Source organism: Nymphalis io, chromosome 10 (assembly GCF_905147045.1).
Source record: "Nymphalis io chromosome 10, ilAglIoxx1.1, whole genome shotgun sequence".
Lineage (NCBI taxonomy): Eukaryota > Metazoa > Arthropoda > Insecta > Lepidoptera > Nymphalidae > Nymphalis > Nymphalis io.
In genome coordinates, this window is record NC_065897.1 from 4,655,195 (window position 1) to 4,727,283 (window position 72,089).

At 31.1% G+C, this 72,089-nt stretch overlaps 1 protein-coding gene across 1 annotated transcript; it reads right to left on the reverse strand.

Moving 5' to 3' along the window:
- Positions 1-2,518: 2,518 nt before the first annotated feature.
- On the reverse strand, positions 2,519-43,250 carry LOC126771339 (zwei Ig domain protein zig-8-like). Its single transcript, XM_050491189.1, has 7 exons — positions 42,885-43,250; positions 20,696-20,790; positions 16,149-16,357; positions 13,379-13,589; positions 11,289-11,416; positions 6,182-6,350; positions 2,519-2,914 (listed from the first exon to the last, which is right to left on the reverse strand). Exons 2-7 carry the CDS (start codon positions 20,751-20,753, stop codon positions 2,802-2,804), a joined length of 888 nt encoding a protein of 295 aa, XP_050347146.1. The 5' UTR covers positions 20,754-20,790; positions 42,885-43,250; the 3' UTR covers positions 2,519-2,801.
- Between the last annotated feature and the right edge of the window lie 28,839 nt (positions 43,251-72,089).

Sequence of the window (72,089 nt, forward strand, 5' to 3'; positions counted from 1 at the left end):
TATCTTATCTTTCGAACTTATATACTCTCATCTGGTGCTACGTGCCTGATGAGAGGTCGAACAGATTGAAGTCTAGGCGATTATTTCGTTTACACTTCAGAAATTCTTATTGGTGTTATTAAAAGATAAATAATTATCTTTTCAATTATTTCTATCGATGATCAACATCGTAAAAACGGTTCTGTTCGTTCTTATATTTAGCCTTAAATTAAACAAGTGTTGCTGAAAAGATTAACCTTTTTATTTCATATTATTTGTATATTGTACCTGTAGATAAATTTGCGTCTGAACAAAGGTGAACTATAGCACCATTACACATTGGATATCCTGTCAATCATTTTTTACACTAGCATGTTATGTCATCCTAGTAATATCAAAATATTTTTGGTGAATTAAAAAAAATATGTTTACTCTCAAATCTGGATGGTAAACAAGGATATATAAGTAAAAAATATATTAATTAGGCTCCCCACCGCGTCTGTCTGCCTGGATACGATAAACTCAAAAACTGCCGAAAATCCAGTCATTAAATAAATGCCCAATCATAAAACGTGGCTTTCTCTTCAGTTCAAATTTGGTAGATTAGTATAATAGTTTAGTGTGCTGATTAATATTCCTAGCTTGCGACTTTGAGAGACGCCGCAAATTATTGCGTACAAATTAAATTATTTAAAATCAAAAGTGCCGTTAGTAAATGTTATTTTCATCACATAAATAGAATTATAAGGACCTATTATTGCGTCGATATGGGCAAGGATGTCGACATCTTTACCAACAATATACTTAAATTTAGAAGGTCTGTAATGCCATTAATAAGTAATACTTAATTATAAATATTTAGTTATCATTATTATCTTTAGTTTACTTTATTGTTTTTTGTAACTTGAAATTTTAATTTGTCTTTCATTTGTTTTTTTTGTGCTATAATGTCTATGTTGCCTTATTGTTCATGGAGTTATCACCTATAATTGAGGTACCACTTCTTTTTTTATTTTATCAATTGTGTGCTATCATGTATCTGAGTGTACTTTGTTGGTGATCTAAGAAATAAATAAATAAAATTATCATTACAATATTCTCCCTAGAGTAACGAATACTATACACCTTTTGTAGATAGTATAGTGGTCAAAATCAAATCTTAAAACCGTGGCATTACGTACGATTATAATTGGGATTGTACCGACACGAATAAATTGAAACTTTCATACTTATCTGTTATGCATTATCCATTATTTAAAACAATCTTTTTGACATATATTTCCTATAAAAACAAATATTATATAAACCGGTCGATTGGCATACAATCTGGATTAGGTCAAGATGGATTACTATGTTTAGTCTATAGCAAAGTACATATTAACCATTAATTAATAATTAAAAAGGATATCTTCTCAAAGACACGGCTGTCTTCCAAAAGATATATATATTATTCAAAAATAATTGTCCATCTTTACAATCAGAATAATTTCAGTGTAAGCCGAGTAACCTGAAGATAGAATATTTATACGAGAATAATGTGTCTTTTATGACCATCATTCAGATTAATTTATTATTCATGAGGTAAAGTAAAAGTACAATAGGACGACCGTCAATATCATATGGAATTTAGTATAATATAATATTTAGTATAATAAAAGCCGAGATGGCCTAGTGGTAAGAACGCGTGAATCTTAACCGATGATCGTGGGTTCAAACCCGGGCAAGCACCACTGAATTTTCATGTGCTTAATTTGTGTTTATAATTCATCTCGTGCTTAACGGTGAAGGAAAACATCGTGAGGAAACCTGCATGTGTCTAATTTCATTGAAATTCTGCCACATGTGTATTCTACCAACCCGCATTGGAGCAGCGTGGTGGAATAAGCTTTTTTTTAAGAGAAGGTTTGGTCTCTTCAAAAGGGAGAGGAGGCCTTCGCCCAGCAGTGGGACATTAACAGGCTGTTACTCTCTCTTAGTATAATATAACGTGCGCCATCTTTTAAGGTGTTTGGTGCACTTGTAGCACTATAATTTTATGATATATTTTTTTCATATAACTTTATGAACTTGTAAATTGCGTGTCAATAATTTCTTAGGATATTATTATAATATTAGTAAATTAAAAAAAAAACAGCCTATTGATGAAAAAAAATGAAATGAAATCTTATTAGCGCAAACATATATTTAGAAAGATATGGTAGGTGACATTGTGGTAGGTATGATTGAATGAATACAAAGATTATATAAAATTGTCTTTTATTTAAATCAACATCAAAGTTTTTAAAACAAGTAACTAGTCTATTACTTTATTCTACTAAAATTTTAATGCTATTAATTATTATTATACAATGATTGGAATTGAATTATACATTAGAAATATTCTAATGTTCAGTAGATTTGTCGGATTAATTTACCCTGGTACTTAAGATATTAAAATATGCGACTCGGCACAGACGCATTTCGTATTCAAGTTAATTCGATGTCTTACATCATAAAATTACAGATTATAAAAACGTATCCGTTTATGGCATATTTTATTGACATATAAAAAAAGTATATCTATAAAGTAAATAGGAAAAATAGGAAACAATTATTTATGTTTTCTGTAAATCATTGTACAGAAATAATGTCATACAGAGATGTTTTTTACGTATATATAATAAATTTGGTTCATTTAAAAGTATTTTGTATGTATGCCATAAATAAATACATTTTTCGTTACATAAATATTTACAATATTATTTAAAATTTTACCAAACACAACGCTTACGCCACATAATCTGTGAATCATTTAAGAGCACAAATAAACTAGAATATATGTTTTATATCACGATAACAGCTATGTATAATATTACAACAGCAACACACAAAATCGCGGGAAGTCCAAGATCTCTCGCACAATGCGCTTTACCTTGCATCGCAGCTGGAGTTTCACCTGTGAAAAATTAAATCTTTGAAACATTCTATTATAATTTCATTTTATTAATAAAATATCCTATTTAAACACCTTAAACTAACTTAAATATCATTGACAAGACTTATTAAAACTTATAACATAATATTAGTGTAATAAATAAATTTAAACGTCTCCACGATTTAGAATCATTGTAATGCGTGTAAATTAAAGACCGGGATCACCGTTTATAGCCAAAACGTAATTAGAAACCAAGTCAACGAAATGTAGGATAAATTTGCATCTATTGGCAAAATAATCTACTAGAACATATTCTATATATATAAATATATTATATATATATATATATATATATATATATATATATATATATATATATATATATATATATATATATATATATACTATTTATAATTGAGAATAATTTTATTTACATCATCTGACTTCAATAGTGACTACCAAATTATTCTTTATTAAATAATAAATTGATTATTCTTAATTGGTTAGCATTAAAAATAACAATAAAGATAGAGTAATTACTTCGCCACAAAGTAAATAAAGTTGTCATAAGCACTGTTATGACATTAATAATGAACTACTTATATAAAGGTCGTTGAAAGTCTACGTGAACGTACGTAAAATGAAACAAACTTTCATTAAACCACCATTATTACAAACGAGCCCGATATGAGTTTTGTATTTTATGAATCAAAATCACGGAAAAGATTATTTTTAATTTACTAAAAACTGTTTCTACCGTTATCACTACTAAACCAATGGCTTTTAATAATACTACGGTATTATTGGGTTTATAATAAATTGTTTCAGAGGTTCAAATATAATCACCAATTTTATTACATAATATTGTATATACTTAATAGTGAAAGAAATTGAAAAAAAAAAAATTTGATGAAATCTGACGCATTTGTAATAAAATAAAATTTCATAAAATACCATATCAGCTTAGTTCAACATATCTAGTCAGCTACGGCGTATCAGTGTGGGAAATCCTTAAGAGGAGTTAGGGCGTTTACTGAGAGTAACGTAAAATAAATTGTAGCTGTTCTTAAAACCTAGTCTATAGTATATTAAATATAGTAAGTGCATAAAAACAATAATTATTATTTCGAGATATAAAATAGTCTAACATCTTACACATAGTATTGTGTCTTTTTGTATGGACTTTTGCTGTCCGAAATTTATATATTTAAATTGTTATCTGAAATTAAAAATTATTTGAATAGATTTTTGTATCTCTAATAATTTTACGTTCACTTTTAATACTAATGTTGGTTTTATTGATACTTGTTTTAGTGTCTTAATTGTAAAGTTAATATTATTTTTGAACTGAAGTTAAAGCATAATATTGGCTTGTTGTCTATCTCTTTATCAAAAATGCTTGTTTATTTTTGTCTTCCTGTTTTTATTCAAAGTTAAGCTAATCCAATACGTGGATTTACAATAAAACATATAATATTAAGAATATTTAATTACACAATCTAGGATTTTTGTTTTATTCGTTCTCATATCAACTACCAGACTTAAAAGAATTGTAGTTAAAATTTTAATATTATAGGCCTGAAGTTCTATTATTAAAATAAAATTCTTCATCTTAATTCTGCTATTGGTTTGTCAAATGACGATTTTAAAATTTGTACGAGTTATTGAATATTTTTTGTATACTTATTTTATAGAAAGTATTCTATCTCGTGCCGCTTAAATTTAATGTAGAACTCGAGAAAATCGCGTTGGCCGAATGAAACAGGATGACTAGATATAATACAGGAAGTCTATTCAGTGTTCAACTTTTATGCTCGAATCTAATAAATCCACTTTTAAACTAAAATTGAGCAAGCGCCGGGTTGAATTTTCATTTGTTACAAAACATAATAAAATTTGTAGCTTGAAGGGTTTTTGAATAACTATTTCTATCGCAATTCAAATATTTCTAACACTAAGATGTGAAATAAAATTAAAATAAAGTTGTAATTTCGAAACGTTCAACGATTATCATCAAAATGTAATAGCTTGGAGGTAAAATGAAAAATTGTTCCTTGAATAAGTTACTTATAGTTTTTACTTAAATAAATAATAATTTATGAAGTTAATCTGAAACCTAATAAATTACTATTACAAATAAAGTTACAATATTTGAAGAAAGCGCAACATATATCAGTACTTGTCACAAAACAAATATTTGTGACAAACTTCAAAAAAAATGTTTTAGACTTTGTTTGGATTATTGGTTTTTAAAATCATTAAAAAGCTTATTATTTAAATTGTTTGGTGATTAAAAATTGAGGAAAAGTATTATTCAGCAGCATTTAATCACAATAAATAAAAAAAAAATTATAAATAACGGCATTGTAAAATTCTCTTTTGTCGTTTTTTGTCCTCTTTTTCTCTGTTGAGTTACATAACTCAACAGAGAAAAAATCAAATTCAATTAGCAAATTGCCTAGATGGATTTGACACTATTCAATACACAAAGTGAAAATTCATGTACATCTCAATGAGCACTTAAATAACTATATCAAAATTGATATTTCAAGTAGTATGATGCCGAGATGGCCCAGTGGTAAGAACGCTTTAATTTTAACCGATGATCGTGGATTCAAACACGGGCAAGAACCACTGACGTTTTTCATGTGCTAAATTTATGATTATAATTTATCACGTGCTTTTTTGTGAAGAAAAACATCGTGAGGAAACCTGCATGTGTTTAATTGCACTGAAATTCTGCCACATGTGTATTTCACCAACCCGCATTGGAGCAGCGTGGTGGAATAAGCACCAAACCTTCTCCTTAAAAGGGAGAGGAGGCCTTAGCCAGCAGGGGGACATTTACAGGCTGTTACCGATGCTATTCTGTTAATCAATATTATTGTATATATTATATATTTTATATTGATTACAATATATTAATATATATTTTATGTATATTGTATAGTATTGCCGTTAATAACCTTTTAAGGCATTGTTAAATCTGTATATAATAAAAATAATTAGTATTATATTAGAAAAACACATAGCCCACGACAAATCACGAGCCTCAATAACTGAACGGTGTACTGGTCATCAAGAGATGTGATGCAAGTTAATTCCGGAGCTCTCGGATTATTGAGCATCCCACACCAAGTTGTACGCAAAGAATATTCACTATACACCCATTTATTGATAACCAGTTTCCGCTCGTCTGGGTTTTTATAATATTATATGCACTATCGTTTTTTATAATATTATATACGACAAGCATTATATACTTTCATAAAAGAATAATTAACTTACCGGTAAGCACATGAACTCGCGCTGTCGCAGATTGAGCATTATCGGGGACGCATTGGTAGGATCCAGCATCCGATGTGCGCGCCGCTTGCACAAGCAGCCGACTGCTACTATGGATGCCCTTTTCGGTGACAAGCGATATGCCCCCACGTGTTGAGTCGAAGTTTATAGTCTGTTAAAATATTAAATAAAGAACTCAAATAAGTGTTTGCTTACTGGCCTTATGTATTATAGTAAAGTTACGGAACAGCTCTTATGCGAGTTGTTGGTCGATTTTTATTCGATCCAGTCATGTTTACGTAAGAGATTTTCATTCCCCGCCACAAGATGAAAAAACATGAAAATTCAGTGAAGTAAAAATAATATAATTATCACTTAAGATCAGTTAATCATCTTAACTTGTTCTAACCACTGGGTCATCTCATTAAATTAGCTTTGTGTAAGCTTGTCTGGGTAGGTACCACCCACTCATCAGATATTCTACCGCAAAACATCAGAACTTGGTATTGTTGTGTTCCGGTTTGAAGAGTGAGTGAGCCAGTGTAATTACAGGAACACGGGATAAACATCTTAGTTCCCAAGGTTGATGACGCATTGGCAAAAAGTCGTATGGGGTACTATATACAATATTCAACAAACTAAAATTTCAATTACAATAAGTTTAATATAACACGATCCGGCGTATTCTAAAATATTGTGTCACATTCCCCCACCACTACAAACGACGAACAAATAGACGTCAGCCTTGCAGCTGAATTTTCGAATATATTATGTGTTTTCCTCAATTAATTTTGATTGCAAGAATAAATAATTAAAACGAAATTGTTTATTTGCTATCATCATTAAATTATTTGTTCAGTTAAATGTTTGACTAGGTTTAACGAAATGATTACACTCGCTACAATTATTGTTTACACATATTAAACACATAGTGTACAACGTACATGAAGCGTAAATACGGTACTTGTCGAATAATGTAATTGCTTAAATAATAACAAGGTTGTTAGACGAAAGTTTGACGCTGTCAAGTAACAATGAAACTTTTGTGAGCTGTCAACACATTCAAGGTTTACATTCACGATAGGTACACAATTTTTCCAACTTTATAAATCAGCTTTCAAAGTTATCAAGCGCAGCGTAGGGCGCCCTCCAGCCAGGTAGACCGACGACCTTAAGAAGGTGGCGGGCACCAAACTGGATGCGGAAGGCGGAGGACAGGGAGCTTTGGCGCACCTTGGGAGAGGCCTATGTTCAGCAGTGGACAACGATTGGCTGTTGATTGATTGATTGATTGATTTCAAAGTAGGCGAAATATGAAGCATTTAATATACCCTTATGAAATAGACACTTTATATGATTTTAATTATTTACAGCTATATTATATATATTATTAGATAAGTGTTTTCTTTCTTAATTTAAAAAGTAAATGGGTAATTTGAAACATTCTTGCTATGTTATCAGTTACTCATAGAATTGATTCCAATATAATAAATTGAATGAAATGGATATGTTATCTCGATTAGTTATATACTAATCAGTCTTTATACAATTATAAAAATAACTTTTAAAAATAAATTCATATATTTCGAATAAATATATAAAGTTTTTAAATTAATTCGTTGATGTATATATTATTATAATAAGAAGAAATATACTTTTATTGTATCAACAAAACGATATTTTTTTGTTTATTTTACTCAATATTTATATGTTGGTTTTCTTTCATTATATATTTTTCAGTAACAGTACAGTACAGTAACAGCCTGTTAATGTCCCACTGCTGGGCTAAGGCCTCCTCTCCCTTTTGAGGAGAAGGTTTGGAGCTTATTCCACCACGCTGCTCCAATGCGGGTTGGTAGAATACACATGTGGCAGAATTTCAATGAAATTAGACACATGCAGGTTTCCTCACGATGTTTTCCTTCACCGTTAAGCACGAGATGAATTATAAACACAAATTAAGCACATGAAAATTCAGTGGTGCTTGCCCGGGTTTGAACCCACGATCATCGGTTAAGATTCACGCGTTCTTACCACTAGGCCATCTCGTCCATATATTTTTCAATAACCATTAATTTCAAGGTTTCACAACAGCTGTCCGGCGTCCCTTGACGTGTACATTTTGTGTTACTCGAAAAAGGTTCAACTGAATTGTTTAATTTAAAAAAAAAAAAATTTCTTAAAAAAAGCATAGATGATGTAATAAAATTATTACTACTTTTTTTTAAACCCGTAAATAAATAAAGAAATTTTTAATTGTTTTGTTTTTATTCACTAACTCTATTTCTTATATAAATGTATATGAATTTCATAATATTCTCATTAATATGATACGTTGCCATTATATGAGTACGAGGAAATCATTCAGCATTTGACAAAAAGTATATTCTTGTGAAAACTGACGTATATATACAATATTTTATTTTAACTTCAAACTAGATTTACAAAAACAACTAAATATAAAATAGAATAAACTGTTGAAAACGCAGAAAAGCATAGAAAATACAATTTGCCAGTTACCGTCACGGAACCAAGTCTGTTTGACGTGGCTTGTTGTCGTAATACCGTATCGTACAGAATGGAATATTTAACGAAATCCCAGAGGTTATTGTGAAAGCATCCAATTTACAGACCATTTGTAAACTCCCAGAAACCAAATTGTGAAAATACATGTATTATCGTTAGCTTGTGTGCTATTTATTTTGTTTTTGAATACTCGTTATTTTATATTTATTTATGCATATATTACATAACTAAAATTTAAATAAAAACAAAATATGCATTACAAAATTATAGAAAAAACAAGCTATCTAAAAGATTGTCCTGTGGCATTGTACTTAAGACGCTGGCACTATTGCCTCTCTGCGCCGCTAGATACAGCCTTCGGGCTAAATAAGCTCTTGGGTCACCAGAAGTGTGGAAATAAAATAATAAATATGTATATATATATATATATGTAATTTAATTATTATATATATATAATATATAATTAAATTACTATTTTATTAGTCGTCAGTCATGACTGCCTCGTTGGTATAGTGGCTTGACGTAAGGCCGCAGACCCGGAGGTCCTGGTTCAATTCCCAGGTCGGGCCATTAAAAAGTTATTGGGTTTTTTTGTCAGAAAATTCTCACTAGCAGCACGGAGTCTGGAAGATAGAAGTGTATACACTCCCGTGCCTCGGAAAGCACGTGAAGACGTTTAGGCACAGGACCACTGCGCCTAAACTCTTTCCGGTCGTATTGCCGTTACATCGGATTATGAGAGTTAGGGAACAGAGAATGCACCTGCGTTTGCGCACACACTTGTGCACTAAAATATCTCCTGCGCAGTAATCTCTCTTCAGATTGGCCGCCGTGGTCGAAATCGGTCTGGAGGACATTATTAGTCATCAATTGATAATTGATTCATATTTGTTTCAACGATATTTAATATTAATATATTTAAGCTTCTCCTTTCATTTTATATTCTTTTATTAATGAATTGTGAGACATTGGTTCTCCATTGTGTATACGGTCTACATATTTCCCACAATAAGTCATATTTTAGTAGGAACCATAAAATATGAGCTCATTCTTTTACGCAATATTTTTAAAATAAATATTGTAAAAGATACGCGAACATCATGTTTTTGGGTAGAGAATATATATTTTATCTCAATGATATTGAAATAATTTCAGCTTGGCGAATATTTTTCATTATCTTAGACTTGCCCCAGGAAATAGAAAACACAATACAAAATATTATATCTACACTTTAATACAATATCAAAAAAATATAAAAACTCTTTATTTCTATTGGACTGCTTACAAAAAAAATATTACGTTATTTTATACAATTTTATAACAATAAACTTATAATTATCATGTCTCAACAAACGTTGCGTAGTATACAATTTGTTTGAAGTTGAAATATCATGGTTTATTCTTGAGATATATAAGACGAAAGATACGAAGAGCTTTCATGACTTAAATTTCAAACTAATTTCAACTTCGAAATGAGAAGTTAATAAATGTTTGAAAATTATTCATAAAAAAATATCATATTTTAATTTACTAAAGAGAATCGGTGTAGACTTACCTACCATCAAAGGGTATTAATTTGTCATAAATTTAAATAGTCTATTCAGCACGTTGCTGCAAGCCCCTGTGATACAACGATTTAGACTTTTATTTTCACAATAATTCACACACTTCAAGACACTCGAGGAATTAATTAAATATTATATTCAGATTACCTTACCTTACGTAACCATTAACAGCCTTTAAAAACTACTTATATCATGCTCATATGTTTTATGTTAGCAATAATGTATATATTTAATTAGTAGAAGTGGTTTTTTCGCGAAACGTAAATATTCGTCTTTAGTTTGCTAGATTAATTATTATTTTTGTGTGTGTTTATTGCTCCACTGCTAAGGATTAAATCGTAAAATTATATTACCGTTAACTATTTTTTAGTCGAGATGGTCTAGTGGTTAGAACGCGTGAATCTTAACTGATGATCGTAGGTTCAAGCCCGGGCAAGCACCACTAAATTTTCATGTGCTTAATTTGTGTTTATAATTCATCTCGTGCTTGACGGTGAAGGAAAACATCGTGAGGAAACCTGCATGTGTCTAATTTCATTGAAATTCTGTCACATGTGTATTCTACCAACCCGCATTGGAGCAGCGTGGTAGAATAAGCTCCAAACTTTCTCTTCAAAAGGGAGAATAGGCCTTAGACCAGCAGTGGGACATTAACAGGCTGTTACTAACTATTTTTTAATAAACGAGCTCTACAAAAGTAAAATATCAATTAAGAAAAAGTAATTCATCACAAAAGTCTGAATTTAACGACATTTTATGAAGACACGGGAGGAACAATTCAAACTAGTTAACGATGTACTAAAAATCATTTACAGAACACATCGATATTTTTCACTGACACATAACAATTACTGAGCGTAAAATAATAGTGAAAATAAAAAAAAGAAATACTTGACAGCTATGACGTATATGCCACCAATGCTATTGTCCACAGATAATCGATCTTACAATATATTTATGAATTATAAGAGAGTATTTATATTTTTATGAATAATAATTTCATTCGTTCATCAACGTACCTTTCCTCTATGTGTCCAATTGATGGTGCTTGGTGGTTCTGGCGTGTGCCTCACTATGCACGTTAAGTTTATTGTAGATCCAGCGTAGATAAACAAATCTGGACCACCCATTATTTCTGTTTCTGGCTCTGTAGGGAACGAAATGTTATCTTATTAATATATAATAAGTTTGTATCTATGTAATTATACTATATTTATATATCTTATCATAAAATGTACATAATATACTGCAAAATTGTGTTCGATGCATTTAAAAAAATGTCACTGTACTCACATATTTTATAAAATTATTATTCCAAGTTTTTTTTTTTTTATTTGGTTTAGGAATTCGAAGGAACAAATTATTCTTTGTCCCTATGCGCATATACATACATATAAATAGTTTAATTAAGACCTTTAATTATTTCATTCAAAATATTTCGTACATAAAAGGTATGTAAATGGATAGATCCTTCCACTACAATCAAATAAAGATTTTCTATTTGAATAGGTAACAGTAAATATTCGTCAAGAGATTAGCTCTTTGACATGAATTCAAAAGTAAACAGTGCGTGTTTGGAAATGACAGGGAGGGTAAACAATTAACAGCTTTTCAGTATTTAACTAGGACTTATGTATGTCACGTTAATGTGTCTAATATTATCCTTATTTTGTCGACGAATTGTACTATGTTTAACCTTGAAATGGATGTTTTATTTATAATATTGCTCGTTACTTCTCATACATTAGTTTATAAGATAATAAAAAATAGGGAATAGTTTCTATGCAATTACTGCTATTGAATTAATTTTAAGGTAATAAGGATACAGAAGTATAATTCTCTATATAAAAATGTTTCGCTCTCACTAATGTTCAGTATGCAGTGTAATACCTAATTTTTTTTAAGCAAGAAACGGATCGTGTATCACTCATCGACGATATCGATATCGAGTCTTTATAATATTTTCAACTCGAATAAAACACATGAAAACCAATAATTATTGGTCGGATATGAATAAATTTGCGGTTAATAATATCCATTTTGGCACTTAACCTCATATAAATTCTTGTTTTAACCTCTTTATAAATGTACCTCTTACTATTGTTTGCATTTAATCGTATTATGTGATAATTTTATAATAATTAAATTCTTAATATCTTTTTTTATTTGTTACAAATATTTTAATTCTTAAAATTATTATTTTTGTTAACTTGAAATGTTGATATATTTTGCAACACCTATAATTAAGGAGACACTTGATTTATATAACCTTATGTTTAAATGACTCAATTGTGTTTATTAGTTAGTGTACATCTTGTTGGTGTTGATATCATAATAAATAAATAAATAACCAATCCATCAGCAATGGAAAATTTGTCCAAAATCTGAACGTACTTTGTGAGCATATATATGTAATGTAATAACATAGTTTTAGTCAACGGTAAAATAGGTAGGTCACAATGAAACTATATAAATAAGTTGACCTACTCTTACACTGACAATTCGTTTTATTTCATACGCTTGTGCATTTGGATGATGATAGAATTATAATAGTTCTTAATTTTATAGAAAACATTATTATTATTATAGTATAGTAACAGCCTGTAAATGTCCCACTGCTGGGCTAAGGCCTCCTCTCCCTATTTGAGGAGAAGGTTTGGAGCTTATTCCACCACGCTGCTCCAATGCGGGTTGGTGGAATACACATGTGGCAGAATTTCGATGAAATTAGACACATGCAGGTTTCCTCACGATGTTTTCCTTCACCGAAAAGCACGAGATGAATTATAAACAGAAATTAAGCACATGAAAATTCAGAGGTGCTTGCCCGGGTTTGAACCCACGTTCATCGGTTAAGATTCACGCGTTCTTACCACTGGGCCATCTCGAATAATAATAATTTTTTTAATAAAAAATTATTATTATAGTTTATCCAAATCTTATGCTCACCACACAAAAAAAAAATTCTTATTGATCACAACCCCTCTCACACGTTACAAATAAATAATTTAGATTTCAATTGGTAACGAAAGCGAATGCTGACCATTGAAGCAGTCTGATTGTTTCTTTCATGAATAAACAAATAGCTTATTTTCGAGTACATTCTTACCTACTATATTGAGATAAACCGCATGCCCAATCGGTGGTGTTGTTGATATTTGGCACTCGTATTGACCGGAGTCTCTTCGCTGTGGGCTTCGAATTCGCAACGCCCACTCTTCAGACCTCGGCTTGTGTTGCGCTTCGAAGCGCTGATCTGAAGTATACGTGTAGCGGCCAACCGTCAATAAATGGATGTCTCGGTGACGCACCCATGACACCTAAATAAATATATATCATATGAGAATTTCGTTCCTATAATGCACTTAATATGTTTAACATATTGAGACGAATTATGTTGACACGAAGTGTATGACCTAACAAACGACATCGGCTTCCTAACAACTTTCTAAATGTTTACATATGCATCTTTGCAATAGATATTATAGATATATTTTAAAAATATAAAATATATTTTAAAAATATAAAATATAACATTTATCATATTATCGAACAAAAATTTATAGTTATCAACAATCACGTAATAGAATTACATAAAAGCATATTTACTGTAAATTGTTAATTGATTTTAAATATAGTTACACAATAATAAAATTTATATTTACTATATGATTTAAAATATATATTTCAGGTTTGCTATTTAAATTAGCTTATTTTAAAATTAAATTAATAAAGCAAAAATAGAAGATAACGAACATAATATTAAATCCTATATAAATAAATTATTTAACAACATAACCGCATTATGTAATACCACATAATGAAATCACAAATGTATTTTAAGCCTACATTTTTTTTCAAATCCAATCCGGTTTAAATTGAACATTTATATACACCTACTCCAACACGGGAGATATTGCAAAATAGGTTACGTAAATATTTTAGTGCATGATCAAGATTGCAAGGCCGAGTCTGAATGACGTTTTTATTTATATGCTTTGTAAAAACCACTACAGAAATTCATTTTTCTTTTTTTTTTCTTTATTGTACATTAATGTACTTGAAATACTTTATTTGCTTACTCTAGGGACTTTTTCAATAGTTTTCGTGTTGTCTGAAGTAAAAGTTCGATAAAATCACAAAGTTGAGTGGTTTCCTTTTTTTCTTGAGTTGATTTGCAACTCTTTCCACTCTTGTTCAGTTCAAGTTGGTAGATAATAACACGCTTGTTTCATCACAATGTTTTGCTTCATCGCTAAACAGATGAATAATTATAAACACAAATTAAGCACATGAAAGCTAGACTCTCAAAAATAATAAATAGATTGTTGTTGTTAAATTTTTGATTTCCTGGGAAGTAACTAACGTTAAAGTTATGTTATTGTATATATTTGTTTTGGTCGTAAATATTTTGAAACAGTAAATATAATTGCAAAAAGGAGAGAAATCCTTTGTCGAACAGATGTTTTTGCTTAATTACAGCCTATAAAAGTCTCACTTCTGGGTTGCAGGCTCCTTTTCTTTTGAAAACACAGTTTCGAGCTTATTCCATGCTGCTTTAGTGTGGACTGATAGAAACACGAGCGATAGAAATCCAGAAATGCAGAATTGTTGATCCGGGTTAGAACCGGCAATCTTCGATTAAGATTCACGTGTTCTAACCACAATTTTGTATGAAAAAATAACAAGTTTTGAATCACGCTAACATTTGGTACACTCCGATATATATAGGGCCTCGAATTCAAATATAGAATTGCTATTTTTTAAACGTTTTGTTTTGTGTAATGACTACAGTGTACAAAAAGGAAAGAAAATTTGCAGACCGTACCTATACATTACACATTTCAACATATTCAATTTGAATTTATCAAAAGACTTTCAGGATTAAAGCTCAAAGCTCACAACATTACGAAGATTTAAAGAGAACAAAGATAGACTTTCGATAAATACATATCGATTTACCGTCGTACATTAAGACATATCCTTAAATTTATAACCCATTTTCGTTTTTAAGATGTGAATTTCAATGCAGCAAATACTATATTATAAGGGCATCTCTGCAAAAACGTTTCTGAGGCCAAGGAACGTCGAATTTATCATTCAGATTAAATTATGCATGAAAAACGTTTTATTATTTTCAATTTAGGACGATATTTCTGTTAGCGATATTTTAATAATGTAATTATATTATTCATGAATTCCATTAAAAATGAAATGTCTTAAACAAAATGAAATATTAACTTTAATTAAAATATTTCAATACCACTCTCAACCGCATTAAACTGTATTTATTATCATTTTTAAGAATTTCATTGTGATTGATATTTTTATTCTTTTATCAATAATATAGAATCTAAGGCATGATAAAATCTAACACTTTGGTTCAATTATGCAGTCAATATATATTTTTGCCGAGCAATATAATATGAATAAGGTCATTCTTAATAGCTTTATGAACTTATTTTGTAAACAATCATAATTGCACACATGTACTTTATTAATTATGTGATTTTAAAGGTTGGGGAACATGGTAGTATTGCAGCATGAATATTTTTCACAACTTATTAATTAAATTACAATATTTATTTTATTGAAATTAAATCTACAATAAATTGAATGACTAATCCTCGCGATAATGAAAGCGCTTGCACGAGCGTTTACACTACTGCATATTCATTCTGCACAAGTATATGTTAAGCTTCTCTTCGCGACCGCCTTAAGAATGTTTGTAGTTAATCATTAAGGCATGATTTATCTGATGTTAGTTAGATTTAGTTTAAGCCCGTGCAGGTACGAGGTAATCTTAAAGTATATTATTTTTATCTGATACATAATATCAGCAATAAGGAAATGAAGAATTTATGAAAAATTCTACTTACAGTTCTGTTTTGTAAATTCTTCACTTTGCACAGTAATGTGACTGGGTGTCCAACTAAGCCGGTTACGTTGTCTTGTGTACTGGGGTCAAAATATGGCGAACCAGGGGCTTGAGGCCAGTCTTCCAAGAACTCCGTGCGAAAACGACGAGACGACTCGGAGACTGTGCTCTGGTCTCTTGGCCGATTGTTTCCGTTGTCTTGTCGACATACTGTCAAAAAATAGTAAGTTATTTCAACGTCAAATATTGTACAATGTGAGTGCTATCAGTAATATAATATTCCTTACATAAATTTAAATTATTAAAAGTTTGGAGCTTTTCAATAAGTAAGTTAATATTTAGGATAACATTTTCAACATTAATAAAGTTTTGTTTTCCTTTGAGAAGATTCAAATTTCTGATTAAATATATATAAATATAATTCGAAGGTAAACAAGTAAGGGGAAATCCTATTAAAAATCTAATAAAACTTTGCCAACTTTAAACGAATAATAAATAGATCATTATCAAAACTCCCAAAATATACACAAAACAAGGAATATAATTAACAACATAGGTTCAATTTTACATAAATGTAAACACAATTATTGTTTCATTGCTACTATTTATAAAGAGTAGATGAGTAAATGGGCGACCTAACGGTAGGTGGGTTCTCCCGGTTCTCCCATGGGCACAAGAACAAGTACATACCACTTCCCACTTCTAAATGCTCCTACTTTTGAAAAGTTAACATTGAAAATATTATTTTTTTACTGATAGGAATAGTTACACAGGCTCACTCATCTTTAAAATCGGAACACCACAATACTGAATATTGCTATTTGGTAGTTATATATCAGCTGGTTACAATTTCCAATTAATATCAAATCATAAATATTTTCTTCGTGAAGACTCTTAAAATCACCTTAGAAACGTTAATTTAAGAAATTAAATTAAATGACTTAACATTGGTTTCGACCAATGTTAAGTCATTTAATTTAATTTCTTAAATTAAATTTAATTTCTTAAATTAAATTTAATTTCTTAAATTAAAATAATAATAATTCGAAGGTAGATTTGAAAATCTACCTTCGAATTATTATTATTTCTCACCGGTGACGTAATTTAATTTAAACTTGTAAAATAGGTATTCATAAGTGCTTTATATAGTCTCCTAATTTAATAATTAAAAGTCTGAAAAATATCAAATTATAAAATATATATTCTGTGCTGTAAAAAAAGACTATACTGTTTCGTGAATAATGATTTATACCAATAGATACAATGCATAGTAGACAAATTTTATTAAATAAATTGTACATTTTTTCGATAGGCAAAAATTTTAAAATAGAATTTAAAAGAATCTTTCCATACAAATATATAGCTTCAATGAATTTCATGTATCTGTCAAAAAAATGGAGCAGATTTTTTTTATTGAATCATTTTCGGGAGCTGAGCCAAAAAGCGGGAAAACCATTGTGTCGTTACGATATACCGTACCACTGTCATAAAAAATAACTTTATCCAAAAATAATTTAAAAAACAAAATCACTTAAGTCGTACACAGAAATAATGAAAAAAAATAAAAAAAACACCTTCAATTAGAAACACGCATAAACTCTAAAAGTAATTAATACTGTAGTTATATAATACGTTTGGTTTAAATCGTGTTTAAAAAGTTTTTATATTAAAAACTAGCAAAACCCGTGTCTTTGCCAATTTGGAATTCATTTTGTAATTATTAGGTAGTCCAAAAGAAAAAAAAGGCTGCTTTGATTATCGCTAACTCATAATTATCGGTAAAAAGAGGCAGCTATTTTGAAAACACAGACAAACTTTAGTATTACTTATTTGTATAGAGTTATATATAGATAACCATGCCCTTCTAAGCACGCTGCTCAAATGAATCTGTTGAAAAAAAAAATTTCGCACCCTTAGCGAAATTTTGACTTTGCATCGTACTGTACCGTACCGTACAATAATATTTCCAAGGTCTAGTCTAGTTTTTCAACCGCAAACGACACAAATATATTAATTGAAATTTGAAAAAATATTATTGACGATGAATTATTATTATTGTTTTTGTGCATTAGGAAGCGATCTTTAGAGCTACAAAATAACTCGTTTAAGTCTCAGGTATTGAGGTGATTCTATTTTTTGTCAATACACTTCGTAATATGAATCGGAATTCTAATGACGCTGCGTATCTTTAAAAAAGGAAACTGGATAAGTTACAGTGTACGTAAATAAAAATTGCTGTTTTTTTGAAATTTCAGTGCAGAGCTATTATACTAATATTAGATAAGAAACGCATGGCTACACATAATTTCGTTTTATAATATAATAATTGGTAAATTGATAATATTATCTTTAATTGACGTACGCCATCTCACCACTATATTGGTAAGTTTAACTAAATGAATTAAATATTTATTATTGCCTATTTAAACAGAATAAAATAACAATATACAGTATGTAAAATCTCTAAAAGTAGAATGATCCAGAGTTATATAAACATTTTAGGTGTACATTTATTTTAATTTAGAAATAATGACGTTTGCCAGATTTGACTTTTAATGTAAGTACTTGTATTCAAACTGATAAGCTTTTGTAGCCTATTTTCCGTACTATAGCGTATAGCTTGTGGGGAATACATACAAACTATTTTAATATTAATAACGAACTCGATACTTGCAATAATTAAACAACATAATATAATAAATAATATGAATATAATAAAAAAAGTATAAAAAATAATAAATATTAATTACAACTCACACCCCCGTGAACGGCGTTGTTAAGGAGTACCGATGACTTATGCCTACGCGCCATCCACGAACGTCGTAGCGTCCTTAAATAATTGTATTCCTTTTCCATGCAATTATATATTAATGTGATTCTTAGTATTTCTTTGTGGTGTTCTGATTTCTGTGACTTATCTTGTATATATTTTAGTGTTTACTCCTTCTGACTTTTGTTATGGAGTAAATTATATGTCTGACCGAATCGACTAGTTACTTTTTTTTTAGACTATTGAACTTATATTTGCTAGGCGTTAGTAACGCATACGCGTAAGGACCCACTAAAAATAACAGGTATTAAAAAAAACTCAATCTAAAATGTAATATTGAGTTTGCGAAAACATCTGCTTACAACTGTGAAATTATCAGATTGCGTTGTAACTGAAGCTATGAAATGTCACGTCACCGAGCAAAGGGATCATAATTTAAAATTTAACACTTAATCAAGCTGACAATCAGGATTTACGTCTGCTCCCTGAGGGTCTTATATTTTCCGCACCATTTCTTGTCACGTCTTTTAAAATGTTCGTGATTAATATTTATTTTGGTACTGTTAGTACTAATCATTACAAAATATTCGGGACAAATTGTGGATTATTTAAATATTTTAATTGATAACTTTGTTGTTTTAGTACCTAAACTAAATAACATAATATGTATATAAATTCTCGCGAAATTAATACACAATTACAAATTTTGTAACAATACGCACTAATATATATTTATTATATAGCAAGCAAATATTAACTTCATCGCAAGGATTGCTCTTAATCTGATATCGCCATAAAGCGCTAGAGACTGAAGTGTCAATTTCATATTTTAACCTTTGTCACACATAATGTTTTAATTTGAAGTGATAGTTTTTTTAAGAACTAGTAATAGATCCCGATTTTGTCAATGTTAGTAATCCTAACCTACCATCGTTGAACCCAAATGTCCCAATGAATAGAATACGTGAGCCTTAGTTGAAAATATGCAAATGTTATAGCAATTTTTTCATGAGTTGTAAATTCTGATTTTATACACGAAAAATAAGAAATAATCGTACATACAACGCTCTGAGAAACCATAATCCAAAGTCACGCGAGTACAGAAACATACATAATCATCTACGCCCTTTTTCGTTTAGCAGATGATAAGTTAAAATACGATCTGTCTTCTTCTTTCGAATGTCAAATCAATAATGACAGAAAGAGAAATCAATGATTAAGTAAACATCCGCTAAGTAACGTTTGTAGGTAATGGCTCTAATTTTTTACGCGAACTAAAAATACTTGAAGTTAATTTTGTTCTAGTTTTGATGTTAATCTTCTTTAAATTATTTATCGATTAACAGTAATGAGTAGAATAAAATCGACTTGTTAGGACCACTTCGTTTAAATAATATGTTGTTTGTCCTTATTTTATATTTACGTTTTGAGTGTTACATTTATATTTCATATTATTGTTATGTTATCACATTTTAATCCGAGTCCCTTCAACTGTCATTACTGAACCAAAAATTGTGGTTAGTAAGCCAAATCCCATTACATAATAATATTCATCATTAATCCGAATGTTGTAATAAATGTACAGCTCTCATATTATAAATAAAATATTTTAAAATTCTGCAAAAGTAATCCTCGACTATCAGCACGTCACGTACGCAGAGAATTGACATATAAATCGTCATGTTTTTACATAATGGCACCGTTGCACAAATGGTCACATAAAGGTCAAAATTGCTTACAACGTTTCGTGAAACAAGGCACGGGTACAAATAACTCACCAATAATACACGAGAGAAAATGGACCGTAAAGAGGCAGGCGGCTGTAGTACGCGCCATCGCTTTCACAGGCCCCCAGGGTAAGGGTACATCGTTCCTGAAACAAAGACTGTGTTAATAACTCCTCAAAGAAACCTTTGGTCTTTTGTTTGAGCTGAAAATAAATAGACTCCAGACGAATGTAGGTTGCAGTCAAATGTTATAACCGACGTCAAAATAGGCAGATTAATGTTACTTCATGGTTTATGCGAAAATGTTATTTATTAGCCCACGAATTGTTACTCAAGAGACGTTATAATGTTATTATATTTCGTGTAAATATAAAGATCGTTACTGAAAATAAAACGCATATGTTATGTTGATTTTATTTCCATGAAAATAAAAACAGTACTAAACAGAATTTGATATTAGTGAAATCGTCGAAAGCTACGCCCTCTATATATTCATTAAACCTGTAATTATACTTTCTGATTTACGCTACAAACCGAAGCATGTATGTACCTACTATAATAAGTATTATTGTTTAGCTGTAAAATAACTCATGTGAGAGAGCTACCTATAAAACCTTGCAAATAGATAGCTTTTCTATAAGCTGTCTTATTTATTCATATTGATTATCCAATACAATCGATGTTTATTTTATGCGCGATATACAAATATAATAAGGTAAGCATTGATTAAGTATCAGTTACATAAATTTTCAAATTACTTAAAAAAAATAAAATAAAAAAATAAGGAAAAGTAATAAAAACAATCTGATGAATGATTTCAAAATAGTTAAATTGTTGACGAATGATTAAAAAAGGTTTAAAATACTGCTTCGTTCTATTTTAACTTAAATTAAAACTTTACTTCCCAGTGATGACGTTCGTTCATCGCCTAGATTGTAAACAGGCAACAAAAAAAGTAAGTCATTTCATATTCAAAGTAATCTTAAATTATATGAAGAAACACAACTTCTTAATAATTTAAAACCTTTATTCCTCCGTCGACCTGAAGCGTGTTTCCTCAGTAAACACATATTTCTTATATTTTCACGTTAACGTCACGGTTAAGTTACTATAATCGGCCGTTATCGATTTCCTTTGTTTGGCTTTGTCGTGGAACACTTGGAAATTATTCGTTTAGCTACATAATAGGAGAATTTAATTTCATTTAAAATACCCTGCCTCTGTTCATGAGCTTCAAATTGTTCGAGAAAATTTAATGAAATTATCCGCTGACTAACGTTAAGGTGACTATACACTTGTTTGGTGTTATTCAATTTAAAGCGGATAGTCAGCATTCCAATAGAAGAAAAACTATTCTCCAAACGTTAGCTTTCGTTCATTCCTTTTCACTTGATATTGAGCAGATATCAACTATACAATTGTTAAGTTTCGATTAATAAATATAATACGTTATTAATAAAATAAAAAACTTTTCGTAATACCACAGAAAATGCTCACCGAGAATAATTTCTTAATTGGAAATTATTGACAATTAACAAATTTTTGTGTTTTGCTTTTTTGTAAAGGGTGAGTTAGCCTGTGTAACTACATGCACAAGGGACATAACATATTAGCTGCCAAGGTTGGCTGCAATGACGATGCAAGGAATGATTAAAATTTATTGCAGTGCCAATACCTATGGCAGTGGAGACCATTTACTACATATAAGATGGCCCATTGGCCAGTTTGTCTGCTTCATTTTAATAAAATAAAAAATACTATACATACACATATTTAAAAACGTATTCGAATGTTTAATTTCTCTCTGTAATGTTGACTTTGACGAGCCGGTTGGCGTGGTTGGTAGAACACTTGCCTTTCACGCCGAAGGTTGTGGGTTCGATTCCCACCCAGGACAGACATTTGTGTGCATGAACATGTCTGTTTGTCCTGAGACTGGGTGTAATTATCTATATAAGTATGTATTTACAAAAAGAAAAGTAGTATATGTAGTATATCAGTTGTCTGGTTTCGATAGCACAAGCTTTGTACAAGCTTAATTTGGGATCAGATGGCCGTGTGTGAAAAATGTCCCAGGATATTATAAAAATGTTGTATTTTTTGTTAACTCAAGACCGATTTATTTGTAACTTTATTGCATCTCGTATTATGTTATTAATAAACACAAAATAATGATATTTGCAAATAATATTACATTTATAAGGAACTGATTATTTCTTCGTTTTACATATTCAGAAATGATATTTAAATTTTAATAAAATACTAAAATCGAGTCTGTCATGTAACATTAAACAAGTTTGTATTCTACAATAATTGTATGTAAATATAAGAACTTTAACAGCTTGTTATCAATAAAATAAATATAAACTTTTATAAAAAGCCGAGTTTCGAGGCTTTAATGATCATTTTAAAATATTAATAAGACACGTAACACCGGATCACAATGTCGATGCTATTCAGAAGCGGCAAGAAACTAATTAGATAAATGAATACATTATATAAGCTAGTTTCTGTAAATGGTATGGATTTTTTTATAGAATAGGTAGGTGAAAGAGCATATATGCCACCTGAAGGTCACCAACGCCCATAGGCGTTAGCATTGAAAGAAATATTAACCATCGCCAATGTGCCACCAACCTTGGGATCTAAGATGTTATGTCCCTTATGTCTGTAATTACATTTGTCCTTCAAACCGAAACACAACAATAACAAGTACTAATGTTTTGCGGTATAATATCTGATGAGTGGATGGTACCCAGATTAGTGTGCACAAAGCCCTACTAAATACAAGAGATATAAGGATAACAGATATAGGATCATAACGTTACGTTATCTTAAAATAAACGCCATGAAGTAAATAAATACCAGTTTTTCATTCGCATCCATTATCAATAATTACTATTAAAATAAGTTCTGCTTAAATATTGTTTCTATTATTATTTTGTTCTACTTAAAGACTTACTTTTCAGTATCGGTTGCAACTTTGATCGTTTAATGGTCCGTTCGTAAATAAAAGCTAAGTAGGTAAAGATGCCTAATAAAGTTTAAGCAAAGTCATCTTTCTGGCCTACTTACCAGGTTGAACCGATAAACTTAGTATTTTAGCATAATCGCTGTTGAATTTTGTTTCGTGTTAAAATTTGGAGCCTCTGAAAGCCTCTGGAAAAGTAAATTTACGACTAAGTTTTAAGCAAAAGAGTGTCCCCTTTTCGAATAATAAATTATCACCAGACTGGATTATTATTTTAATAGAACAACCATTTTATAAGGTGTATTAGAATTATAAAGTCTAAATCCTTACTGATATAATAAATATAACAGCGAGTTTGTTTGTTAGCCTTTCACGCATTACACGCATACACGTTGTCAGAGCTACAGAAAAGGACATATATAAATATAATCCTGGCTTGAGGTTCAAGCTCGCTTCATACCTAATTTCATCAAAATAACAGATAGACAGACTTACTTTCTCACTTATAATATAAGTATAGTTAGGAGATTCCTTGATACATAGAGCGTTGTTATAAAAATAAGACGCGCCCTAATTAAAAACCGCCATTTTCTTGGTGGATAGAAAGATGAAGTAATCAATCAAGTTTAATCGTGTCATTTGGAATCTTAAGAGTAATTGAGTCAGTCATTTACTTCAATTTGTATAAATTGGTGTTTTATTTTAAAAAATAGCAATTTGAATTTTTATAAAATCAGTTTCACTTCTAGATGCTAAGTTCAAAATATACATGTCAAACTATTTTCGATAAAAAACTAAGATGTTTTTGAATAATAAGAAATACACGTCCAATTGCTAGCTAGTTTATTCAAGAGACAGTTGTCCAAGACAATCCGAATAACAAACATTAAAACAAATATTATTAAGGTTTTGAAAAATAAGTTAAGTCATTAATATAGTGTTAATACCATTTATATAGTTTCAAGTCATAGTCCCTTTTTAAATAGAAGGAATTAATCAAATCGTAGAAAATTCTATAAATAAATATTGATACGAATAAAACAACAATAAAAAAAAACATGAAAGTTAACATATATTTCAATTTTTAAACTGGAATAACTTATACGTTATGTACGTCATGCTTATTCATAAAATTGAAGTGCATAAGCAATTCCAGGATACTATAGCAAATACATACTACTCATCATAGAGTAGTATGTGTTTGCAATTAAAAACACAAAGGAATCAACTAGGATTGGTGCATTAGAAATGAAAGGAATTACTAATGTATTTTACAAAAGATAAATCAAGATAAAGGCAAAGCGCTAACATTGAGGTGGCTGATTGCTCGCCTCCCTAATAGAATAAAAAATCTCGTTATTGCGATAGGAAATGTTTAAGAATTTAATTATACTACATAACAAAGCTTTGAATGTTTTTGGATTTCATGGTAAACTTCCTTTTTAATATTATTATAACTGTTACATAACTCGGCAGATCCAATTCACATTGGTGGGTATATGTGACAAAAATTTGTCCGAAAAAGTCAGCTTTCTTCATGAGACAAATATTCACAACCACTGAGAGCGAGATGATTTATAAGCGCAAAATTAAGTATTTATTTAATTATTATGAAACACTAATAATATGATTGCTTTGTGCTATTGTTTTACACACACAAAAAACATCAAATTCGATCTACCCTTAGGAGAAGTTAAGTGACATACACACGTACAGAAAAATTATATATATAACGCACGAAAATCAATGAAATATTGTTAAACGTAGTACTAAATTGTTCACATCAATATACTTAAGACATCTTACACAAAACAGAGACGAAAAATATATCATCTTGATATAAATACTTTTATCCCAATTCCTCTTATCTATAATCTTGAATAAATGAGTTGGATTATTGTACAAAGATTGCTAAGCTTAGCCATGTTGAAATGGTTTTTGTTACTACCACGCAATGATCGATAATTTTGTAATAAGCTTATTATAATTCTAAGAAGTGTGTGAAATAAAGTTAATAGGGGGTAACTAGGCCATACCCCAGCAGTGGAATATGTACAGCTACTTGGTTTTATTCTATATAATAAAAAATAAACGTTAAAGTTGTATGTGTAAGAACATTATAAAAGTAAACAACATTCAATAAACTGAATATTGTTAACGTATTGGAAAATGTTAAGCCGATTTCCAATCGGCCGATTTGAGTGCTCAAATTTGCCACAGGTAAATATGACGTAAAATGTATAAAGTTGCTTTATGTTGTCAAAAAATAGAACATTTATATCAATTATGACTATTTGTTTTTAAATTTCGTATCAAGTTCTACTGTAACGTGTAGCACCGTACATGTGATATAAGTGAAACTTCTTAAATATTTCTTTATATTAATTTAAGCTCTTTGTCTTTTCTTCTGTACATCATATCTTTCTTCTCCCTCATGTTACGAAACATGCGTAATCGAGACGCCTACTTAAAATTTTACTACTAATTCTCGTTCACTTATCGATTATCGACTGGCTGTCGCTTAGAAATGTCACTTAAAAAAAAACATTTCAATTTTTGGTGCAAAGTATTTTTGTTCTTGTAAAATTACGTAGTAATCGAATGTAAAGCAGTTTGGCCCTAGTAAGCTTTCTATTCACGAATGTACACTTTTAATTTAATGAAAACTTTTTTGTTAACTTTGCATAAATTGTGGTACTATTAGAAATAAAGATGGTAATAGGTTTTTTAAAGAGATAAATCAAAACAACTATACAACAATAAGCTAAACGTAAATCGACACATATAATTTAGACACAAAAGACAGTCTTGATTCCTTTGTTCTATACAAAGGAATCAAGACTGAGCAACTGAAGTATTATTTATGAGATATCCGCCACAACCGAGAGTCCAAGCAGAAGTGAGTAAAAGCAGCCTGGCCGGCCGATGAGCTCGGCAGGGCCAGTTCCCACCACGATGACCATCACGTGATCAAGTCTCTAGGCCACGCACCGTCGGAAGATATTTCTAACAGTACATTAATTTGTACTAATTTTTGCCATTTATTATTGATTTGTTAAAAAATGGCTATTCGATTTTGAGCGAAGTTGTTATCGGAACTTTGAAAGTTAAAATAGCAATACGATATAAATATTACTATTCGTAGTACATAACAGTAACAGTAACAGTACAGTAACAGTAACAGCCTGTTAATGTCCCACTGCTGGGCTAAAGCCTCCTCTCCCTTTTGAGAAGTAGGTTTGGAGCCTATTCCACCACGCTGCTCCAATGCGGGTTGGTAGAATACACATGTGGCAGAATTTCAATCAAATTAGACACATGCAGGTTTTCTCACGATGTTTTCACCTTCACCGTCAAGCACGAGATGAATTATAAACATAAATAAGGCACATGTAAATTCAGTGGTGCTTGCCTGGGTTAGAACCCACGATCACCGGTTCAGGCCATCGGCTTGGTTCGTAGTACATAATATAATAGAATTATTAGCAGATACTTCGAATAATAATTGAGAACTAACTAACTCACGTGTGAATAATGTATGTGCAGTACATCAGCTTGGAGACGTTTTTGTGTTTGTAGTAGTGCAACGTCAGCAGATAAAAAGAACCGTTATACATATTAAATGTAACACATTTGTATATATTATAGTCATCCTCATCTTCGCTTTCATCTCATAAATCATATATCTAAATTATAATTCGTTCTTATATTGTCTGGCCGAGTCGACACTCTACACTAAAATTACTTTTCCTCTTCAATAGAATAAATATACAAACAAATGATTCTTAATTTCTCTAAAATTAATTATTGTATGCTCAACTAATGTCATTATAGCATTCATATTTATTGTTACCTTTTCTTTGCGGCGTTAATATTCACTTTCTCGCATATTTGAAAATTACACTAACGTTACTAGCTAGCTTAAACTGGTTTATTTCGGTTTTAGCTACTGTATAAATACTACTTCAAATGCAAAAACGTCTCCTACTTGATTTATCTTTACGTCGCTGTACCTTAAATTTATTTAAACAAACTTACAAGCTATCAAATTTAATGAAATTGATTTCATTTATGTATTATATTTTACTTTATGTAAAGGATTAATTTTATTTGATAAATGATATAAATCGACTCGTATTAAGGTTTATGAATAATTTATAAAATTCAGATGACATTACAAATATATTTAAGAAACTGAATGATCTTCATCATTAATTTTCGTAAAAAATATTATTTTATAATAAAGTTATTTTTATTCTACGTTCACCTGGAATTTCAGTGGACCTGCATAAAATATTAGTGCCATTACCGTTCGCGGGGATGTACCAATTTGTCGGCGTCCGCGTAAACAAGACAGATGACTTCCTTCGTTATCCATCATACTTGCGGTGACCGTCTCTGTTAAGTCACAGCCTTATTCATTATTTGCACGACCTACTTACTTTAAAATGTCATTTTTCGTCATTTATTCTAATACGAGAATATAAAATTCGAGCTTTTCACCTGAATATAATTTTAAGCGGGCTAAAATGCGATTAGTTTTTTTTTTTAGTTTGGCATTACAACAAGAAAACGTCCCTTTTTTGTATATTTACTAATATTAAAAATGGGAAAGTAATTTTATTAAGTAAGTTTATTATGGCCAGGTTTCAACCTGGACATTTCTTACTAAAGAGTTAATGTATTTTAGAAAATAGAAATTACATGATCAATGAAAAGAAACCAAGGTTTTAGCATGTGAAATAGAATGATGGCAATAAAGATGAAAACTATTTAGCTTCAAAGAAGATGTAACGTGAAATGAATGTAAACATTTATTTCCATTTTCAACAAATATAATAAGAATGTTGAAAAACAATTATTCATGAGACTATGCATTATTTTGCATAGGCGTGTGGCGTGAGACTTGAGGCTTGAAATTCGTGTGATAATCATTGAAAATATGTGTTTCAAATATAAAATTGCTCTATTAGCAAATGTTTGGTTGTACTTAAATAAAATAGAATATTGAGTTATTTTAATACAGTTAACTGAAATATTACAACTTTGAATTTTAGTCATAACATAAAAGTATATGCGGTAACGAACATACATATAAAAAAACGTATAAACAGGTTTTTTCTTCACAAATTTTAAAAATATACAAATATTTCATACCTTCAAGTTTATCAAATTTAACGACTTTTTTCCATTAATTGTTTGCAAGAGAATAGCTTTTTTATATTACGAAAAAAATTCTCCAAACAAACTTATTTAGGTTTTGTTTATTTTATCTACCACCGCACAAGCGTTGCTCCACTAACCTTTGAGAACAAAGATGTTATGTCACTTGTGCCTTTGGTTACATTAACTCGTTCATGCTACACACCAGAACACAATAATACTAAGTATTGCTACTTAGTAACCTTCTCCTCAAAAAGAGGAGAGGAGGCCTTTAGCCCAGCAGTGGGACATTCACAGGCTGTTACGGATTACGGATTGCTACTTGGCAGTTGAATATATGATGAGTGAGTTTTACCTACCCAGACTCGCATGAAGACCTATCACTATTTTGACCTATTATGGTAGTAATCGGTAGGTACAATGTACTGCGTTTTTTTTCATATTTAAATTATATTATATTTTCACATTGTGAATGTTAATTTAATAAATAAAATAACAGTCTATGAATGTACCACTGCTAGGCTAAGGGCTCTTCTCCATTTGAGGAGAAGGTATGAAGCTTATTCCATCACGCTGTTCCAATGAGGGTTGGTATACACATGAAAATTTAGAGGTGTTTGACTGGTCTTAACCCGCAAACATCAGTTAAAAATCACTTGCTCTAACCTCTGAGCTACCTCAGCCAGTGATTATTATAATTTATTTCAAAGTTACTAAGGGGTTCGTTAAAACTTACGTTTGTCCTAACACGCTCCAATATTTTTACCACATCCATCCATATTATCATGAATGAAGAAAATTATAATCAAAAGAAATCCAAAATTAAAGAGAATTAACATGTTATAGTTTAATAGTTAAAGGATGCAAGAATCAATGAAGCGTCTGAACTGAAGTTAGTTTTTGGTATTTGAGTTTAGCATTTTCCGATGAGTTTACAATTTGTTCTTTGATGAAGCTCTATACAATCAGTATAGTTCATTTTTTTACAATAGGAATACTGAAAGTTCATGTATCTAGAGATTAAGAATAACCTAAAAGTTTTTAAAGTAAGTATTGAATTACAAACATCTAAGCTATTCATGATTAAATTGATTTGATGAAAATTATTTAATCTATACTTGGTATATATTACACATGCACTAATGGTAGGGCTATGTGACAGTCCATGCGTATGTACCACCCACTTGTTACATATTTTACCGCTAAGCAGCAGTACTTAGTATTGTCGTGCTCCGGTTTGAATGGTAAATGAGCCAGTGTAACTACAGGCACATAAGGGACATAACATTTTAGTTTCGAAGATTGATGGTGCATTAGAGATATAAGGGATAATTATTAGCACGGCGGCAATATTTGTGGACGGTAGTTACAACTTACTATTAGGTGGCTCAATTGCCTGTCTGCCTACTTTTGATATAAAATAATACTTGCAAATCTAACTTCTTCTTATAAATAGAAAAGTTGTCCCAAGTTTTGCTTGAGCTTTTGCATATTAACGTTCCATAAAATTTATTTTTAACATTGAGAGACATCTGACGATGATACAATCCATAAATACATAAAAAGGTTTTATGTTGTATATGAATAATGACATGAAAAGTTTTCACTTTCAGTCTGGGCCACTCTTTTGTATAAAAATGTAACAGAGTTATTTAACACAACTATGTAATTATAAATTCCGATTGTACACGAATTAACAAAAAAAAATCCTGAACATTGTATATAATTCTCTCGTTCCTGAAACAAAAGCGTGGTTAAACTTTTCAAGCGATTTATTCGAATTGAGTTATTCGCGGAAATATTTTATTACCAACCGCATTCCGTATTCAAGTGTTGTTTTCCTATCTATTAAATAATTTAACTGGGGATATCGCTGTAATACATAACACCATCGTTGTATTGAGGTTTATCGTAATTAGTGAATAATTATAATGTTGGTTTAAACTTGTATTATTTATTACACGAATAAAACGGTCACGTTGTGCATTTGGATATAAGCATTAAAATATTCTTCAAATTTTTATATAAAATATTTATATATATATTTAAAAATTATTAAACTGAAAATAATTAAAAGTGTATAAATAATAGACGAATAATATTATAGTAACAAACGTGTAACAAAATAATTTTAGGTCAAAAATTTTACTACGAATATTTATGTATCTTATCTAGATTTTTCAATCCTGTTGAAAAATGGTAAACTTTCAACTTATATTTATCTTAGAAATCTAGACATCTTCAATTTCGATGCGATATAGTATTTGAACTATGCCTTACCTGTATAGTTTATATTTTAAACTAGCTGAGGTAAAATTGAAAAACAAACTTACCAATAAATAATCTTGGTACTTTGAGTCAGGGTAACATTTCTGAGTTTCAAATAACGTAACAAAATTTCATCACAATCGTATGAATAACTTAGGAATCCACAAACATTAACTTTTATTATTAAGAATATCATTTTGTATAAGAAGGTCATCACGTGATTTAATTTTATGATTTCTGTCATTTAAGTATAATAAAATATCTTAATATGACTTTAAACAAATCTTTTAAATGTATTTCTTATTAAACATTTTATAACTGCAATATATTCAGCGTGTTTGATATTATGTATTCTATCAAATAGTATATAATTTGACTGCCTCGTTGGTCTAGTGGCTTGATGTACTTACTCGTGGTAGGGCTTTGTGCAAGCTCGTCTGGGTAGGTACCACTCACTCATCAGATATTCTACCGCAAAACAGCAATACTTGATATTGTTGTGTTCCGGTTTGAAGGGTGAGTGAGCCAGTGTAATTACAGGCACAAGGGACATAAAATCTTAGTCCCCAAGGTTGGTGGCGCATTGGCTATAAGCGATGGTTGTCATTTCTTACAATGCAAATGTCTAAGGGCGTTTGGTGACCACTTACCATCAGGTGGCCCATACGCTCGTCCACCTTCCATTCTATAAAAAAAAAAAAATTGTAAGGCCGCAGACCCGAAGGACCTGGGTTCAATTCCCAGGTCGGGCAAATAAAAAGTTATTGGGTTTTTCTGTCAGAAAGTTCTCAGTAGCAGCCCGGAGTATGGAAGTTGGAAGTGTGTACACTCCCGTGCCTCGGAAAGCACGTAAAGCCGTTGGTCCTGCGCGTGAACTATTTCCGGTTGTGTCGGATTGCCGTCCCGTCGGATTATGAGAGTTAGGGAATAGAGAGTGCACCTTTGTTTTGCGCACACACTTGTGCTCTATAATATCTCCTGCGTAGTTGGCTAATCTGGCTTGAGATTGGCCACCGTGGCCGAAATCGGTCTGGAGGACATTATTATATATAATTTCATCAGTGTTGACTTAATTAAGACGAAAAGAGTTAATAGCTGCTGAAACACTTTTAAAATATACGTTAAAGTTGATAATGCAGATCGATTTATCAAACGTCTTATTAGTATAAAAGTGCAAAGTGAGTGAGCCCCGTAATAACTCTCTCAGCGTAAAGTACCGTCGATTCGATGGCCATCAATCATTTTTGTATAGACTTCGAGAACCACTTCAGGCATATCGATGTTTGAAGGATTTCTTTTACCATATAAAAAAATATTTATCGAACATGTATACACAAACAAAAGTACAACTTTTGTAATCAGCAATCTTTATATACGTTCCAATCTCAAAATCAATTAATCCAAAAATGTTTGATTTGTGAATTAATCGGACGTTGCGAGTATTATCATCGATACTGAGTAAAAAACACTAAATATTGTTTGTCAACTGTAAACCACTGAGTTTATTGAAACATTGTTCAAATAGTCTTTAATAAATCAATTTCTTCAACAGCGTGGCTTAAAAATTTACATCTTAAATAATATTTGTTCTGTTCGTTTTTATTATAAAATTTGAGTTATTGTTTTATATTATAAAAAAATACATGTTATCTTTAATGATATATCAACGACACGACCACACAATTGTACCTGTGCAGTTTTAATTATGTTGAAGTTATATTTATCGTGTAAAAAATATAAAATATTTGTGTTAAAACACGTATTGCTATTAAAATAATCTATATCATAAATATATATTATAAATACTAGTTTGCTTGTATTGCTATTCAATCACGCTCCAAGAAATGGTCGGGTTCTAATATAATTTAGAATAGAAATCGGACTTTGTGGAACAAAAAGAAAAAAATTGTGTTTTTAAATATTATTTTACACGATTAATGCAAACCAATTGATTACTCATTTAACCATTGGCTTGTGCCAATGTCTAGAGTTGTCTAGAGATTTAGATTTAGATCTAGAGATTTTTAATCCAAAAGTGGTCCTTTGAGCCGGATATGCTTCGCAATCAATGAAAACAATAAGAATATGCAAAAAAATACAAGTTCGTATCTACTAGTATACATTGATAGATACATAATATGTAATATTATACAAGAAGAAGATATTTCTGAAAGTAAGAGACGATAACGTGAGTTTTGTTTCCCATTTGTTTTATGAGGTACTATTCAGTGTTCTTATATTATTGTTTATGACACGAGCAACTGTTCGGCAATACGGTCACGTCACCAAAGCTAAATTTAATAATAAACGTCGCGTCTAAACTATTTTTATTTATTTATTAGAAAGTTTTCAATCCACGATTTTATTCATGTGGAATACATACTTAGCTCTTTTATGAGTGATTTATTTAAGACGACTTTCGTTAAGTTTCGCAATTATTTTTTTTGTTTATTTCATCAAAATTTGTTTAACATATATGTCAAAACAATAAATTTTGTTTTAAATTTATAATATTTTATGTATGATCTGAATAGCTGCTTGCTGTTCATTTCGTCAACATCTTACTATTGCGCAAAATTAGAAACGGCCATTTGTCTATCCAAAATAATTGATCACAATAAAAATACATAAAAACATATTAAGAAACAAACATATAGAGTACAAATTTCCTGTGAAAAGTCATGATTTTTTTAGGATTTTCTCTCTGACTATATAGCATTAGGACCTTATTAGCCCGTAAACCATAATCCACTAATTAGTAATTTAGTGGTTTTAGCGTTAAAAAGCCTTGATTGATAAATAGTTTGAACTTCTATGTCGAGCTTATATTTTTAAAATCGAATTCATTTCAATAACTTCTATTAACAAAAATTAAAAAATAAAATAAAATAAGCATGCATCGAAATAAATAAAATTGAAATTAATTCTCAATTATTTAAAATGAATGAATGTTTCCGTTTCAACGTCATTGGGTCAAAACAGAAAACATAAGCAGTATAACATATTCGTATCCCTATGAAAAATAGAACGGTTTGAATGGTTTATATATTCTATTTTATGTTACACTATGACAAATTCGTGTAAGTCAGGATTTTGACCGCGTTGAATTAGTTGCTTTACTCTAGGGAACCACAAACATATATGTATTAGAGGAGAGTGGGGAAAATAAAGATGCGTGTTATATACAAATTCGTTACTTTTATTTACCAAAATATAATTATATAACTTCATATATAAAATAAAAGGAAGATATCAAATAATCAATCGAATGAATGCAATGAAATTAATGTTGAAATTGCGATAACAAAATACGATGTTGTGGGAATTTATATCAATAGTTTGAGTGTACCACAAGACAAATTATGGCTTACTACGACAAGCAATAGATAAAAAAATAGCAACCTGCATTAATTCACAGGAGATCAAAACCCAAACAAAACACAATTTCATTAACAAAATGTAATAACAATATAATGTAATATATATAGATAAAAAAATAATTAGATAAATAAAAATAATCAAAGAATTTCCGAAAATTTCCGTCGAAAATTTATTTGTCATAACCAGAATTCTAAACAATTGATAACATTTAACAATTTCATAGAATTATTGCATCAATAAAAATCAGTAGCTTTGGCACTGGCTGAAATTATTAGAATTCGAACAACACTTTGATCCTTTTGAAATATTGAGTGTTATAAAAAATGTATCCAGTAACCGTAACTGGCTTACCATAGTAAGAGCCTCTCATGAAAGTACAATAAGATATATCGAAAGAAGAAAACGGTGGAATAATTGAAAACGCACAGACTAAATTTAACAAACGATTATAGATGTTCAAAAGCAATACCGAGATAATTCATACAAATCTCATGGAATTTGACTATGTTCAGAATAGTAATAAAAAATTCTGTTCCCAAAAGTATACATTTATTCCCAAATCAAATAGATCATCGATAATAACCATGACCAATTTGCACTTTTCTTAATAAGTGCTTGTAATTGCCCTTATTTATAATTGGTAATTGTGAGCTGGTATTGCAAGCATGCTTCTCGTATTTATTATATAAAATATAATTTTAGTAAAACCAATAAAAACAGCTTGAAATCCCCCGGCTTGTACACTGAATTTAAAAAGTAAAATAATATTTATATATTTTCAAGTTACTTTTGCAGCCAGTGTTCATATTTAAACATATTTGACTTGCTTAAAATTTTTAAATAAAATTTTGAATACAATTACATTATTTTTTTATTTTTAGTGCTAATTAAGTTTTATACATAATTTCTGTATTAATTATGAGTACGCTCTTCCTAACGCGCTGGTCATACGGTAAAGCACCGTTCAGAGAAACAGTTTTTCAAACTGAGTGATATGTATTTTTACAGTGGAATAATAATTATCAAAAGCGTTTCATAATTCGGTGAAAACATTCAATAATATACACAGAATATGTGAAAAAACATTTTAGCTTAAAACGTTTAAAATTAGCGTCAGAAATAATATGTTGTGAAGTCATTCTTTATTTGTCGTATTGACCCAAATATTCTTATTATTTAAAATACCAAAAAAATTTAATTCAGCCAGAAATCAATTCACTATTATTTATATTGTTATTGTTAAAGAGATTCAATTTTAATTTCCATTGTTCTATAATGGTGAGGTATGATTGTGTGTTGTTATTCTTATATTTTTTGTCGGCAAGGAGTTCTGATGTGTGCCTTAGTAAAAAAGAACGTTAGATACATAAAACAAATATTTAGTCACAGATTTACAGACATTTAAAAAAATATATCATCTAGTTCCAAAAAGTTAAATTTTTTTCATTCTGATTGAATGGATTAAAAAAATAAAGTTTTTGTTGTTTATTGTTGCCTAACATTAAAAGGCAAATTACCTTAACCGTCCGTTTTATCCCATCCTCCTCTACGTCCGTCTTTCTATTTATCCATAAATATCATACATGTTTTATGTGACACTTATTTATAAGCCGGAGTTATACATATATTTTTTTGTAAAATGTCTTAATGTGTTGTAAATGTAATTACATAAACAGAAACGTCTTTTTTGCATAGCGTGTTGTTAACGATGTATATATTATAAATTTTATTTAATGAGTAAATCGATGTTAATTTCTTACAGATTTATTCTCATAATATATGTTTTCTTCAAACATCAAAGGCGATGTTGAGTTTTTCGAATTAAGAATATTGAAATCTTCTGCGTAACAATAGCTTTTTGCGAACAATCGAAGTTATATATCATTTTAGTATGAATTGATTTAAAGTCGTTCGAAAGTAACAAAAGATTCAATTAAGTGTTAAATTAAACATAGCTACTTGAAAATAAACGTAAACTGTATGTATAACAAGAAAAGAATAATAATAATTGAAATAAAAAGCGAAACTCACTTTTGCAACAAATTTAATTAAATTCAAAATCTCGGCGTTTCTAATCCACTCGCGTCTGAATGAAATTTTCAAACATGAAAACGGTAAAGCGAAATGGAAATCTGTGATTTTGTTATAAAATTCCTATTGAGTTAAATGAAGTTTTAAATCAAGCGAAAAAAAATGATAAACATGTTTCGATTTCTGACAATGCAAAGTATATTTATATTCATAGTCAAAAATCAAACATAAAAAAATAGATATCGAAAAATGGCAGGCGATTGTTAAATTTAGTATATTCACGTACATTAGCCGTCTTCACGCCATTATCGTATTTTGGTTATAAGCGTTGACGGTGCTAATGTATTTTTAAGCTGAAGATAAAGAGTTAAAAATTTGCTCGTCAGATAATACAACAATGTGTTACAAAGTTATTTCTTGTATATATTATGATTTCCTCTTTACTTATGTTAGCAACGGCTGCTATTTTCAATGGACACTACCTTTTCACTACCTCATTTATAAGAGTTTTACAATGAGCACAAGTACGTAAGAAAACTTTGGTGATATTTCTACTCTTATAGTCTATTGGAACAGCAATCCGACTCATCGAGAGAGCGACCATTACTCCACTAATTTCAAAACTTACTTGAATAACAGGAGAGTAATACTGTCAATCGTTTAACTCTTGGCTATTGCTCAAGCATTAACTCCAGACAGGAAAACCAAATATTTATTTTGTCTCGAGTTTGAATTGACTCCAAAACTGTGTGATATGCTGTGTACTACAGAGTATATCTTTTATATAGGATATTAGTTTTCGTTCGCGTGTCAGTGAGAGAAGAGGTGTTAGGTTCATAAAAGTAGCCATTGTCCTTCCTTGGGATTCAAGTTTTCTTCATAACAAATTTCATCAAAATATGCTTTAGTGATTTGGCCAAAGCGTAACAGACACAGTTGCTTTCACATTTTATAAATACGTTTAGTATAGATATAAGCCTCCAAGCGCCTTCCAAGGTTTTGGAAGCAGGGACTCCTTTGCTTCGAAAAGTAAAAAATTGTTGCTTTTGCGCCTCTTTCTAGTCGTATCGTTGTCTTGCTATCGGGTGATGTGAGTAACGAATTAGAGAATGCACATGACTGTTGGCTCAAAACTTATGCACGATACGTTTTCCATACTTGGCTATTCTTTCCTGAAAATGGTAACCTTATTGTTTTTTGTATTATCATAAATGTTTTTATTTATGACTAAAAGCAAATATAAAGACACTATTATTTTACTTGGTTACATTTAATATATGAAATGATACTGCGAAGAAATAATAATCAATCATCTATGAATTATTAAAGAGTAACCGACTCCCAGACCTAAAGTGTTCCGGTCTTCTAGAAATCTCTAGACGTTGATAGATTATGCCGGCGACGCTATTTAGAAAAATAAGGCAACACTTTAGGAGAATAGCTTGAAATGAAATATATACTTAGGTGTTTTTTAGAAATTACATAAAGATTACATTTACGATCCAGAAACCACTTCACTTGTTATTACTCACTTGAAAATTGCATTAAAATAAAACATCCCAATAGTGTCATCTCTATATTTTAATATAATTATTAATTATATATATCGGACTGAAACAAATATTAGTGTTATTTAGAAATTAGTTTTTTCATACAAACAAAATATTTCTTTTTTTACAGCTTAACAAAGACCAACGCAAAAGGTACGACGAGGTAAGATACTTGTGTATGTAGAAAGCATACAATGCTCTTATATATATGATAGTAGAAGCTAATTATAAAATAAAATAATAAATACATATTATGACTAATATTTTCAATAAATCCCTGACTCTCAAATTTCTTCACCCATATCGTATGCAATTGGAGCATGCCTTATCTGTCTTTAAAGCTACACCCATCTCTTTTGAATTTCTTTATTGGCGTGGACAGCTCTCAAGGATAGATGCCAAAATCTGAACAAAGCAAATATTGGCTGGGAACTCGAGACCTTTCTTGGCCTAGATATAAGCATAAGCGAGTCGTTATGTCGACCCAGTTGGTATTAGTAACACTTACAAAAATTCAAACGCAATTTCCTTCAGTTTAATTTTATCTATCAGAAACATTATGACAGTGACTTTAATATCGTCTTGGGCTATTAATAATACTAGAATAACTAGTAAAAAAAACATATAGATGGAGTCATGTCAATTTGTATTTTTAAATGTGGAACAGGAATGTATACCGCCAAATGTGTCACCATAGATATCACACTAAGATATTTTAATATATTCTTGTTATCAATGCGCTGCCAATCAAGAAATTAAATATATTACATCCCTTGCAACTGATGGAGGCTCAGTCATAGAAAACTGTGAATTGAAATAAAGGAAAAAAAGGTTAACTCTGCAATACGAACGAGGCATGCATTAATGTGCATCATCAACACAGGATAAAAAAACTGATTACAATAGTCTAGCATATAGAAGCTTGTACTTATTTTTTACAATTTAATATTGAAAAATGTAAATAGTTCAAACGAATGTTTTCTCAAACGAAATCCACTATAATATATATTATGAAAATGTAATATTACTTGACGACATCTAAACTAGATGGCTATAAATTAAAAGCTATACAAGTTTTATGTATTTCGTTGTGATATTATATTTTACTGTTATTATTGACTATTTATTATATACGAAAAAATGCCACACATGTCTAAGTATAAAAAAATATTTGGGCCAATAAGCATGTGTTGTATTGTAGAAAATATATCTGCTATATATCGTCTATTTGCTCGCGTGTATATTTTAATCGCATCGCATCAGTGTGTATTCAATTTCTTATTTTCAAAAACAGCAATCTCTTTCACGTTATTATCGAATTATATGCCAAAATTAATTAGAATTAGTCTATTCTTTTCGAAAAATTGATGAATCGGATGATAGCCCTGCCTAATTCTAAAATCCAAACTGCTACCGATAATTAATTTATAATTTATATTGTAGAACCCCGTGAACTAGGCTAGTAACTTAAGTTATGAGCATTTCAATATAATAAGGTCGAAGATTCTGCCAATAATTTTAGGCTCCTTCACCATTCAAACTGGAATACAGCTATAAAGTTCTTCTGCTTAACGATAAAAAGATTATTTATTATTCTCATGATAATAAGACTGAGTGCATGCAATGCATAAGCATGAAAAAAGACTAAAAAAAATAAAGACATAACTCAAAACTTAAATCATTATGATTTCTATGAGTGAACGTATAACTTGCTGATATCATTCAGTATACATAATAGTTTTTGTTCGATTTAAATAAGAATTGAAACTTGTGTTTAATCTTTCTCGCAGACCTTTCTCAGCCGCTTTTTCCATTTTAACTTCGGATAGTTTTATTGAAACAACAAATTCTTCTGTAAAAAATACTTTTAGTGCATTCAAAGAATGTGATGAGTAGAATTAATTTAGTAGCTTAAGCGTTTATTTTAATATAATTTACACACTTTAAGAAGTGATTTAATCGATTGTTTTTATTTAATGTTAAATATATTCATATTTTACACTAAAAATACAAATATATTTAAATAAATTTGAACAATATTTTTTTAAACCAGGATGACCTTGTATATAATAACACTTAAATCCTAAATTAAGCTACCACTGTGAATTTAATAGCGATTGTTTTGTTTTTTTTTTTTTTTTTCAATTAAATTATTTGCCTAAGGACTATTAAAGTTAAATTGAAACTTAATAGAAACACAGCAGAAAAATAATTCTATTGTATTGAAATTACAAAACCACTAATTTCTAAAGAAAAAGAAACCTTAAAAAAAAACATTATGTAATTTAAAAGTTATCTAACTTTTACGTGGCATGAATAATTAATTGAATAAAATTAACAACTTAAGCGAGTATTATTTTAGAAATGTATTATTTAACAAATAGTTATGATCTGTAATCATAGAATCAAATTAAAAATCCAAAAATAAACGGCTCATTACACAGTCAATGCTTCACCAACCAAGGAGATGTTTAATTCCTTATGCACTTGTGCGATATTACACCGGCTCACTCACCCTTCAAGAAGAAGTACAACGTAGGAATGTTTAGAGGAAGAATAACTGATGAGGTAGACCCGCCTATTTTTTTATTATGAATTTTATTTCTTCAATTCCCATCACGTATACTGCCACCAAGCAGCAATACTTAATATGTTTGTGTTCCGATTTGAAAGGTGTTATTACAACCACAAGAGACATAAAATCTTGGTTTGCAAGGTTGGAAGCGCATTGGAGATGGTTAATATTTCTTACAGTGCCAATGTCTTGGGGCGGTGATGACCACTTACTATCATGTGGCCCTATTGTCATTTATTTATTTTAAATTAAAAAAGCAATAATGATAAACTCCACACACATAATGTAAAAGATAAATATAAGTTGAAAGATAAATACAGATATATAGTCTAATAAATAATGAACCATATTAAAAAGAGTACTGTTATCTTATTAGACTACAACTTGAAAATATTTTATATTTGAAATGAGTTATTTTGAAATTTGAATTCTTTGTTCGCGAACCCGAGACGAATGCAATATACCCGTCGAGTTTATTTATGCTACTATTGGAATAAGATATTGTTGCATCGAGTATGTTGATGTCAGTATTTTATTTACGAGATTGAAGTTGTGCTTTCAGCTTGTAGTACAATAATAGTAGCACTACAAGCACCGAAGAAAAAACTGTTGAAAACATTCAAAAATAACATATATATTTAAATATTGTAAAAAAAATAATTAAAACAGACTTTAATCGTAATAATTATTTACCTGTAGGTTCGCTTAAACTAAAAAAAATATATTTTTATTACATAGAAGATAAATGAGCTTTAGCTGTGATTTACAAGCATCCTTAAACAGGTTAATTTCGGAATCAGTAAACAATTATTTTAGAAGATTCGTAATTCTGTTTTACTTGCCTTGATAGGCGTCGACTCTAAAAATAACTGTATTATTTTTAGAGTCGACACCTATCAATTATCATTTTGCACTCCAATTCTATTCTTAGATGTTTTTTTTTTAATTAAGGTACCTTGCTTGTGTTTTATTTTTATAATATAGGTTGGCGGACGAGCATATGGGCCACTTGATGGTAAGTGGTCACCAACGCCCATAGACATTGGCATTGTAAGAAATGTTAACCATCGCTTACATCGCCAATGCGCTACCAACCTTGGGAACTAAGATGTTATGTCCCTTGTGCCTGTAATTACACTGGCTCACTCACCCTTCAAACCGGAACACAACAATATCAAGTACTGCTGTTTTGCGTTAGAATATGTGATGAGTGGGTGGTATATATCCAAATGAGCTTGCACAAAGCCCTGTAAAGTGATGGTATCATTAATACCAGTTTACAAATGGAAAAGATATAGCGCAACAGCCATGCACACGATAAAAAAGTAGGCGAGCTGAGAACAAACGTTAATATTAAATCGTATTAAAAATTAAGTTTTTTTTTTTAATTCTACTAAATCATTTGCATTTTCTATTTAAAATTGGCTCATTTCGGATTTCTGTTTAGAATTAGCTTCTCTATTTTGTTTTATCATTAAATTAAAAATATCTATAGAGAACAAAGATAATATTTATGATGAATTCTCATTTAAGAAATAATTTTGATATAAATTACCATTGTACGTACGTAGTGCCGAAATGCGTAGACTGCGTGCGTAGTTGGGTTTGTGTATTTTTTATACATGTTAAAATTAGTGGTATATAAAGTAAATTAGTGGAAAAAGGTAACTTTTTATAACAAGATTCGTGTAGCCTACCCACGCGAAAATTGTTATTTAGATAAAAACAACAACTACAATATTTTTTTATACGATAGTCAGTTAACAGCAGGAATTTTACATAAGTAGGAAAATAAGAATTCTTTAACCTAAAATGTTTAAATTGATACATCACTTGATGTATCAATTCTTGTATAAAAAAAAAACATCAATAATAATATTAATCTTTAAAATGTTTTAATATGAAACTATAATTATTTACACATAACATATTTATATTTAGCCTTGTTTTTTTCTAAATAAAAAATATAGCGTAATGTTTTCAAAAACACTAACGTTTAAGTCACGCAAATACTACGACATCAAGTTAGACTTGTAGAGATAAAAAGAATTACATATATGACATACGACCTCATGCTAAGAGAGATAAAGAAATCTTAAAAACCCGAGCAGCGTATGAAACACATAATTAAAAAATATATATGTGTATTTTGTAACAAACTCTTGCAGCTTAAATTTCATCTCAATTTAATAAAATATATGTGATAAAAAACTATAAAATATGTATGAAAATATATTTACTTTATAAAGAAATATTGAAATAGTTCTTAAGAATAGTATTGTATAAAAGAATTTTGCTTACTTGGCTTTTATCACTTTTTGAAATAATGTTGCTTTACAATAGCAGTCCTTAATACAAAGGCATATTGAATAGCCGCAAAACTGTTTTCAACTTCCCAACTCAGCAAATTAATCACTCCGAGTCCCGTTTAATTTTTCGTAACACTTGGCAACACTTAAAAAAACAATACACTTTGCGAACACAAAAGCAGCAAATACTAAAGACCGTTAAAATCACTTCACTGCTAAAGTTCTCAAAGTCGGAACAGTATTATAAATTTTTAAACGCGCTATGACAAAGACTACGTCTTTTAAAAGTACCATTTAATTTTCGTTAGAGATCGCGCGGGAACCGGCGAGATCAGAACGGGTGTCCCTAGTGATAGAAAGTACGAGACTGCGATGTGGGTATTAACGCGCCTGCGTCGCTTTGCACCACGGGTAGCCTGCACTTGTGATACATTTCTGCTTCAATTAATCCCTACTCTATACTCAATTACACCTCCAAGTGTTGTTATCTTATAGCAAAATTTAATTCTGAAATAAATGATGAGTGATGAGCCGAAAAACTGTTTCTTCGTAAACGGGTGTTCAGCGCTTCCGATTGGGCTTGGTTCGTTCATTCGTTGTTGTTCACCACTTTAGCTATTTTTTAAACTTAACCAATGATTATGAACTTTAATATTTTTTATATTTATTAAATAATTATAATACAAGCTAAATTTAAGTATAAAAAAATAAAAATCCACACTTGTTTGGGTAATACGTTTGCAAAACAACTTTATTAAACTTTTAATTAAATTGTTCATTTCGAATATAGAAACGGTATAGTTAACCCTTTTAAGTTTAAAGATTTTAATATAGTTTTTACAGCATTCATAATTATCGGCATTATAAATTTAAATGAATTTAATATCAAAATTAATTAAAACACATTTTGTGGATAGAACTGTCTACTGACGTTCAAGTATTGGAGTCTTGCGACAGTATTGGGCTGATACGGTTTTCAATACGATTACGGACAACCGGTAAAGATTAATAAGGTCGGAACCCTAAAATTATGGTTCAATGATTTAAACGAACGAGTCTTTACGGACGGCTTGGTCTCTCGTTATTTTGAAATCTTTTTTTCTTTTTATTATAAAGAACGGACGCTCGTAAGGGCTTTATAGAGCTGAGGACCGTGGTCAAAGATAATGATTATCTTGCTACTGCTTAAGTTTCTTTTACTCAGCTGTCTGTAGGCGGTTAGTTAGTTTGGGCTGGTTTTCCTTTATTTCGTACCTTTGATATTTATTTTGTTGGTATTAGGTTTTTTTTGTTTATAAAATAATTTAATTTAGACTGATATTTTTTTAAAACAAAACAAAAAAGTACAATTGTTATCTGAAATTAAATGAAGATATAACTATAATAGTTATGATGATACGAGCTAGTCATGATGATCTTTATCAAAGTCTGATCATTGTCAAAGTTTGACATAATAAAAAAATATTTTTTTCGTGGAGCCTTTTTCTGAGAACTTTTGAATCTATCCTTTACAAGATTTAAATAAATGTAAATTTATATATAGCCAGGGAACCCAGCAGTCACCCTTTTGCATAAAACAGATTACATCACCCCTACGTGCTTTTAAATATTATGTATGTATGAAAATTATCGACGACTAACTCCACGCTTATTTATTATCTGTAAAATGTTGCATTAAGTAATAAATTTTACCTTTTTATAACTACTACATATTATGAGACACTGTATATATTTATATTGCACATAAATATGAGATGTTCACCTGACCGATTTCGGTCACACCAGCCATCAAAGGGGTGATTAACAAACTGTGCCGGAGATATTGTCTATACTGTCTTGTATTTAAGTGAACACGGCTGCCTTCTCTATTCCCTCACTCTCATAGATGGCAATACGTTGGAACCATTGTATAGCTTCAGATATTTTTCGAAGCACTGGCTTGTAGCATTTATAACTTTCAAAATCCGATTTGCTACTGATAATTTCTTGACAATAAACTACATTAACTTTAATTGATCCTGATTGAAGATTTTGACCTGAAACGCTTGAGATGAGCTGCCATTTACACTATCCACGACTTATGAAGGTGATACTAGAGAAGTACTTACGTAGTATTATAACGTATAAATAGATAATAGCAGAGATTCGTGATAAAGAGATGAGAGATGAGAGATAAAGTGATCTAACAGAAGGAAAATGTTTGTTTTCCTCTGTAGCGATAAGAGTTAGTTGGTAAAGTTGGAGAAAAAGCTGACTAATGATTTAAAGAATGCCAGCACAGATGACCACTAGATATTTCCTCCTGTTTTTATATATTCAATATAAGTATATACTTTTTATATCTTAGTTTGAAATGTTTTAAAATTAAACCTCAAAATATATAAGGTTTTATTTTGACCCCTTAGGCTATATATGCCTATGCTATAGTTATACAGAATTAAGTTTTATGCTTATTTGGAAGAGAAAGTAGCAAAACAGGGTTGCTAGATATTATTATTGTGTGAGTATTGTTTGATAAGAATTATAAGTTAATATTTCATTGTATATAATATGAAAGCATAATTAAGTTATTTTTTTTTTGCTATATGTTTTCTGGATTGATTTTTAGTTTAAGTTTTATATGTATATACGTAAGCTGATAAAATGATATGGCTTTGAAGCCGACGCAATCTAAAGTTCACAACAATCGGTCGACGTAGTTTAGAGCAAACGCTGGTAAAACTATAACATAACAATATCGATAAATTATTTAAAAAATATGTAAATAAATAAAATGACTACATAATAAACTACAACAGCATATATGTACACACTTATATTAAAAAAAATATATAAAAGGTACCAACCTACCTTAAAGCCGAGATGTCCCAGTGGTTAGAACGCATAAATATTAACCGACGATAGCGGGCTTAAGCCCAGGCAAGGCCTACTAAATTTTCATGTGATTCGCTTGTGTTTATAATTCATCTCGTGCTCGATGATGGAGGAAAACATTCTGAGTCTACATGTCTAATATCACTGAAAATCTGTGACATGGATACCATCCACATTGGAGCAGCAAGGTGGAATAAGCTCCAAACCTTCTCAAAGGGAGAGGAGGTCTTAGCCCAATAGTGGGACATTAATAGGCTGTTACTGTACGTTTTATTTTACCTAACTTGATTTCTATTTCAAACAATATTTTTTGTTTCGACATAAATGATTATAATAATTATAAGGTTGTACATACACAGCTTTATTACTCAACAACGTCACAGTTCACTGTTGTTTGTTAGCTTATTGTCTAGTATTCTTACTGAACTGACTAACTTTTCTGCCTTAAACACATATTATCTACTTATAGATCGCACAACAGCCTCTATCCTAATCGGCTTCGAATCTATCATCAATGTTCGTGAATTCTCATGCCAATTTTTAGAATGGGTAAACATAAATCGATAGTATCTCTTAGATAGCGAAGAAATTTTATATCTGATTTCCAGAGGATTAATTATTAAATTGACTCAGGTAAATCACTGCACGCACAATGTTGGCTTGTGATACCTGCAATACATGAGCGATTCAAACAGGTTTCTGTAATAGTTACAACTTATTTTAAGTGTATTGACTTGTGATGATTAGACAAACTTTAATTTGAAACTCTTCGATAATTATTTTTCTTTATCATATATTTATTTATTTATTTCTTTACCACCATGAATATCGAATATTTTTTGTGGTCAATTGCATTTCACAGTTAAAAAATAATATTAAAAAAATGTACTCAATGTTTACATCGCAAGCTAAAAAATATTCATATTTTATTATAAAAACATAAAAAGACGTACCGTTTATTAGGAAAAACAATTGTGTTTGTTTTTACGTACAATAGCTTTACACGTGACCGCGTTCGCGGTTCCACGCTCTCTGAATATCAATTATTCGTTCCCAACAGTTCGCATGCGAATACTTAACTCGTACGTACAATATGTTATGCTGCGCAATAAAGTTGGCACCTTCAGCTAAAAGTTTTCATTCATATGGAAAATGAAATGCGTACAAACAGACCCTGTTGTCATTTTCATAGTTTACATTAACCGTCATTCGGCAGGTGCCGAAGAGAAATAAATTATTATATATGATATGCATATAAAGGATGGATGATTAAAGTAGATTAGTGGATGAAATATAAATCTTATCTTGTCTCTTATCTTTATTGAAATACTTGGGATACGACTAAATGAGGCAACAATTTTAACATAAATCCAAATACACTAACCCTCGAGCAATTCAAAATAATACATTACGGTAAAGTATTATATTTTGAGTGGGCGGAACCCAGGCCAGCCTGAAAAGGATGCTAGGGTTTAAATATTAGTCATTTCTAGTGGATTTATCTTTAAAAACATTATTATTCATAGGATCCTTTACATATCATTTTTTTTTCATAAAATATTTCACCACAAAAAATCTTTGATATATATTCAACAAGTCTCATAGTACTCAAAAAACATTGAAAACTTTTATATATTTTATTTTGTATAAATTATAAATTATTTATTGATACATACATTTTTTATAAATGATAAATGATTGAGGTCTAGCGAACATTTGGTTGTAAGTATTTGTGCATGCCCTTGTAACTATTTGTGCGTTATTCTACTGCGAAATATTAATAATTTGTATTGCTACGTTCCAGTTTAAGGGTGCGTGATCTAGCGTAATTACACTTACTGGGAACATCTTAGATTCCATAATTGCCCGTTAACTAATGACGTATGAAGTGAAGATTTATATTTCATGCCAGCGCCTATAGGCGAAGGTCCATCTACAGTCGGGTGCCAACCTACAATCAGCCTTGTTTTTTCCACCTTTTTTCAAATAATGCGTACATAACGAAGTGCAACTCGTTAACTAAATAACAATACTTTCTGGATGAATGATATATTTGTTCATTGGTTCCTTAGGGTCGATGCGTTATGCTTACCAGTCTATCCAGATTTCCAATAAAAGTGATATTTCCTTACAGACTCTCCAGTGCTATAATATTTTTAATATTAATTAACAGAACCAATTAATGTTTTGCACCAATAACTTGTAGAGGATTTAAGAATATGGAGAATAAAGAAAAAATAGTTTTACTTAATAGAACCAATTGACATTTTGCACCAACAACTTGAAGAAGATTTAAGAACATGGAGAACATAGAAAAAAATACACTAGCTTAGCTGATATAATGTTGACAATGTGTTATAAAACCAGATATATTTATTGCTCAGGCGAGAAGTTTTATGAGACGTCGTTTTCTTGCAGATAGCGAAAAGTTAAATGTCGAAAGACAGAATTGTCTCTCCTTGTTTGTTAGTTTTTCATAAAATTATATACTTATGAAACTTCTTTAGACTTATATTCTTATTTGTGTCTTATTCTTATATGTATATCATGTTATCTTGCTTTATTATTGGTACTTTTTATGACTACCTATTTACTAGTTTTGTACTGTTTATTTAATATTAATAAATAATGTAAAAAATGAAGATTTAAAGATTAAACCATCAGTTTGTTTAAAAAAATCGTAATGTATCATCATTATTTATTTTAATTTCAAATATTTTATACCTGGTCGTGTTACGAACATTATTTCTCATTATTCCCTATTTTACATTTTTCTATACTCTTAGCTAACTACTAAAACTTGTAAAAAAATTCTATCTACTACTGTTAAAAATAATAAAAATATGTGAACATTTCATTGTATTCCTTTATAACAGCAAAATATATATTATTAAAATATTGCTTTGTATGTAGCCTACTTTACGTTCACGAAAATAAGATCCAATTTCCAATAGCCAATACTTCTGACCTTGAGCAAAACAAAGGGAGAAAACATTTTGGATCATCCTTTTCTATATAAGTGACAGTTTTTAATAAAAAGCAAAAATAGCAAAATTACTCGGTTTCACTAATAATCGTTCGACTTAGACGAGAATTTTTTTTATAGAATAGGAAAGCGGACGAGCATATGGGCCACCTGATGGTAAGCGGTCACCAAACGCCCTTAGACATTGGCATTGTAAGAAACGTTAACCATCGCTTACATCACCAATGCACCACCAACCTTGGGAACTAAGATTTTATGTTCCTTGTGCCTGTAATTACACTGGCTCACTCACCCTTCAAAACGGAACACAACAATAACAAGCACTGCTGTTTTGCGGTTGAAATACTTCCTCTAAATGTATTTCAATAACAGAAATACTAAATGATTGAAACGGCTACTAGTATGACTCCCAATCTATTATGATATATATTTGTGGTACCTTCCTATTTTTAAACAGTGATAATGTCTGAATGTAATCTAATAATCTTTTATAAATTAAAAGGATTAATAAGACTGACCACACAATATGATTAAAACCACTGCGTTTGACAAGCAAACATTGGCTGCTCTACAGATACAGTGTTCAGCGCTAGTAAAAAATATACAGACGTTGCCACTAAAATCTTTTCGTGATTCAATTATTTTATCAAAAAATTGTATACTTTTTGGTTATTTCGAACAAGGATGCTTGTGGATTTTTATTTATTTATTCTGTATAGTAGTTCTGTATAACGAAAGTTGAGTAGAAATAAAACAAAAACTAAGTGTTATGCTGTATAAAAATTATTATCAATTTAATAAATAATAAAAGTGAATTGATCTAAGTGGTAACGATAGCTTTACTATTATTTAGTATGCATAAAAGAACTGGAACCGGTAATAAGTCGATCCTCAATTAGAAAATAAGGTAGTTGTTAAAAGCCATTAAACATTTTAGTATATAGTATAGCCATTAAGCAAAAGTTTCCACTCTACACAAAAAAAAAAGTATTTTTTCTTTTCGCAAAATTATTCAAACATTCATAAAGGTTCGAGTGTTCTCAGCCATAATTCTCAATTATTAAAAGAGGAATTTATCTTCGCATCTCAAGCGTCCAACTGGCTCAGTCAGTCAATTTTATGAATCGCGGTTTTGCGTGCTTAATGCTGAATGTGACAAGCCACTCCAACTCGATCCTTAAGGTAACTGTGCATAAAATTCACGATCCAAAAATGTATAATAATAAAATGATTCTCATCGTCTTGTCCTTGAAGGTGCGGCTGTCAACATTTTAAGAAGAGGCGTAAAGGAATTGGCTATTTTGTTCATACAATTTGTAATAATAAGAATTTTGTAACACCTTCATTTTTTTTGCTTAATTTATAACATAACATAAATTGAAATTTACTCTACTTGGCAGTACATCAGTACAGTCATTTGTGTAGTGAGAATAAAAATAATAATAACATGGTTTAGAACATGTGCATAATAATCAGCATAACTATAAACAATTGTGACATTATCATTCCTAACAATGGAAGAAAACCATACCATAAGAGATGGAGTCCTTTACGGTTTGTGATGTGTACGCGTATTTGAATGCCTTCAGTCGTCAGCTCACCTGACAATAACATTCCCACCGTCCTTAATATTGCACGTTTTAATTTATCAAATAAAGAGAAGTGTAATGTAAAACTCCGTGAAAACGAACGATTTAACGCGTGACTTGTAAACAAGTACCCTAAGTCGACCTATTACAATCGAAGGTCTTCCTCTCTGTTAGATGGAAACGATGACAGTATGGGTTGCGAGGAGTCCTTGTTAACTGCCTGTACTGAAAACGGGAGAACTTTGCAAAATTGTACTGGAAAAAAAATCTCTGCTTTATATCATGTTTCTTACTCAAAGATTAATAAGTTGCTATGACGATCTAGATCTAGATCTATCGGTAAATCTTAAAACCGTTGATATAAATAAAAACGGGTAATAATGTAGTTACTAATTAAAATGTTTGCCAGAAGTACAAAGAGAAAAAAAAGAATATTAATTCATGGTTTACATTAAGGTAAAAAAATTACAAGCTCTTCTTTCTCAAAACCCGTAGAGAACGTAGGTGTGGTTCCTTCATTCTCTCCAGTATTTACTTGTTAGTATAGAACAGTGATAAAGATTTTTGGTTATTGTTTTACCAAAAACTTATATCTCAATTAAAGATGATTTCTATTTTTGTTTTTACAATGGAAACACTATTTCTTAATTTTAAAAAAGTAGCTTTAATGTAACTATTAACAAAATACGAAGTGAAGTGAAATAAGCAAATTTTCAAATTAAATGCGTACCTAAATACCCAATACCTTTGAGGTATAATAATTTTTTATTATTCTCAATGAAATAAAAAATAGTTATCAGTTAAGGCCACTTTTGTAGTTACTTTTAATTCACTCTCTACTAAGATTTTCAATATAGTGAAATTTTATCAACTATGCTCCTTTCTAATATACAACATACACATAATTTATTAATAAGCACATGATTAAGAAAAGACACCCAAAAACAAACACCATCATGAGGGTTAACTTACTGTATAGAGATTAATGGAATTTCTTTATAAAAGACTTATCCGAAATACGTTTCGAGCAGACATGTCAGTCACATACTATTTGCTGAAATTAGATCGAAATGAGTATTCTGAATGAGATGTAATATATATTATGTACTCTTTACAAAAAAGAAAAGATCAAAAGATAAATATCGATACGAAGAATTGACATGTTCATTACATTTAAAAAATGTTTTTGTTACCATTTAAGAAAATACACATTTATAGTATATAGTTTTAAATTTAAATCGATCGAACTGCGTTGTGACTACAATTTTCACCCGCATATAATTTTGTTCTTCTCAAACATTGAGACGTTTATCTTCGCTACCTTACCTTGAATTTAAGACCCGCTTACTTTTCGTGTCTTCCCTGCATAAAAGCTATTATTGCTTTTCTTTTGAATAGAATAGAGTTTAACAAGTTTTATTTCTTGTATATTATTATTTTTCATCTTGTTTCATCGTAACTTAATAAAGCCATTTTTTTTTCTCTCTACAATAATTGTAAATCAATGTCGATGTATTTTATTCATATGCGCTTTGTATGCTAAAATGTAACTGGTTACGTTAGAGCTATTTCAACTGCATACAATCTTGCAAGCCGTTGCATTAAAGGAATAATTACTCGACGAAGGCATACAGAAACAAACGTTTGCATCGTTCAAGCATAAGCATGCACAGGAAATTGCTTCAAACAAGTTTAATTGGACTCTCACAAGAAAAAACTTTTCCAATCTGCCTTTGCAACTGGCCACGCTTTTGACGTCGAGATTAAAACAGTTATTAAGAACAGTTGTTTATGAGGATACGTCGTTTATTCATGGCGTCTCACGGTCTTTATTTTAGCTCGGAATAATAATGAGCGTATCAAATTTAATATGAACGACGCCTCTGATAAATCGCCGAGCTTTGTTAAGATAACAGAAGTTTCAACAATGGAGATGGTTATATTAAAATTATAGATATTTAACGCGTATGTTGTTTCATAATAAGATACACAATGGATGTTGAGAATTTGATAAATAATGTGAACTTTAAGCATAAAATAAATAGTTAATTACTCAACAATTCGATTAGAATTTGGGTAGACTTTTCATGAACTTGCAATACTATATATCAAGTCTCTTTCTGTGATTGTTATTATAAACATGTTTATAATATAGTACAATAACATAGGATTACTTCACTCGATTTTATATTTCAATATAAAAAAGTTTCAAATTAAATATTTGAAAAAAACAATTTAGGTACATGTAATGATTTCTTATAAAACATTATCCTTGTTATTATTAGAAATATCGCGTGGAAGCTGTTAGAATGGATGTTAGCATCTAATTATTTCAACTCAGTCGGTAAGAACATTGTAGCTCGGAGCACTGACGACTACAATAGCTTACTAAAACTTTGTACAGGTTATACATATATTTCAATAATATCTACAGTACCAAGAAGAAATGTATATCTTATCTATGGACATAATTATACCCATTCAAAGTCAGAGCATGTAGCTACGGAATATATGTCTTTGTTCAAATAAAATGATACATTTTACGAAGATTGTTTGTTTTGATGTAAAATAATAATAGAATCAGGTAAGCGATATGTGAAAGAACCACTGTATTATGGTTATAACTCTCATTGTATACTTAAATGTTGATGCGAGGTTCCAACGATATTATAATATGTTAAATAATTATTCTATATTTGAACGAAGTTCAGTAAGAATGTTCTTTGTCTTATTTTCAGAATAAATCACAGTTTTTATTTATTTTTAAGTCATAACGGACATTTGTCAAGATGCGACTATGTGTAACATGTCAATATATCGGTCGTTGTACCTTTATTTTGTTAAAGTTATAGTTAATTTGATATATCATTTAATTCATATTTCACCTGTTTTATAAATTTAAAGATCATTGCACCACTTAAGGGTATAGCTATCCTCAATCAAAAGTATTTTTAACTCAAAAGTATTTTACTAAATTGGACACAAAGCTTTTGAGATAATCGCGTTCAATAATAAAAACTTTCCGGTTTGTAATCCTATCTTAGCTTATATTCTAAATGCTACAAATAAGAAATAAAAACAACAAAATGGAGTTAATATCTCGCTAACCATCTGAATTTTACTTTAATATCTAATGATAATTTGTTGATTTCTGTTGCCTATCAAATAAAAACTTTTAGTTAGAATACTCTTACCTTTATTAATAACATTAATTAGTAATAATCAATCAACTAAAAGACTTGTTTGTATTTGCTAGGTAATTATCAACACATTTCATGATCAAATCAATCAGCTCTCGTTACGATATCGAGGTGCTTTTAATCGTTTTATCGCTTTTTAATAGTATATGCCTATAAATTTGTTACTTATTTAATAAATAGGAGGTTTTATTTTCGATGCGTAATATTTTATTATGTCCTTGATTTCTTGAAGACATCTAGATCGATTTTATTTGTGTATTTTATTAAGATAGTTCACAAGGAGGCCTCGAATATTTTACCTGCTTTTACGTACTATATTTTCATGCATATTTTATGTATTCTACGCTCTTTATGGATACCTTGACTGCCTCGTTGGTCTAGTGGTTTGATGAAAGGCCGCAAACTCGGAGATCCTGGGTTCAATTCCCAGGTCGGCCCAATAAAAAGTTATTGGGTTTTTCTGCCAGAAAAAATCTCAGTAACAGCCCGGAGTCTGGAAGTTGGAAGTGTGTACATTCCCGTGCGTCGGAAAGTACGTGAAGCCGTTGGTACTGTGCCTGAACTCTTTCCAGTCAAGTCGGAATGCCGTCCCATCGGATTAAGAGAATAAAGTAATAGAGAGTGCATCTGTGTTTGCGCAAACACTTGTGCACTATAATATCTCCTGCGCAAGTGGCTATTCTCTCTCTGAGATTGCCCGAAATCGGTCCGGAGGACATTATGGATACCTTGTATTTTTCTCAAAATCATTACCATCGATTTGGGTTATTAAAATTGAGCTATATTTATAGAGATTTGAAAATAATCATCTATTATTTGCATTGAAATAAGTTCAATACTTTTTTAATGGTGACCCTGCTGCCAACATTCTTCCTCAACAATTGTAGTTCAATTTATTTGTCACATTTAAATCCCTACCAAAATAAATAACTTATTTTAAACTTCGTTATCACCATTTATATTTTGCAGTTAGGATCAGTAATTTTGTGTGAGATGTTTTAACAAAACGCATAAAATATGAACTGTATAAATACTTTTTGTATATTGATTATTTAGCGACTGAAAATTAAATTAAGTTTCTTATTCTATAGTCGCTTTATTTCTATCAAACTAATAAGAAATCTTATACTTTCTTATGTAGTCTGAAATCTAAAATTCACCGATTACAAATAAAAAGAACAAAAATACAGTAAAAAGCTCAATTTAGGTTTTTACTAAAATTATATTAAAATACTATAAAGTTAGGGAAAAAGGTAATATAATAATACTCTAAACTTAGAGAAATATATGTTTAGCTTAGCAATATAAACAGCTTTAGTAATTAAAATACAAATTAAATTATAATTAAGCACCAGTAATAACTGCCTTCGTAACGTACGCACCCAGCCAAAACACAAAAGAGAAATAATATTTAAAACCTTTGAAAACTTGTCCAATGGAAACTAAACGTTTTATATAATACAATAGTTTTCACCTGCGGTTTCGCGTGTTTTGTGTGTGAGGCAGGTGTTATATATGAAAAAGTCTTTCTTGGGGTTCAAGCTTGCTTCATACCAAATTTCATCAAAATCGCTTTTCTGGATTAGCTGTGAAAGCGTAACAGACAGAGAGAGTTACTTTTTTATTATTTATTTTATTAGTAGTTATTTTATTTATTATATTAGTATAGATTTTTAAGACGTATAAGATACTATACTGTTGCTTTGTAATAAAATTATCGATTATCTTTATTAGCAAAAAAAAAATAATTAAAGAAACACTTCCCTTTCTTTAGGTATTTCTTCATCATACTTCTTCTTCTTCTTCTGCCTAGCGTTTTCCCGGCCTAGTAACGCCAGGTTCCACTTTCCTGCAACTATGCTTCCACTTTGCCCGATCTAAAACGTCCTCCTTAGTTAGATCGTGCTCTCTCATATCGTCCCTCACAACATCGAGCCAGCGCTTCTTGGGCCTGCCGCGGGATCTAGGGCCTTCGACAATAAAGTCCAGGCATCGGTTCCCGACATAGTCTGGTGGTCAAACCAACTAATGTGGCAAAAACAGCTAATGTGGCCAAACCAACGCAGACGGCTTTCCTGCAACTTATCCGCTACATCGCAAACTCCAAGGCTACCACGGATGTGCTCGTTACGAATGCGAATGAAATTCTTTATCATACTATTCTAGGAAAATAGACTATGACATCAATTACTGTCAAAAATTGAAAGATCATATTATATTGGCATTTGCTGCCTCTCTTCCTATAACATTCTTATTATTTTAATATGATTTAATAACTTTTGATAGATATCCTAAATCAGAATTTTAAATTAAAATATTTTTTATTGCAACGAAAAAATAAAAAGAGGGGCATGGGAGCATGGGGGGCATGCAATTTTTTTTTAAGACTCAATCGAAGAAATATAGGGAAACCCGGCTCTAGATAGATCTTTGATAGATATCTTTTGTTAATTGTTTTTTAAGTTTTATTTTAATGAAATTATATTGACGGCTTTATCTATGAAATATGTTAATATGATGTATTAACCAACTACGTCATCTTCTTTCGAATGTTAAATCAATGATGTCAGAAAGAGAACTGTCTGTATCTTAACACTATATAAACGACGTTTATAAGTAAGGCCGTATATGTATCTGTCGCACCATCTTGTATTGTCGTATGCTCAAGACTGAGTTCAAATAATTGGTCAATGTTTTACTCAAACGACTACAAACGGTTGACCAGAACGACTATAAAGGGTCACCTTTGTTCTCGAACATTGACGCTTCAGGACACGCTAAGCGTATAAGATAGATAACAGAGGTATGCAGGTAGATTAACAATACCCCTTAAACATTAAACCCAACTTACGTTTTGTTTCTTAAGCCAGTAATTAATGCTTTTCATAGTTATTATAACCTGTATAATAAATAAATTTATTGTTGTTGTTAAACTTTAAGATATGTAGAATTTCTTTTTCTTTTAAATGTATCATTTGTCTGTCACCAAGTTCAAAATTAATTAACAATTGATGCGTTAAATAAACTATTTAAGATTAATAATAACTGTTGGATAAATAATTAACGTTTGATTGTATATAACAACCTTCGTAGGTTGTAAGTTAGTACTTGAGAAAACGAGCTTAATTTATTTTAAAATAATATTAGCAATGCCCGTTTTAAGGAATAACTAAATGTACAATTTACTCCTCCAATAAAGCGTTTAGGTTTGTTAGGAGTGGGGATGAAAATAGTCCACAAGTGTGAGAATCCAATGCGATTTTGACTATTCGATATTACACATAGTTTTTTAAGGGCAAGTTATTCATTTTTGTATTTGGAAAATATAGATAATTTGCATGTAGCTAAACGCTAAATGGAATTGTATACGAGAAACAAGTCTTATATCATAATAGGATTATATAATAACGCTCTCGGAGCTATTATTGGGACTTTATGCGTATCCCTTGCTTGGCACCGATCAATCGCTTCCTTCAGACCTAGGTTAGGCTAAAGTAGCTATTATTTGGAGCATACAATGGATCCAATTTACATATTAATATTCCCGTCGTTGACAGTTTAGGCGTAACTGCGGTCGGAACACAGAACAGTGTGCTTTGTAGCAGAAACGCACAATTAAAATACGTAGTTCCGAATTGTTCATTATTCTGTACCGAACGTATTTTGTTAGCAAGCAAAGTGGTTTTTTTGTATTTATTATTGACATTTGTTTTATTTTTTAATTTTGGATACACAATATACCTGATACTATTTCATTTATGATCACTGCTCTGAGTGTGTGACAAACGCGTGTAGGAAGACATGCTAACACACAGTGTGTAGGCACTGTGATGATTGGCTTTTAGAATTTAGAGAATGTAATAGACATAGAGTGGATAGGTTTGTAGATGGAAAACGCGTTCTGGCCCATTGCCAGTATGAAGGAGTCTGACAGTATTGATTATTTAATGTTATGAATGTTAGATGAAGTGGCTTTTGAGAGCATGAATTACGAATGAGCTTCGCAATGTTTAACACTTCGTAAACCTTTAGGGTATTTGTTGAATATTAATCAAACTTTAAACGATTCAATACCGTATAATATTGAGTAATATGTTATCGTGTAAAATATTTCAATTACAAATACTTTGACTTTGTTTTAGTTAGTTATGTACATGAGTCATGAGTAACCTATAATAGCCTACTGTTAGGTAAAACCCTTTTCTCTTTATTTAAAGAGAGGTCATATAGATTTTTTAACGGTGGATTGACGGATACACTTATTTTATAAAACACATGCAGGTAACATTATAATGTTAATCCTTTACCAAAAAGCATAACTTGAGTTGTGTTAATTAGTTTGTTACACAAATTAAGCACATAATAAGTTAGTGGTGCTTGCCTTGATTAATCTGGTGTGCGAATTTAATGTTACAATAATTTGTCGTCTGATGACGTCACAAGTCAAACAAAATGTACACAACGCAACGCTTAAAAAGATGAAAAACAAAAACACATTTACAAATTGCAATAACCACTTAGAAAGAGAAGCATAAAATAGGACTGTTACAGACTAATGGAATAATTACTTAACTATTACTCCTTTAATAAATCGCATTTCAGTCATGAAGTTTGCACAAATGCATTTGGCATGTTGCCAAAGAGCAGAACCTTTGCGTATCGATTCGGAAGGAGCCGCATCTATAGCACGCCGTGTTATTAACAAGTTTTCGGTTTCAAGTTAATGAAAGTATACGTATTTTATTTGAAAATATTATATTTGAGCGATGATTTTTCTGATTTTTATAATTATTCAAGTGATATAGTTCATGACACAAATTAAAAAAACAATCTGAATTTGATGTGGTATTTCAACACTGCCGTTGAGTGTTCTTTAAGACAGTGTTATGTACCTACTGTTAATGTTTTTATAGAAAAATAAAGTAATTAAAGGAATAACCTGTAAATATTCCACTGCACTTTTAAGGCCTCCTCTTTTCTTGAGAATGTTTGAAGCTTACTTCCCCACGCTGCACTACCGTGAGTTAGTGCACATACTAGTGGCAGATTTTTTTCATAATGTTTTCCATCATCACTGCACGAATATAGTTATAAAAACGAATTAACCACATAAAACTTAGTGCTCGATTATAAGACCGATTCTTCGATTAAGATTCACTTGTTCTAACTGTGGGCCATCATTACTGACACACTAACCGCTGACACGCACTAATAAATAATTTTATATAAAAGTCTTTAAATAAAGGATAAAAACATTAACAAGCTTACTTACCCCTGTGTAATATTAAATTTTAATTATCTGGTTATTAAGATGGGCTATCTTAATATCAGCATTATGAAAGTATATACAGACGAATTTGTTACTAACAAAACCTGTCCTACAATTTTATTTTAAGTGATATGTATTCATTAATTTTAATAAATTAATTTTATTTTAAACTTAATATATCTCAATCTATTATCAATATCAATTTAGTTTCCTTCGTGAATCATTTATGCTATTTATTAATAATCAGTGCTATTTTAAGACTTTAAAAATGATACAATAATCCACTCCAAATCGTTATATGTGTGACATTCTGGATGAAATATTAATAGACCCTCATGTTATTCTTAATATAGACGATGAGTTGAAAAGCCTCTTCACTATTATTGCAAGGTATAAGTGTTTGATTACAAACGTCAAAAAGATAATAACTATATTAGAGATAGGATTTGAATATTTGCGCCGTATCAGGCGAGTAAGTAATTTCCGCCTCGGCTGCCTTCCTAAACGTTTTACTTCACAAGCAGAATGTATATTAAGCTGAAGAAAATGTAAAGAAAAAATATTTCCAGCTAAATATTCTGAGCAGACATACGTACGAAGGTAAATTCAAAATGGCTTGTAATTCCTAGTTCGTACAGAATACTTCAACAGACCTAGGCACTCGATTTCTCGGCTCGGCATCTCGTTGCTCGATATAATTGTCGTTATTTGAAGGTGAATGCAACAAAACAACAATAATGACACCACATTGTTTATTAAAAGCGAGTAGACGTCATTTGCTTACTCTTATCGCATAATTTGAAGTCAGTGTTGTATGTAAATGAATAAATAAATGTCAGACCATAAGAGCAGTCCTAGACTAGAGATTACGCATCAGCAACTTATGACGCTCTCAATCCAGAGGGACTTATATATGAAAAAATGAAATGAGACACTACTGAATACAGAAGGCAGATAATTGAGAGTTTTGGTGCACCTTTGGACTGGCCCATGTCGAGTTGCCATGCTATTCATTAGACGATGAGTTAAAAGGTGAAGGTGAAAATAACACAATAAAACAAAATTCTTCTAGAGAATATTGCTTGGGGGCTCTCTGACTCTTAGTTGAAGTCATTCACGTGCTAAATTTAATACTGAGCAAATCATTTATGTCTGCGTTGGTACTTTTTAATAAATCCACCTAACACTTTACATTACTCTGAAGGAACCATATGCTGATTGCTAGAAAGAATGGTGTAAAAGCCCATAATTTACGAACTCGTCAAGTTCACTGAAAGGATAAAATAAAAATTAGCAACAAAGCGAAATTCAATTTTTTCAATAACGTTCGTATAAAGCTGCTTTTCATTGTTCTTAGTAACGATAGAAAGCCTTCCTGCGCAATAATACCAATGTATTTCGAGTAAAGAAAGTGAAGTGTTCTTAATTTAATTTTTTTTATTTAATATTCAGAGACATCATTAAAAGATTTAAATTATTTTTTAAGTTATTATTTAATAATTAATAATAAGTTATAGTGTTATTAATAGTAACATTGAATGCAGCAATACTTAAAAGTAACTACATATCATATTATATCACTTTAAAAAAAATCATTAAAACCAAATATTTATTACATTTCACTTTTAAACATGGACTAAGTGAAAACTATATATTATTAAAATACTTAAAAAAATTTAAAGAAATGTTGTAAGAGCTAAATCTGTCTAGACTTGTTTGATCTTGTTAAGACTAAAACCATTACAATATTATTTTAACACTGACACACATACAAACAAAAGTAATTCTTATATTATACCTTAATATTATTAAATTGGTTATACATTATTCAAAGCGATCTAAAAGTAAAATAATATCGTATGAGTAATTTAAAAACACAACACATGTTGTTGTATACTTAAATATCAATATTTATATGCATTTATTTGTTTTTTAACGTAGACGAGAATATTGTAGCACCTAATGGTAAGTGTTACATCAATAGGCGATGGCTCTCCATGAAGTATAAACCACTCGGCTAATGTGACGCCAACCACGGTATTTAAGATTTCTTGTTCCTTGTGCTTGTAATTAAAGTGGCTTGCTTTTCAAATTGGAACACATCGGATATAAAAAAATATGTTTGGTAGTAGAATTACAGAAGTGTGTATGTTATCTATCAAGATGGGCTTCAACAAGGATCTACACCCATTACATGTTAAAGAAGCCGGTAGAATTCTACATAACATAATCACATTTTATCACAATTCAATCTCTTCATATTCTTCGGTTGTATTATAAACGATCTTTTTAAATTCACTATTGAAATAATCGGTTATCATTTTCCATACATTCATAGAATACCATACAACAACCCCTATTGAACATAGCAAACGAAATATAAAAGCTAACATATTGATTAATATAGTTTAAATAACTTTTTAAATAAATATCGTAACGTCTTAAATAATACGTCTTAATCAAATTATGAAAATTAAATACATACAAATACAGTTAGTTACATTTATTATAATAAAAATGTATAAATTATTTTAAACGAATAATATTGAATTTTAAGACGAAGAATAATCAAAATAAACAATTAAAAAATATAAACATATTATGTAGCAATAAAGTAATAATATAAACAATTAAATATTTCGATTACATTCCAAATTCAAACAATTACACATAAAGATAAACAGCAGCCAAATATTGTCTAGATATTGGTTTAGTCGACTCAATTAAGAATGGGAGGAAATAAACGATCGACGTAAACCAAAATTTATCTTATAATAAGGAATTCTGAACTATGTAAGCTAAAACAGGCGTTGAAAATAATATAAGTTGATTACTAGTAATTATTATTCTAAGCCTTTTAATCTGATTACAATATAGTTTTGAATTTGTATTATATATTTTATTATAAATCAATAACGTAAATAGTTAGAGTGGTTACAATATAGTAACTCTATAACATAAATTTTTGATATAATTGTTAAAACCAAACTAAATTATTTAATGCTTCTTATCATACATATTGCAATATTTATATAAATAATTATCCTACGCACTTAATTAAATTAATACACATAACTACTAATATTAATGGAACTGCAAATTCCAATTAGTATATTTTAAAAACGTAATCCTGTTTAGATAGGTATACATTTAAAAATAGAATATGCCATGATTTAACCTTCAACATGAGCTAAAAGAAACTATCAGGTCCATATAGAGCATCGGTTATAAACTCAATCACAAATTGTATGTGTGGATACGTGATCGTCGTGAGTAGAACAATACTGTTGGCTATCACAAATAGTTTCATATTCTCCAAGCCTTCACTAGACCTGTAAAAAACAATAGAATAAGCATAAAATAAGTTAATATGTATTGTAAATTATATTAGATGTTATATTGTTAGAGATGGTACGATAGGTTTCTTGAGAGACTTTTTAGTTATATACTGGTGGTAGGGTTTTGTGCAAGCTTGTCTGGGTACCATCTTATCAGATATTCTACTGAAAAACAGCAGTACTTGGTATGGTCGTGTTCCGGTTTTAAGGGTGAGTGAGCCAGTGTAATTACAGGCACAAGAGACATAGCCTCTTAGTTCCTCAGGTTCGTGGCGCATTGACAATGTAAGCGATGTTTAACATTTCTTACAATGCCAATCTAAAGATGTTGGTGACCGCTTGCCATCAGGTAGTCCATATGCTCGTCCGCCTACCTATACTATAAAAAAAAGTCTCGTGGTTAAGGGTACGAGTATATATAGTCGTATAAAACGCAATTGCTTTGTTTGATGCCGTATAATAAAGACATTTTTCAATTAATCACATCGTATGTAATGTACAGTAAAATTGGGATTATAAAAATAATAGCGCACTGCCGAACCAATTCATTAGCGAATCGTGATTTTGTTCTTGTTCAGACACTACCCTTAAAAATATAAACTACATTACATACAATATTTATTTTAACTTTGAAATGAATTTACTCATTCAATAAAATATTTTACCCTATTTATCAAGTTTTGATTGTAATTCAGGTGTTTACTACTTGGCTTCTGATCATAAGCAAAATATAATTTAACAGTTTCATTATTAATTAAGAGCGTCTCATTATTATTAAAGCAGGGATAACTAATTTCTTAAACGTTAAAATTAATAATAAAGCTAGGTTCAAGCAAGTGAACTAAATTGAATAATTGCTCTGAGATCACAGAAATCCTAAAGTTTTGACAATTAAATTATTTTGTATCTATCTGTAATAAGGCAGCAAAAAAAAATGTTATATCTTGTAAACTTGTAAGCCTATTTGTTCTGGTGAGTCTGATGTTCTTTCAATTTGTGACCTTAAAAAAACTTATTTTAGAAATAAGCAATTGCAATATAACAAAACTTATTTAATTGATTATTTTTAAGCCAACAAGTGCAACCCAATACATGTATTTATTTAGATAGAACAGTTGTATCTATAAGAAATATTGTAAAAAATAATATAATAAAATGTTTCTTCTATTACTCGCAAATTTGCTCTACTTCAATGAGGCTAAACTATTTTATAATAACGGAAGGTTCACCATAAACGTTTACAAAAGTTTAACAGTTAAATTTAGTGAGAATTGCTCGAATGCGGTCATTGCACCAAATTTTACAGCATTTCGGTTTTAAAGCTATTACTTGTCAATTTTAACTTGATCCCTATCAAGTTTTTACTGGAACGTATCCAAGAACTTCTCGCTGAGCAGAGAAAATAGTTTTGTATGTACAACAGAGAAGCAACAGTGCATTTGAATCTTTTTTATCAACTACATATTTTTTAATCAAAACATACTCGTTACACATACATACATGTTACAAATCCGGAAATTGTATTTTTCTAGACGATATTAAAATAAATTATACTTTAAACTTAATTACAATTAAAATATATCTCTAATATATATAATAAGCTCGTCCAACTACGTATGTATGTATGTTTAGGTTAAGTAGAAATCATATATAAAGATATAATCATAGTTTTTTTTCTTATCAACTTATAAGCATACAAAATTACCTAGCCCGTATGCCCGCTTGATTACCTATAACATAAAAGAAAGAAATCATAAAATAAAAAGGGACATTTATATACAAAACATAGGAAAAGACGATTTTAGTACAAACTTCGCTCCATTGTTCCCATTATAAGAACTCTTCTTCTCATCGCCATATGGGGCTCTGATAATCTTGTTGAGTTTAACCACAAAAATTCTTAGAAAACACATGTATGCACCTGTGTTTTCTTGGCATTTGGTTTTGTTTTTTTCGCTCTCACAGCGAAAAAGTCAACATTTTACCCCCTTTCCTCCCTCTGTGGTACTCCGCCAGTGATGCAAAGCAAAATCGCCATGCTGGGGATTGACGTTCGCTGCGACCTTAGTCCAAGGGATTACATCGAGGCTGTTATAAAAACAGCTTCACGGAAACTCGGAGTTCTGAACAAGGTGCGTCGTTTTTTCACGCCACAACAACTGTGCCTGCTGTACAAAACACAGGTACGGTCTTGCGTGGAATATTGCTCGCACCTTTGGGATGGCTCCGCTAAGTACCTACTGGAGGCCTTGGACCGGTTGCAGCGACGTGCCGTACGCATTATTGGCGACGTAAAGGTAACAAACACCCTTGAACCTTTACAATTGCGTCGTGAGATAGCAGCACTGAGCGCTTTCTATCGACTGTATCACGGCGAGTGCTCTGAGGAATTGTTCTCTCTAATTCCTGCTTCCCCCTTCCTTCTTAAGTCCACGCGAGCTGGTTCTCGATGTCACCGCCTAACTGTGACATCAATTCCATCGCGAACAAAGAAATGTAGCAACTCCTTTCTTTGTCGCACTTCCAAAAATTTTCGCCGGCAAGGCGAAGGCGGCTAGTGCAGAACGTTTTTCCCGTCTGTACTGGCCGTCGTCGCGTTTGGACTCTACTACCACTTACCATCAGGTGAAGTAGAGTCATTTGCCCTCCCGACGAATATAAAAAAAAAGAACTTTTTAACAATAAAAATAGTAAAACTAATAGAAATAAGTAATAACATTGAAAGTTTTTCGTTTAAGAACCATATTTCAAGCTGATATAAAAGCATTGCGTGTTACAAAAATCACAGAATACACCAATAGAATACTGTGATTCCTCCCATACATTATATGCCTAAGTAATGCTATACCCGCTTTAATTGATAGTTGACTGACTCAATGGTCTAGAGGCTATATAGCCTCTAGACCATCGAGTATATAGGCCCTTGATCCTGGCCGTCCTGATAGTCACGGCATGCCACACTCTGATGGAGTGTGCCGCTTGAGGGCCTCAGCGCCTTTCCCTGGCGACTTTAATCGGCGGAGACCTTTCGCTGCCGAGCGTGATAAATGCCATGCTTGGTAGCGAAAGGTGCTGGATGGAGATGGTCTCCTTCTGCGAAAATGTCATGTCGCAGAAGGAGGCCGCGGAGCGGGAGCGCGAGGAGAGTGCCTCTGCTGACCCGCTTCGCCGAAGAAGACCGGGGAGAAGACGCCGGCGCTATGCGCATCTTCTCCTCCCGCCGTGAGTGTCGCCGGGGCCAGGGGGTCTCTGTACCCCGAGCACCCCCTAGGATTTGGAGGCCCGCAGAAGCGGGCCAACCGTCGGGACGGCACGGTAGTATGCGCAAGCGATCCCGTGACGTCCCCCGACAAGATGGAGTGGGTACCGCTGGTTTTTTAGTGGGTATTCCGGCGCCTTCAGCGCCGGCGAGTCCCACATACCCCCCCACCTCATGTGGGGGAAACACATAAATGTGTTTTTCCAGCGAGAAAAAAAAAAAAAAATGGCCGTCCTGGTAGTCCTGGGTTCAAAGTTTCACCAGGTTAAAGAAATGTAAACTTGCCTCGGAAAGCACGTAAAGCCGTTGGTTCTGCGCTTTAAGTTGGTTGGTTCTGCTGCTTTTCTAGAGGAAAGAAATAGAGAGTGCACTTGTGTTTGTGTACACACTATAATATGTCCTGCCCAGTTGGTTAGTCTGCCTTGAGATTGCTGAAAGTCGAAATCGATCAGAACGACATCATCATCGATTTGTTAGTGAAACTAGGTAAAGGTATTTATGTGATCAAGCTGGTGAAAATAAAGCTATGTAAGCAGTGATATCATATAAAATACAATCATATTAATTAAATGAAAAGAAACACGCCTTAGGTTACTATTTATTTTTTTTAAAGAATGAAGGATATAGATTTTATTATGATATTATATTTTTTTTTTTTTTTTTTTTTATATCGCCGGGAGGGCAAATGACTCTACTCCACCTGATGGTAAGTGGTAGTAGAGTCCAAACGCGACGACGGCCAGTACAGACGGGAAAAACGTTCTGCACTAGCCGCCTTCGCCTTGCCGGCCCGCAAGATGCCTCTTCACGCCTCGTTTGAAGGAACCCGGGTTGTAAGAGGAGGGGAATACGTGAGCTGGTAAGGAATTCCATTTTTTGGAAGTGCGACAAAGAAAGGAGTTGCCAAATTTCTTTGTTCGCGATGGAATTGATGTCACAGTTAGGCGGTGACATCGAGAACCAGCTCGCGTGGACTTAAGAAGGAAGGGGGAAGCAGGAATTAGAGAGAATAATTCCTCAGAGCACTCGCCGTGATACAGTCGATAGAAAGCGCTCAGTGCTGCTATCTCACGACGCAATTGTAAAGGTTCAAGGGTGTTTGTGACCTTTACGTCGCCAATAATGCGTACGGCACGTCGCTGCAACCGGTCCAAGGCCTCAAGTAGGTACTTAGCGGAGCCATCCCAAAGGTGCGAGCAATATTCCACGCAAGACCGTACCTGTGTTTTGTACAGCAGGCACAGTTGTTGTGGCGTGAAAAAGCGCCGCACCTTGTTCAGAACTCCGAGTTTCCGTGAAGCTGTTTTTATAACAGCCTCGATGTAATCCCTTGGACTAAGGTCGCAGCGAACGTCAATCCCCAGCATGGCGATTTTGCTTTGCATCACCAGCGGGGTACCACAGAGGGAGGGAAGAGGGGAAAATGTTGACTTTTTCGCCGTGAGAGCGCATACCTGTGTTTTCTTGGCATTAAACTCAACAAGATTATCAGAGCCCCATTTGGCGATGAGATCTAACGTCCTATCGAGTTCAATGACAAGATTCTCCCGCCTCTCCTCAGTTTCCGCCCGCCCAGCCACTGCGCGTCCGTGGTATCCACCATGCACTGTACTATCATCTGCATAGCAATGTATGTTCCCAAGGGAGAGCATATCATTGATATGCAAAAGAAAGAGTGTGGGAGATAGCACAGATCCCTGGGGGACCCCAGCATTCACTACATAGAATTGTGAAGCGTAACCATCTACTAAAACACGAAGGCTACGCTTGTGTAGGAAGCTGGCAATCCAGGTGCATAGCTGAGCAGGCAGACCATATGCCGGTAGCTTGGAGAGAAGACTTCTGTGCCAGACCCTGTCGAAAGCCTTGGAGATATCGAGGCTGACAGCCAACGATTCTCCATGCTTGTCGATAGCTTCACCCCAGAGGTGTGTTACGTACGCTAGAAGATCACCTGTGGACCGTTTTGGTCGAAACCCGTACTGACGATCATTAATTAGACAGTGATCTTCTAGGTAATGGATCAGTTGGTTGTTTAAAATCCGTTCCATCACCTTACAAAGTACTGAGGTGATAGCTATTGGCCGATAATTTGCCGGGTCAGACCGATCCCCTTTTTTGGGAACCGCTTGCACATTAGCTCTTCTCCAAGCCTCCGGCACACTTCCCGAAGAGAGAGAAAGTTGGAACAGGCGCGTTAACACAGGAGACAGCTCCGCTGCGCACTTCTTCAGCACTATGGCTGGTATTCCATCGGGACCGCTAGCTTTCCGTACATCAAGTGATTGCAGCTCCGCACGCACATCACGTTGCCTGATTTTAATGTCAGGCATCGTATGGCCACATGCAGGTATTGTAGGTGGCAGTGCACTACAATCATCGATGACGGAATTGTCGGCAAAGAGTTTAGCCATTACATACCTACTGCAATATCAAGAACTTAATGCTGTAAACTTGAAAAATAAGCCATTAAAAATACATCATATAGTTGTGGTGATTTATTTATCAGTAAGTTGTTTTATACGGATTTAGTTTTAAAACTAAATCCGGATAAAACTAGAGGTATGACAAATGGAAACAAAAACGCTATAGAATTAGGAAACACAGAAATAGGGTATACCGATGAGTGCATCATCTGGGCCAGATCATTACTCGAAAAGATTCTATGCGCCGAAAAATTAAGAGGAGAATCACAAAAGGATGGAGGAGATATTGAAGCTTGAGAGAGGTTAAAACTAAAACTTCATATAAAACTAAAAAGTAAATTATTCAACGCCTGCATACTACCTGTTCTTATGTATGGTTGCCTTGGGCTTAAACCCAGAAATTGACAAACATACTCACAATATCCCAGTATGCAATAGAAAGGAGTATGCTGAACATCAAGAAATCCAATAGACTGAAAAACTGTGTTATCAGAAATGAAACAAAATAAATGAATAAATGAAATAAAAATATCAGACTGAAAATCATAAGGCTTAAATGGAGATGGGCAACACATATGGTAAGAGGCCACGATAAATGGAGTAAAAAAGTTACAAGATGGTACCTCAGAGAAGGTAAAAGAAAGAAAGGCAGACCACAAAAAGATGAGATGAAGACATTAGACAGATAGATCAGTGGCACAGGAAAGCTCAGAATGGAAAAGATTGGAGGAGGCCTTTGCCAATAGGCAAACAGATCTGCAGAAAATAAGCAAGTTTCAAATATTAGAGTTATAACTCTAAGTTTAATGTGTTACATTATTGTTTTTTAGGTTTAAGATCTGAATATAAAACTATATTATTATTATTATTATTAGAAGTTGTTCTATCAAGCAATTCCATAACATTACCACTTTAATTCTGAATTTATTTATCTATGCCCTATGATCAATTATTCGATAGGCAACATGTTTTGCTTAATAGGTTTCACGCAAATACTATTAATTACATTCAATGTAGTCCTGATTTGAGCATTAGAATTTATGATTTAATTCGTGATTTAACTGCATAAAGGCTGATTAATATTTCTTTTCAAAGTGTGTTTCCACTGAAATAGTTAGCAATTTATGTTTTTACAATTTTGGCAATAAATATATTGAATTTCATATCACCTGAGCCATCCTCCAAACCCTTGCTCATCTTCATCAATTGAATCTAATTTTGGTTTTGCATTAACTTCAGGAGCGGTTGGATTATTGGATCTCAATGATCTTTTCCCAGACACGTGACTGTTTTTTGATTTCTTCATACCTGGGTCTGAAACATAAATGAACCCATCAAAACTTACACTATAAATTAGTTAAAAAAAATTTGATTTTATACTAGTAATAACAAAAACAGTTGTACACTTACAGTATACAAATAATTTAATAATCTATAGAGACAAGCTTAATTTATTTTTATCGGTTCTCATATTAAGAACACAGTCGTTTTCTACGCTAACGAATATTAAGAATTCTTCTTAGAGGTGATCAATATTTATGGCTTCTAAGTTTGTACACGTAACATTAAATATGTTCTAAAAATATATATAACAATGAACACAGATATGATTCGTAAATCTTAAATTTAATTAGGAAAAATAAAATGAAATATATTTATCGCATAATCATATGTCAAACTTTAATTCTTTTAATTTTATTACGATTTAAGGAAACGTTTTTTAAAATTGTTTTATCACTTATGTACCACTATAAAAATAAATCAAATGTACAATTCTAAGAATTATTTTTCCAGAAAATAAATATGTCAAACATTGTCACAAAACATTGTCAAAGGTGTCACAAATTTCACAACACAAAAGTAACTAGTTTAAACACACCGTACAAACAGTTGAATAATACTTCGATACCTACATATCCTAATCAAATATTGCCTGATATAATATTGCTTGAGAACTGGCGCGGGGTATTCGCAACGCTAACGAACCACATTCAGAAGCCTTCTAAGCGCTGATCAATACTTACACGTTCTAATTTTATTAGTGTGAGTTCTTTAAGGATTTATTATTTACGTAATATATACGTATGAAGCCTCTTATTTCTTACAGTAGGCTTATGCTACAGACTATTTAATACCAAGCAATAGTTCTAGAATTTTCGCCTTAACAATCCAACATATTTCACTAACCAATTAAATATTATCCAACTACGAGTATATTCTTGTTAGTGAACCGAGTTTGTAATATTTCCATTGTTCTCTCTGTGATGAGAAATGCAATCCCAGCAGCTATGAAGTTTCGGTTCAAGTGGGTATTATTATAAACATTTATATGGTATAAACAATTATATGTTAAGAATGTCATAAATATGCCACCGGAATAGAATTTGAGCTCATAAATTACTTTGCCAAATGCTGTCATACTTATTAGATTAAATATTTAATGTTGAAGATATTGCAAAATAAATAAATAATCACGCTGTGCCATGAAAAATAAAGAGACAAAATACTTAACTCATAATGTTTAATATCATATGATAAATATTTGAAATAGTTTTGTAAAATATCTCGCAAATAGTCCATTGCAAAATTTTTAATAAACCTTTGAAGCTATTAAAATACATATGAAGAAGGTAAATGTTAGCTTATTGTAATCTATTTTTAATTTACATTTAAAAACTTTTACGAACTGCTTTTTTTAACTTTTTTTAACACTTTAAGGCGTTTTTTGTTTTAGCTTATAAATATTCACCTGTTTGCTTTTATTAAAACGGAACTTACAATACTTATAAATATGTATAATATAATCATAGACAGACAAACAGTTAACCTGTCCTAGTCAAATAGGACTGACCATATAAATGTAATAAGGTAAACAGACATGTGTGTTCGGCTAAGGCACAAAAATCAACCCTTGTTTATTTAATCCCTGGATCTAACAATGCGTTTCTTTGAGAATAAATTGGATCATTGGTTGAAGTTTTTGCTTTGTATTTACCTGGTGAGATAGAAGTAGGTATTACCTACATTCAATATATTTTCAGGTAAGATTACCTTTTCAATAATGAGCGATATCGATTCATCGACGATAGCAAAATGTCTTCTGTGTTTTGATATATTTCCCTAAGCATTTCGCTCCAATTTTTTCTTATAACAGTTGGGTATTGTCTGTCCAAAATCGGTTAGGACATCATATACATTTCTTCTCCACGATACATTAAAATAATGTTTATTGAACATTAACACACAAAGAGCTCAATAATAATTTATTTTATAAAATTATAAATTCAAAGAAATACATGCAAAGGCAATAACATTAACTATTAAAATGTATTTATACACATGGGCATTTAGCCAATAATAATTTATATTCGTAATGTGCTGCTCGTAGGTCTAAGTAATTACATACTAAAATAACTATCCGTCCATTCTATCTGTTTAATCAAACTGTTTCACTATGTTTATATCATTTTCAGTTAGAATTATTTTTTCTTGGTATTTAAATTTAATCGCTATTATGAATAATCCATAGCGCAGGAAAGCGTAATTTATAATAGGTAAAAAAAATTGTTAAAATTTTTTTTTTCTTTAAAATACTAAAGAAACGAAAAAGCTCTCTTTATAAGGGTTATTTAAAATACATTAAGCACGTGAACATTATTGCCGGTAAGATAGGTAAGGCTATATTTTTTTAATGTTGTTTGTTTTTATACGTCATGAAGTTCATTGAAGCTCAATAATAATTAAATAAAAATAAACTAAAACAAGGAATGTAAATTGTTGTTTGCTGTAGAATAACATTTTAACCTTAAATTGTTTTACAACTTCGTAAAACATGGTAAATTCTAAACCTGAGCGATAACTAATAATATTATAAATTGAAATATAATTTCTAAAATAGCCATGACAAAGTATTCATTCTTATCCTGTTTTAAATGCTTAAAACTTATCCTTTAAAGTCCCAGACGAAAATTTATACGATCGCAAGCATCTTTAAATGCCCGGACAGCCCCGTATAAGTCGCATTACGAGTTTGCAGTTTACATCAGAACTATCTCGATTTGTTATCGCAATCCGTATTCTAAACTGAAAATACGTTCTGTCTGAAGATACAGAAGTCCTTTGTCAGTATACTATACACGGAAAAATTTAATTTATTTTGTTAAGATAAATAACAAAATAGAAATATATATTTTTTACCGAATGGTCTTATAAGCACTTTTAAATCGACACTTTATACCAAAATTTGCTACTGCAGA

Excerpts from the sequence above, each read along its gene's own strand:
- LOC126771339 (XM_050491189.1), bottom strand. The coding sequence starts at position 20,753 with ATGGCGCGTACTACAGCCGCCTGCCTCTTTACGGTCCATTTTCTCTCG. Across the intron at positions 16,358-20,695 it reads TTTTCTCTCGTGTATTATTG|TATGTCGACAAGACAACGGA; the intron begins GTGAGTTATTTG and ends ATTTTTTGACAG. Across the intron at positions 2,915-6,181 it reads GCGAGTTCATGTGCTTACCG|GTGAAACTCCAGCTGCGATG; the intron begins GTAAGTTAATTA and ends AATTTTTCACAG.